A 72,089-nucleotide genomic window follows, 5' to 3' on the forward strand; every position below is an offset into this window, starting at 1 on the left:
TGTATTCCTATCCTAGCTGGCAGACTCAGCCACAAAGATGTGCTTTCAAGTATTAATGTTTGATGCTTTCATGTAACGGATGATGATTAAAATTTGTCGGGCAACCCTTTAGCTCCTTAACAATATTATTGATATCTTTATTGGCTACTAAGTTTTTCATTGAATTAATTCATTTTTTATCATGTAAGTGTGGCAATATTGTGTGTGTTCTGCAAGTATAGTTCAGCTTATTTTAATAGAGTTGTATTGTTCACACTAGAGATAAGTTTTGAAGACTGTTATTTATACAGTGTATTGTAATTCTGATATTTTCCCAAGGAATGCTATTGCATAAATTTTGAATCAATTCTTTTATATCCGAGTCTGTTGCTACATCTTCAGCAGTCTTATCAATTGAATTAATCAAAGGAATTCAATCATAAGCAAGACTTGGTGTAATATCTTTAAGATATTGAGTAAAGGATCTATTTTAGTGGGTTGAGTTGCTTCTCTCAAAGAGGGGCTTTTTTCCCAGGATAAAAGCCTAGTGTGATCTAATTGTTTTGTATTTGTGATTTCATTCATTGCTATTTTTTATTTCATTCGTTGCTATTTTTCTTTTTGGTTCCTAATTTTAACATGGTATCAGAGTGAAGAAATTCGATCCAGAACCAAAAGTATTATTAAATTTGTGCTCTTTGTTTCTCTTGGAGTTGGTCATTCTCAGTGTGTGAAAATGGTGAATGGTGTGAAAGTTGAAGATAGGTTTAGATGGCTCTTCAAATTTTGCTTCATGGAAGCCTAGGGTTCTAATTACTCTTGAAGAGAATGATCTTTTGGGTAGTTGTTGCATTTAGCTTTTCAAATTATTCTTCACATCCTTTTCATTGTCATTTTACTTACTCCTCTAGTCTCCTTTATGCTGAAATTTCTTCCTCAAAATCTCCAAGTAATTGATGAAAGATACAATGGTTTTGATGTTTTGGAATTTCCCTTGATATTCTTCATAAAGTCTGACAAGCTTCTCTATGGAAGTAGTCTCAAGTTCCGATCTTTCTTCTTTTTATAGAAATATGGGCTTGATGGGTTTTGGGATGATTCTAACTACTGGCAGGTTATCTGCAAATGAACTTTCTCCTCTTTGTGATGTCCTAGTATGACCTTGATTCTCTAAGGAATGGTGGTAGGCATGTTATCCTGGATCTACAACAATTGTTTGAATAAATTGTTCATTCTTTCTTGTGCCATTTGAATCCCTCTGTAGGTATCTTGATACAAATCTGCTCTTTCCTTATCTACCAATTTTTTTCGTTATGCCCTACCATTTGTAGGCTATTGCAGAGTTAGCTATGATACTGTTGTAATGACATCACCAAATTTTGATATTAAATATTTAATATTTTAGATCACTAAGCTACTATGAGGATACGGTGAAAGTATACGATAAATAAATGTTATTGTTTAATACTTTTAGATCACAAAGATCCCATGAGGCTAAGTTGAGACCATATGGTTGATTAATAATTATTTACATATAGATTATTTAAAGAAACAAGAATGTTGCAAAGTGCAACAGTCGATTGCATGACCTATACAAATATGTTGGAGCTGAATAGCCATATTCAAATATGTTGGAATATTATCAAATAGATAGTATATTGATATGAACCAGATCTGCTATAACAATATGTTGCTGCTTCAAACACAAAAACTACTAAGTAAACATTGATCACAATTGCAACATCTAAATGAGATAGACCTCAGTTAATGAAGTGTATGGCCTCGGTATTTGTTTGCAATATCTGATCTATTTTATTATATGCTTTTGTATTAATCAAATTAAAATAGTATTCATTCAGTCAAATATAAATGACAATGTGTAATAAAATTTATTTTCTGTTACGATTACTAAGTTATAAACTATTGAAATATAATTTCATGCTACAGAAATACATACAAGAGTATCAATCCTAAATGTAAATTGCATACACGCCACTTTGTTGAAATTACAATGCTCAAAAATCTCCAAACATTCCTTACTCCACTGGTTTTACCTGTATCCCTCATGGCAATGTCGCTACAGTTGAATGTTCCATTAATGGCCAGTGGTTCTACTTGCATTATGGGAATGACATTGTAACTAAAAAGAAACTTTTTGAGGGAATAAGAGTGTCTATTTCATATGAATTGCTTGCTTTCAATTGGTTGTATAGAGATTTCCAGTTTACAGGGAGGAGATTCTCAAGTAGTTCTAAACCATCAACTGTTGTATGTCCACTTGTAATATCCAATCTTATCTAATCGTAATATAATATATAATCTTAAATAAACATTTTACAAATAAATAATCTAGAAATGGACGGTTTCAGCTAACTTTGGGCGCACTTGAACTGGCAAGAAGCTTCAAGAATCTAGCAAAAACCCTGAGGCCTCCAGTTGCATCTTTGATGTAAGCCACAGTAGGGCTTATAAATGCTATTCTTTTTTGGGTCTAGTGTCTTTATGTTTATGCTTTGGTGTAGGGTCTATGTGATATAATCAGTAGCAAAAATACCATCTCAGGGATAGACACTGCAAAGAAGTGCATTTTTTGTTTTTTGTTCAGTTTGAGGATTTTGATAGTAGTACTATTGTGCTATTATATGTGCTAATATAAATGGAAAGATTTGACACTCCTATAAAGTGTAAATTGCATAACTAATCTTTTAGAAGTGCATTTTTGTTTTTTTGGTCAGTTTGAGGACTCCGATGGCGCTTTTGTTCAGTGAAGTATAGTTGGCCTTCTACAATATGCCCACATATATGACATGTTCTTCCCAGCTCACATCTAAGGTGGACTTGTGGCTGTATGAAAATTGAAAAAATGTAATTTCCTGTTATTAGTGTGCAAATAAGAGATTGGCGCAATTTTTTTATGAATGCAGTTTACCTGTTTTCTATATAAGATTCTTAAACACTTTTGTCTTTAACATTTTCATCTTTCTATCCCACTTGACTTACAAACTGAAGGAATTTCCACCACTACTCGTGCTTTCAGTTTGACTTGGTTCACGATTTCTACATTTCCATGACCCACCTTGATGACTCTCTTGTCAATGTCTCTAGGACACTTTGTGGGCAACTTGTTAACAACTTCCTTGGTGATTTTCTTGATACTTTCTACCATTTTCTTCCAATCCTTGATGAATCTTAGATCGTGGGTTAATGACTCACTCACTTCCTAAGGAGAGGACCTAGAGGCCAAAGCAACTACCACAACTAAGCCTAAAATGACCATACCACTAAGCAAGCGAGGGGGTCCCCATTTGCAATGGGGAAATATATGAAAAGGTCACAACACTACTATTATATACACACCCATTTAGAGTGGCCTTTTTTTGTTTCTTCTTTTTTCTGGGCTCTTTCCTTACCTTTCTATTTATCGTTGTATTGGCTTAGCAATTAATCTTCTCAAGTTCACCCCATGCTTCAATTAAGCCCACTTTTTTTTCTGTTCTCTTTGCCCCATGGCTATAGCTATTTTTCTTCATTACCTTGCTATTGTACCTGCTATAAATTCCACTACTTTTAATCTATTTCTAGTGATTTATGCTAGACATTGGTATAATTTCTTTCTTTAGTTGGCATCAGCAATATTTGAGTTTTCTCATTTAACATGATGCAAATCAATGGTTCTGACTTCGTTTTGATTAAAGCAATTTCCTAAACCAACTATCATCTATATTTTTCTCGTGCATCTCAAGCAAGAGGATTTTATCACATGCTTAGTGTGAGGATGTCAATGTAGTAAGAATAAGATAAAGCTCTCTATTTGGTACTTAATGTCGAACATGGTGTTGGGGTGTAAGGAAGTAATAAGGTATGAACATTGGGAGAGATATGCTGGATAATGTAGATTACATCAAGTGTTAAGACTTTACAGCTGTATGCAATTTTCCTTTTTTCTTTAATGACATGTATGGTTGTAGCTTTCACTATATAAGTTTGGAGCTTAATTTTTTTTTAAAATACATAAGAGACAACATGTATAACAATTGCTTGGGAAATAAACTTGTCTTTGGAATGAGTTTTACTGTTGCTTATTTCACACTGATGCACACCCAAATCATTTGCAATTTTGTAGTAACGAGCAATTTTATGTAGTTTGGTGATGGTTAAGCCTGTCAATTGATATGCAGCATCAAGACTGGGGTTCTGGTATTTCTTCTACAGTCGCAATGAAGGATTGTATATTACTTGTAGCTTGTGGAGCAGATGAGATTCTTCCTCATAGTGATGAATTTCTAGCTGATATCTTCACTTCATGTCTCACAACACCTATTAAAATTGCATTGTGATGGTATTATCCTATTCTCATACCTCTAATCAGATCATTCTTTTTACACATGATTGGGAAACTACAGTTTGTGATGCGCTAATAGCTAGCTGCTTTGCTAGGTACAACAACTGGACATATTAGGGAGTGAATTAATAGCATGGTTCCTGGTACATAATCAATTTAATATAGAGTTTGGGTAATGACTGTTTACCTATCTTGTATCTTAAATTATTCTCATTTCCCTCAAATATGTGTCACAATGGATATAGTGTTTATATGTATCAGAATATTGAAACGATTCTCTAAGGTAGGGAAAAGTTGTTTACTATGCACAAATAGCTCACTTCTAATGGAATGGAACTTAAAAACATTGGGATATTAAAATTAGTGATCCTTTTATTCCCGTCGTGTTGGAAAATTTTTGGTTTTTGCAATGTATGTTACTAGTTTTGGATTTATGTTTGCTAAACATGATTACATATTTATCTAACAAGATATAAAGAATTACCAAAATGCCCATATTTGAAGAGCTAAATTTATATTATGTCACTTCCCAACTGTTAAATTTACTATTATGCTCAATATGCCATTCTTGTTATACAACACTTTGAATAGTTTTCATTAGCATTTGAATGCTCTTTTGAGGCTAATTATTGCAAGCATATGAATAATTATTTTGATTGATTTTAGGACCTTCCTAATTGTTGTAAGGTTTTGTGCAATTCAAGTTGCTTCTTGTGTTGCATGATTTGTGATAGAGTATATTTAATGTCATTAAATTACATCAAGTTGAAATCTCATTTGACAATAAAGAAACTACATCCTTAGCAAGGATGAGTTTTTATAAGGGCATCTTCCTGTTTAAGCATGCTTATAGATATACTATTGTAGATCAATCGAAATATCTTGCTTATCAGCTAATTGTATATACGGCTTTCGCATGGCTTAGTCTCAATATATCTTTTCTTCACTATTTAAGATTCTGAAGATTATCTTTGTACAACATTTTTTTCGCAATTAGAAAATTGTTCTTGCATTTCTATGGGTTTCTATGTATGACATACATGTAAAGGTCTTATGTTGCAATATGGTATTTACTATGGTTGTGGAGGAAGACAAATACAATACATGCAAATAACATCATATGTACAAAGTGATAGAATGGTGTGGAAGAAGACACATACAATACAAACAAATGATATCATATATACGTATTTTAGAGGACTGATTTTTATGTTATTCTATCAGGATTCAACTATGTATCTTTCAAGTCAAACTTATTGATCCATATTTTGTCAGTTGTGTTCTTATGGGCATGAATGGTCAACCTACCATCTATTACATCTAGGTGATGCTCACAAGGGTGAAACATCATGATATATCACAAGGTCACCCATCCTTGTACAATGCTAATGATTCTTAGTTGGAGTAGTTCCAAGATAAGTCACCTCTTGGGAAATCTTGATGCTTACCCCTTGAGTTCTGCGAATTTTTTGAAAAAACACAATTCTAGTGTTGCCCATACTAAAACACTAGAAAAACCAAAAAAAAGACTAAAAGACTACGAAGCAACGAGCTAAAAGATATGTGTGAAGGAACAAGCTAAATAGATATGCCTATTCTAGCAGCTTTTTAAAAATAGTGTGCAGCGAAAGTAGATTCAACTCCAAAGACGAGTCTATTTTTTTCTAATTTTGGCATGTAGCTTTAGGAGAACAGCGACTGAGTGGTCAAAAAAAAATCTCTCCCCTTTCTCAGGAAGGGTTTCTCCATCAAACATGAATGTGGCATTCATCTGGCTGGCTCATATTGCCCCAGGCCATGGCCAAGAAGATTTTTTTTTACTGGCATGAAATATAGCTTCTAGTACTATATCCTAGATCAAAATCTAGCCAAACTTTTGATGGATGCCTATAGCTTATCCCAAAGCTCTCATTCAGCAATTATGAGATGATCAATCAAGAGGAAACACTTGAGAGCTTAGAGTGACACAATTTTCAGATGATCATATGAAATGAAATGGGCGTGCAAGTAGAAAGAAACTAGAAAGACATTGTGTACAGATGAAGGCATGAAATGGATGGTTTTGGAGCACTCAGCACAGACACTCAGCATTCAGTACATATCATCATTCGAGATCAAATGGGTGTATGGGATTATATGCATAGTCAATAATAAAGGAGGGAATTGAACCCTCCCTGAGGCTCACAGTTGTTGAGGTCCACTTCAGCAATGGTCCTTTCTATGAAATTTCCATCTAAAACCTTTCTAATGAGATAATGTGTTATGAGCTCTTTATCAGTGGGATGGAATGTGAATCCAAGAGGCTATTGTGCATCACCCATATCATGACTATAACGAAAGTTAAGAGCCTCTATTACTGAATTTGATATGGGTGATGCACAACTACCTCCTGGATTCACGTTCCATCCCACTGATGAAGAGCTCATAACACATTATCTCATTAGAAAGGTTTTAGATGGTAATTTCATAGGAAGGGCCATTGCTGAAGTGGACCTTAATAATTGTGAGCCTCAAAAAAAAATTGACTAAGCATTGGTCGAAATTTTGACCAATGATTGGCAGAGAATTGGTCAAAATTTCAACCAATGCCTAACAGTTTTCTACCAAGCATTGGTCGACATTTCGACCAACGCTCAGGAGTTTTCTACCAAGAATTGGTTGAACTTTCGACCAATGCCCAACAGTTTTCTACCAAGCATTGGTCGACATTTCAACCAATGCTCAGGAGTTTTCTACCAAGAATTGGTTAAAATTTTGACCAATGCCCAACAGTTTTCTACCAAGAATTCGTTAAAATTTTGACCAATGCCCAGCAGTTTTCTACCAAGCATTGGTCAAAATTTTGACCAATGCCTAGGAGTTTTCTACCAAGCATTGGTCCTAATTTCGACCAATGCCTAGGATTTTTCTACCAAGCATTGGTCAAAATTTCGACCAATGCACAGCAGTTTTCTACCAAGCATTGGTCAAAAATTCGACCAATGCCCAACAGTTTTCTACCAAGCATTGGTCGACATTTCGACCAATGCCCAGTAGTTTTCTACAAAGCAATGGTCGACATTTTGACCAATGCCCAACAGTTTTCTACCAAGCAATGGTCAAAATTTTGACCAATGCTTGGCAGAAAATGTGCTAGCAATTTCAATAGTTTTCGACCAACGTATTGGTCAAAATTTCGACCAAAAAATTTTGTCAAAGTTTGGTCGAAAACTAGGTCAAAATTTTGACCAATAAAGGTCAAAAAATGAGCCCAAATGTACTAGTGTTCAATCGGAACATCTGGTTTTTTTTTATTTGGATTGCTGCTAGAATCTTCTTACTCCCATCCTTTTCATGAATGACACACTTGTCATTTTCCATCAGTTCCTTGTAACCATTTTGAATGAGTTGTCCAGCACTCATCAAATTGTGTTTCATACTTGGGGCAAACTAAACATTTTCTATTTCCTTCTTCTCTTGTTGCTTGGTGCGAGCCACGATAGATCCTTTACCCACAATGGGAATGGTTCCATTGTTTCCCATTTTAAATTCAAACTTGAAATTTCTATCAATAAATGAAAATAGGCTTTCATTACTACTCATGTGGTTGTTGCAACCATTGTCCAAATACCATACCTCAAGGTTGCCTTCTTCACCAATATTACATATGATGAAGGCTGTGGGATTGTTTACATTTCCCATGTTGACATCAGCCACATTTACACTTTGCCTTGACTTGTCACCTTGCTTCTTCTAGCATTCACTTGCATAATGCCCAAATTTATGACAGTAACAACAGTCTACATTGCTCTTGTTAGATTTGTAGTTCTTCGTACCTCCTCTAAAGTTATTTTGAGAGCTGATTGTTTGCTCGTCCTTAGATTTCTCCTCCAGCATTCCTCAGACCATTTTTTCCATGACCTATACTTCTTGAGCCTCTATTGGAACCATTTCTTCCTCTCCCCTGCCTCTTGAATTTTCTTGAGCTTTGAAAGGCTGCTCCTAGAAAGATGTAGTTGGCTTGTCAATTTGATGCTCATGGGTTTGAAGAGTTCCCATCAACTCATCCATTGTCAATGTCATGAGGTCTCTTTCTTCCTCAATGTTCATCACAAGATTTTCATACTTTTGAGGTAGACTCCAGCTCAATATCTTCTCCACTATTATTTTTTCTTCATACTCTTTTTCATTTGATTTGAGCTAGTTTATCAAACTAGAGATTCTTGAGTTGAAATCTACAATAGGTTCATTATCCTTCATTTGAAGGTTCTCAAACTCCCTTCTAATCATATGTAGTTTCACTACTCGAAATTTATCAATTTCTTTGAATTTTGTCTCAAGGATATCCCATGCTTCTTTTGAATACTTAACTGCTACTATCTTAGGAAAATTTGTTTATGTCATGATTGACTCAATCAAGCTTAATGACTTTGCATTCCTTCTTCTTTACTGCTTTGCCTAAGTCTTTTGATGATTGGTGATGGCAACATATTGTGTTGGGTTGGTTACATCATTAAACTCATTTACCACAAACTCCTACAAGTCATTTGCAACCATAATGGTTCTCATCTTCTTTGCCCAAATGTCATAATTCTTTCCATTAAAGGATGGTGACTAATGCCATGTCTTTCATGCATCTCCTGCCATGTCAAACATTTAGAAAACTATGCCCAAACTCACAAGGATGTGGGGCCTTATAGCTTTGATACCATGTAAAAAACTTTCAAAAAAAATTTCCAACTCAGGAGATGACTGACCAACAGGGTGCACCAAGCTTGGTAAGAATAAGGAGCCAAGTGACAACAAGGAGTGTCGAGTTAATTGGGCACCTATAGTGACCGAGTATGCTCAGTCAACACTAAGACTTTGTGGACACTAAGTCAACTTAGTTAACAAAGGAACTGAGTGAGCTTAGTCAGGTAAGGACCGAGTGAGCTTGGTCAAAATAGTGACCAAGTGAACTCAATCAACACAACTAGGTGGAATACTCGGTCAGCACACAAACTAGCCAAAGCACTAAGCTAGGATTGGAACTCAATTTTTAAGGGGAACGAACAAGAATGAAGAGCTCGATTTACAAGGGGACCGAGCTAGAAGACAGCTAGAAGACAACTAACTAACAATCTGGTTTATCCACCATTAAAACACAAAGACAAGAACAGAGACTTGCAACTATATTTTACACAAATACTAAATACGATGTAGAATAGATAGAAATGGAAACAAGTGCAAGAATACAATGAGCTAGAGATAGACAAATATGCCTACTCGCTTTCTATTTAGAAATTATTCAACCTATTATAGATCTGGGAGCATATGGCTCCAAACCAGAACCAAAATACATTAAACTTGTACTGGACTATTGATAAAATAAACTTGCAGCTATAAAAGGTTGCATACAATAAAGACCTAGAGCAATTAGTGCTTGATCAGGATGACATTCACTTGTAGAATATAGAAAGAGAGATCCAACCTTGCTACTGCAAACTTTGTTATTCCTTTGTTGTTGTTGCTCTACAACTTTCTCCTTTTGCTTTCCTGTCTTTGCTATGGTCTTACTTCTCTATATCTCTTCTTCTTAAAAAATGGAAGACATTCCTTTTATTTGTCTCCACACAAAAATTTTCCCTCTCATTTCGAATTTGAACTTACCTATCGAGATAAATGCTCTATTGGGTAGGTGAGTGGTTGGCTCAAGGGGCAAAAAATAGTTGAACATTTCAAAAAATTTATGCATACTTGGGAATAATTAAGATAAATAGTTACTTGAGAATTTGGAGATCTTTGATGTTGTGCGACAATTTAAGCAATTGGTAATTCGAAGAAAGTATTGTCAAATATATATACAACCACCCTAACAAAAATGCAGAGAAAATACTAACGGCAAAAAAACTCCAAATTCATCATAGAAAATTGAAGCCCACTTAACCCGCTTTAAGATCTCCTAATTTCTACAAAATTCCTAGGTGACTCGACTACTGCCATTTCAAGGGTCGAAGAAATGTAAGACGAACTGGAATCCTCCACTTGCACTTCCCAAAACAAAATTATTTTCTCCCCAAAAAAATTGTGTTTTTTCCTATGTTGTAATGAGTTTCTTGTAGGCAAAGATTGGCAACATGATTATAGAAATGTACAAATAGATTTGTTAAAAATGGTGGATACACATAGAAGACATACATAAACTTTCCCAAAGTGCCCTAATAAAATATTTCTCACAGAAGTCTACATATATAGAGAGAAATCCTCATCCCCTTTGAACAAATTTAATAAATTGAAATCTTCACGATCAAGGCCGCTAGCCGAGAATCTCTGAATTTGTCATTGAAAACAAAGTCTACAAGTTTTGATTTTCAATTCCAGGGAACTAATGGGATGTTTGATAACCTAATTTTGAGGTAAAATTAGATTTCTCCTATTCTAATTCCATTTTGAAAGTTTGAACACATATCGAATTTGGATGGCTTAAACACCACACACTAAGATTCATTCCCATACTAAAAGTGTTAAATAGTCAAAGTTGACTTATTTTTTCTGAGCTTAATTTTCTCCTTAATATGTAATGAACTTTTCCAAATCCAATTCCAATATAATTCCACAAACCATTAAACCCTTCGAATACTTGAGGTGCAACATCTGCACATTCTCTTTCTTGCATTGATCCAGTGATAGGTGTGAATGACATGTAGAGCGCGCAAAAATATATGTAATGGGATCTCCATTTCAGGTATAACATACAATCATACTAGCCCATATATAAGATTGCATTTTTCTTAGGCAATTTGTTGAACACTTGTACTGCATCCTCCATGTTTATCAGGAAAGTGTTTCTAGTCATCATAATCTTGCACTCATGTGAGTCTTCAAATTCCAATAATTAATTATTGTACTTTGTAGATACCCAACTATCCAATCAGAAATTTTATTGAGCCTTTACATGAGATCAAATGTCTCTATGTTATTTTCATAAACAATTCACGCATTCGGTCTGTGCTCCCACACTTTTGCTGGTGTTTCTTCTATAGTAGTCTAAATACAAACTTGTCTACGTATTATAAACATCCATGCACGGTTCAAAATTCCCCATTTAGTAGGCTCCATTCTTACCTTCACGGAAACTTTTTAAGCTAATGAACGATGCTCTTCATATTTTACATGCCTAAGCATTCTTTAAAAATGATACCTCCCCATCGAATTGACTTGATAGGAATCCATACCTTAAAATCTGAAAGCCAACATAGGCTTCAACATTTATGTTGGTGAAGACTCCTCTCCTGGTTGTCGCCACTTTCGTTATTTCCTAGCATATTAATGACACATTTTGTCAAACAGTTCTCTGGCTTATTACCAAATCATTCATATGTAGATATATTCTAAGAAATTACAAAGATGCAAGGATCTGTTGTTCATTATGAGGTGTTTTGGAGTGAAGTCTTAGTGTGTGATGCTTAAGCAGTTTGCTCGAACATAACATTTTGTTAACAATCTGTCATTGAAGATCAAGGAATCAATGGCATTGAGGCATTATGTCAAACACTTGAGTTGCTTACTTCATGATTGCACATTGGATCATAAGATTTTGTAGAGTATTTCTAGCTGCAATAGCATGATAAAATTTCTCCAACATCAAGATTATAACTCATTCCAAGGCTTGTACAATGAAGGCATTTTGTCATATAGATTGCACAACATCTTTGCTCTTCAAATGCAATTAGAAGGCTGCCATTAAGTGTTTCCATCCTTTAATTTTGATCCAATCCTTTCTCATGTCTTATCTTCTTCAATCAACTACGCTATAAATCTCCGACATAGTCACTTGCTCACAGAGGTTTACATTTGAGGTATTTGGGGTGAATTTGGAGCAAATTTATGCCTCTATTCGCCTTACTTTGGATTCATGCCAAATAACCATTTCTAAAATTGTGATTTAAGATAGATAGATAGATGAGATTTTAACGTCCACAATGCTGAGAAATAGTCTATGGGACACTATTCCCATTATATCGATTTTATTTATATTCGCTTTTTGTGAAGGCTGATGATGAGACCACTAAACTTCTCAATGTTCTTTTTGTTGAATAGGTTGTACCATGAGTTGTCATATAGGATATCCACAAATTTGACCATGTTGTCCCTGTATGCCTCTATTTTGGAGTGTTTATATTTTTCCTCCATTTGGCACGAATTGCTAGAAATAACTAACTTTTATAAAGGTTCATAAACCTCTTTCCTTCTATTTGATGAGGAGCTAAAAGATATGTCTCAAAATAATTTTTTAAGACTTTTTGCCTACTTCTTTATTATTTGGAGGTCAATATTTTTAGTCAAAATAAGTTTTCAAAGAATTTTCTTAATCTTCATTTTGTGTTTCTTTGATCTACTATGATTTTTCATTCAGGTATAGGAGTTCAAAAATCCCAAGTGTTGAAGACGAGCTATCATAAAATCAATGAAAATGCAAAAATTATTGACTCCAAAAAATAAAATTGTGAACTTTGTCTGGCACAACTATAGGAAATATTAGCCACAACCCATGTATTGTTACTCCACAAGCAATATTAGTTAAAATGGGGAAAGTTTAGACTAAATTTAATACCAAAGAATAATTCTATTAAAATTTAAAACATAATTCATTTAAAGAATCAAATATATAAGTCCAAACATTATTGACTCAATATAATAAAATTTGAATGTAATCTACATTTAATGACACATCTAGAATGCTACTTAATACCATGTGACCTAAATATATAAAGCCATTTTTTTTTTACAAACAAAATCCACGATCAAGACCATAATTTTAAGAAAATAATTATAATTTAAAATGTACTTATATTTCCTAGAGCTAAATGCCCCTATCATGTTTTTCAAAGATTAATTTTAACCTTTTTTCAATATAATATTAAAAATTAGTAAGCAAATATTTCAATATAATCTATTAATCATCTATGTTGTTTAAATTGTATATGTGGAAATCTATTAAATATTATTGCTTTTGTATGAAGAACGATGACAAATGCATATGGTTACAACACATTTTTTGTAAAAAATAGCAAAGTTCAAATTTTGTGTTTAGAAGGGATTGTTTAAAAAAAAGTGTATTGATTAGTAATTTAAAAGTTAAATCAAAAATAATATAAACTTACCGAATAATCAAAATGGCGAGGAAAAGTAGAGTGAAAATCTCTATCATTCGTTGGCAAGCGTTCATGGCTCAGGGCAGTTACTCCTATGTCCCTTTAGCTCCTTAGGGTGAATAGTGTGCTCTGTGAGTTCCCAATTTTATTTATGGCTCATCTAGGGATTGTATTCCTACAAGGAACTCATTCGCTTCTTTGGAGAGGGTTTGACATTCTTTAATGGAAGGTACAGGGTTAGAATTCATGGCCAAACACAAAGAACATCCTAATCTGCTTCATCATCCTTTCTAGAGGAGAAGAATTGAGGAAAATGCCATTGGCACCCAGACTTATTTTCCAACTAAAGATAGGACACAAGATTTCGGGATTTCTAGAAATAAAAATGTGTGGGTGGTTATGACTCAAATTGCCTTAGTTGCAACGAAAGCCAATTCGGTTTTGCTAGTGCAAGGGATGGATAGTAAAAAATTTGGCTTCATTCCACAATAAAGGGCTAATCCCTAGAATTTCAATAGGGTTTCCCCCACCCCGCAAGTGGTAAATGCTACCCTTGCTGGAGAAAAGGATTTTCAAACACTAATCTTCAATAATGAAAACATAGAAAATCGATGGAAGCAATGTGAATCCCAAGGTTTATTTTCAAAATGGAACGACTTGAGCCCCCTCCCCACAAAATTATTTGTTCGAATGATCTCAGTGTTGGGAGATCGGGTAAGTATTACTAACCTTTCCAATAATATGTTTTTCATTTATTATAAATTGAAAGAACTCAAAGATAAATTAATTTATGATGCTTCACTTTTTTTGGAAGGCAAACATGTAAAATTTATAGGATGGAGGCTGAATTTTAATACCCTGAATTTCAATAATCAAATAATTATGAAATGGGTTGCTCTCAAAAATCTACCTGTAGAGCTCCCCCAAGAGAATATTTTGCAACAAATTGGGGATTCTCTAGAAGGTTTTAGAGGATACGAAGAAATTTTCTTAAATTATTTGAATGTTAAAATCTTGATTGACATTAATGCTAATGATTCTTCTCTTAACTGCCTCAGAATCATCATAAATAAATCTATATATTATCTTAATACAAAAAATTTCATGGGAGCCTATGAGGGCCATCTATTATGGCTACCAACTAGCCTTGATAAAAATAGTTCTAAAGATACTTTTTCACAATATTAACATGTCTAGAGAAGATTGGTTGAAGATTATCCAATTCTCTCCAAAGGTGAGCTCTCATGTTACCCCCTCTCTTGGAAATAAGGATAATTTTGGGGGAGACCTAAATGTGACTATGTCATCTCCTACACATCTTCCCCTATGAGAATGCCCTAATATGGAATGATATGCTTCACTTAACCCTTTAGGGGGAGGATTCTCTATTATTAGGGGGGAGAATCCTTCTAATGACATAGGATGCTCTTCCCATTCTATGAATGGAGATAATAATATAGGGACCCAAAATCAAGTCCTAGATTCAGACCCTAAGAGTGTTCTTGAACAATCTCTAAATCAACCCACCAACATGGGGGATCAAATTAATAAGGCTCATGCAAATGGGTCTCCTAGCTCCCCTTCTAAAGAAAGATCCTCCCAATCTAATTGCATGGATCCTCTCTCAAAAGGTTAAGTAGAGAAGAAAAATATGCCTTCTATGAAAAATTGGCAGAGGATTTTATTAATACCTTTACAAAAGATGTTGTCAAGGATGGCTTAAATCATCATAAACAAGTGCTTATTGATCAATTTCTCGCCTTAGGAGGAGAAGGCTTTACTATGGAAGATCTTTGTGCTGAGCTGGTAGAAATGGAAGAATTAGACAAAATGAGGGGCATTGAACAAACAAATGCTCCCTCAAGCTCTCCTAACTTAGAAAGAATATCCAAAAAAAGGGGTAGCAAATCCTTGAATGAACTTAGATCTCAAGCAGTAGAAGCTAAAGGGAAACAAAAATTAATTGATCTCTTTGAAGCAAGGAATGGGAAAAGTCTTCCCAAGGGGCCATGTTAGTCCTATCTTGGAATGTTAGGGGCCTTAATGCCCCTAAAAAATAACACCTTCTCAAGTTTTGTCTTAATAAATATAAGCCTAGCGTTGCTATTATACAAGAAACTTAAATAAACTCAGAAGAAGTATCTAAATTTAATAAGAAATTGGGATTTAGATGTGTTTGGGGAGTCCTAGCTGAGGACAGTTCAAGAGGCTCGGCCTTCATTTGGAATCCTCACAACTTTAGCATCTCCCCCATTAATGCAAAAAAGAATTGGATGCTGGCTCAAGTTAAGCATCTCAAAAAAAAATTGGCTTTTTCACTTTTTAAATATATATGGCCCCATCTTCACTTCTGATAAAAGAAAGGTTTGGCAGGAATTAAGCACTCATCTTCATGCCCTTAATCAATTTTTTATTCTCGGAGGCGATTTTAATGCTATCACAACGCCTTCGAAGAAAAGAGGAGGATTGTCAAAATTGTCTCAAACCTCTATAGATTTTAACCATTGGATCAACTCCAATTCTTTTATGGAAATAACTTCAGTAGATAACTCCCTTACCTTGAATAATAGAAGACAAGGTTTCAGTCATATAACAAAAAGATTAGATAGGTTCTTTTCCTGGGCTAACTTTCCAGATCAAATTTCCTATCTCAAATCTAAAACCTTACCTTTCTCAAACTTGAATCATTTCCCTATTCTCCTTAATATGTTCTTGGTAGAAACCTCGACTAGAAATCCTTTCAAATTTGAGCAAATGTGGTTTCTCGACCCCTCTCTTCTATCCCTACTAGAACTCTAGTGGAGGGAAGCAAAAGTCTTAGGATCCAAAATGTATAAAGTAGTTCAAAAATTAAAAATTATAAAGAACCATCTCATTCAGTGGAATAAATCCACATTTGAAAACATCTTTGATCAAAAAAGGGAAGTAGAAGCGGAACTAGAACAGGTTAACTTGGAAGTCATGGTTGTAGGCATGGGAGAAGACCTTTATAATCAAGGAAAAAACCTAAAATTAAAATTAGAAGATATTCTAGCTAAGGAAGAAATGTATTGGAGGTAGAAATCTAGGGAGTCTTGGCTCAGAGAAGGAGATAAGAACACACACACACACACACACACACACAAATTATAATAGCACAAAGTTCCACAGAGCACAGAACAAGGTTACCAAGATCCAAACTAAGACAAGATTGGTCTTGAAAATGCCTCAGAGGTTGCAAAGGAGGCTTCTTTTTTTGAGAATATGATTAATGAAAACTCTTCAACTTTAAATCAGAAAGAAATCCTCAATAACATTCCTAATATTATAACCCCAAAAAAGAATAAAGTACTCTTCGCAAATTTTACTAAGGAAGAAGTGGAAAAGGTTCTAAAAAAAATGAATTTGGATAAATCTCCTAGTCCAAATGGCTTCCCGGCTTGCTTTTCTCAAAAATGTTGTCATTTTTTAGGAGATGAAGTCACAGAGACTCTGGAAGGATTCTATAACTCTAGAGGGCTCTTTAGGGAAGTTAATTACACTTTCTTGGCTTTAATACTTAAACAGGAATCTCCTAAAAGATTTAAAGACTATAGACCAATAGCTCTTTGTAATACATTGTATAAATTGCCAGAAAAGACCTTAGCTAGAAGACTTCAAATTATTTTACCATCTCTCATTAATGAAGAATAAATGAGTTTTGTTCTTAGCAAGTTTATTTATGATGGCGTGGTGATAGCTTAGGAAATTATGCATTCTTTACAAGTATCAAGAAAACTTAGAATGCTCATAAAATTGGATATTAGTAAAGCCTATGACAAAGTGAACTAGTACTTTCTCTGTAAATGTCTCCAAGATTACAACTTTGTTAAACCATGGAAAAACTTAATCTATGAATGTATCTCTACCCCGAGATTCCCAGTTCTTATTAATGGAGCCCCAAAAATATTTTGTGTTCCTTCAAGAGGACTAAGGCAAGGGGATCCTCTATCCCTTTTCTTGTTTATCCTAATGTCAGAAGCCCTAGGGAGAGCATTTGAAACTAATTGCTCTAACTACCTGCTTAAAGGTACCCATCAATCATTTTTAGATGACAAAATGTTGTATGGCAAGGCCAACATCTTAAAAGCCAAAACCATCAAAAGCATTCTTAATAATTATATGGCAGTATCAGGTCAAGAGATCGACTTGGAAAAGTCAAAAGTCTTGTTTTTTAACATTAATCCTTCTTTAGAAGTAAGTATAGGGAAATTCCTCAATATCAAAGCATGCACCTTTCCTTGTAAATACCTTGGGTTCCAGCTAGAGAAAGGGAAGAAACAATCAGCTAGCTAGGATAGTCCAATAGGTAAGGTCAAAACAAAAATTCAATCATGGAAAGGAAAATAGCTATCTCTAGTGGCGAGACATACTATGCTAAAATTAGTGTTAACTAGCATACATATATATATCAACTCTCAGTATCCAATTTTCCTATTCAGAATAAAGATTCTTTAAATAATTTTTTTAGAGACTTCCTTTGGCAAGGTTCTGGCAACAAAAATAAAATTTCAGTATTGGCTTGGGATAAGGTCTGCAAGCCTGAGGCCAATGGAGGTTTTGGGATAAGAAACATCAAAGATCAAGCCTTAGTTCTGGGGGCAAAATTGGTATAGGGAATGTTTAGAAACCCTCATCTACAATGGGCCAGAATTCTTTACAAAAAATATCTTGATCCAATGGATCCCCTTAGTCTCTTCAAAATTAAAAATCCTCCAAAGGGATCAGGCATTTGGAATTTCATGAGCAAATGTAGATCTATCATCTCAGACAAAATCACATGAAAAGTATGAAAAGATGATAAGGTAATATTTTGGACTAATACTTGGGAAGGATACCCTATTATGAATAAGTTAGGCAACTTTCTTATACTTGGAGAAGCTCTAAAAGAAGCTTAGGGTCTTTTCCTAAGCAACTATGTGGTCTTAGATAAATCTTCCCCAAAGGGTTGGCATTGGAAATCCTTTTATAATCTTAGGGCTCCACTATCTGATAAGAATATTCTTTTGTCCATTCTTAAAAATAGAACCTTAGTCTTATCAAATAGAGAAGATAAATTAATTTGGGATGGGTCCAAATCAGGGGAATTTATAGTAAAAGAAGGTTACAACTGCTTGATTGAAAGAAGAAATCTCCCTAAGGAGGAGCTGCCTCAGATCTTGTGTTGGGATGCTCTTTGTCTTACTAAGGTAGGGGCCTTCTCATGGCTTGCTCTTCAAGAAAAAATTCCAACTACCAATAAATTCAAAAGAATGGGCTATGAAGGCCCCCTTCATTGTTCACTTTGCAAAAAGGAAGAGGAGTATCCCAACCTTTTATTAGTTAACTGTGACTATGTTAGCCAGTGTTGGAACTGGTTCTTCAAAAAGATGTCATGCAAATTAGATCTTCCTAACTCCATTCAATCTCTCTTCTTATCCTAACCCATCTTGAATAATGAGTATTTTTAGGGTATTGGGGATATTCTCCTTCCATAATTCTATGGGAATTATGGAAGAAAAGGAACAGGAGTATATTTAAAGATATGAAGATGGATTATTAGTAGCTTATTGTTAAAATGGAAACTCTGATCATTGAAGTCATTAACAGAAAGGTGTGCAATAACTGAGGATCCCATAAAGTCATGACTCAGTGGAATGATTCTATGCGACACAAATGGTTGAGACTTAAACTTCCTCCTTTCATAGGGAAAGGGAAGGATAAAACTAAAAGGGAAAAATGTGTATGGTACCCTCCCCAAAAAGGTTGGGTGAAAAATTATTTTGATGGAGCTTCTTAGGGGAATCTGGGTGTTGTTGGCATTGGGTGTTGTATTAGAGATCCTACGGGAGATATTCTAATCAAATGTTATATATACATTAGATTTGCTTCTAAAAATGAGGCAGAGTTAAAAGCCCTTGTGAGAGGAATCTAGCTATGCTCAATTTTCAAATTCCAAAACATTGAAATTGAAGGTGACTCAACCATAATCATTAATGCCCTACGAAAGGGATCCATGCCTAACTGGAAATTGGAATCTTTGTTGGAAAAATCATTAGAGCTCCTTCAAACATTTAAGCAAACTACAATTAATCGTATCTATAGAGAAGGGAACACTCTGGCTAATCAATTGGAAAATGAAGGAGATGATGGCTCAAATAAGACCAATGTATCTCAAAGCATTTGGTCAAAGGACCTACTGAGCAAAAATGACTTCATGAGGGACCTTCAAATACTCTCATCCTTATAACTAGTGTGTCTTTTTTTGATTCATTATTTTAAGGATGTTATACTAGCAAGATAATTGGAAGCTTATAGATCGTTAGTACTAAAGAAGTGTTGTCTTAATCCTCGTATCTTACCCCTCTCCATTACCATCCTAATCTCTTTTAACTCGTTTCTAATCCTTTTATCATTATTTTATTTCTTATCTCTAATACTTTATTTGTCTAGATTGTTTTTTCCACCCAAAATGGCTTTATTTTAGAGGGATCATGATACCCAACATATTTAACTACAACTAGACATTAATTATGTTTGATACTTAAGGAATTTTTAGTAGCTTTTAATGAAGTTGATTTTTAAAGTCCTTCTTGGGATTCACCATTTAAACCTTTCTTATTTCACTCTTCACTTATTGTCTTTTTTTATACAATTTTAATCTTGGATGTACTTTCAAGTAATGATCATTTATTACTTGTACAAGGTGGCAAGCTTAAATGCACTTATTCACTCGAGAATGGTGGCAAGTTGGGCATCCTTTCTCTTATGTTATTTATTAAGGAATGTTGGTTTCCTTTTTTGCATTTGAGAATTATGGATCTACTTCGATTAAGCTCACCTCTCCTGCTAGGCTCATGGCTTTCGATAAGCCCATTAAGATTGAGAGAATTATGCAGTTTGTATTTGTTAAGAATAAGGTAATTTGGAGAGTTGTTCTACAGTGCTTAGGTACCCAGTATATCAATTGTCCTAATAGGTTTCGTTCTAATGCAAACATCATTGCTATGTTCATAGCAGTAGTTCATCATTTCTACGTTGATAATGAACTTATAGCTAGTCTCTATCGTGAATTATTTGACGACCATCTGTTGGGAGATCTCGAAACCACCCTTATTAACATTAGAGGAGATCTTACCATTCCTCTTGCAATTATCTACAATTTTCTTTATATTAGGGTAGAACTTTTTCCTACTTACCCAATTATCTTTACTGAGGATCCGATGGGCTTCTGGGAAGACGTGGAGGTTTATCTAAGAAACATTAATTAGGTTTCTCCTTTACTTTTTTTTCTATCTTGGACCCCATTGATTTGGACTGGTTGGAGCACTACTTTTGAAGCAGACGAGATTCTATATGAGCGGGCCCTGAGAACTGCCATAGAAAACCTCTACAAAGCTTTTAGGGAGTGAGTGTCTCTATAGTTATTTTTTGTTCCTTAGAATGAACTTTATGGGCAAGGCTCAAAACAGTGACCGAAGCCATGCTTTGTTTAAATATATAACTCTCTAACTCTCACTAATAATTTATTTTTACTACGTTAATGGTTTGGAAACTAGTTTAACTTTTGAATGGAGCCTTCCTTCATGAATAGGATATGTATGCTTTTAGAGGATTGTTACTTATGGTTCTCATCTTATAAGATTTTAACTATTAGTTAATTAACTTATAAAGATTTTTAATGACTCTCTTAAAAATGTCATTTTTGGAATATTTATCAGACCCTAGCAAGATTTATTCCCACTAAACAAGGCAGGGTTTGGTATTCATGCTTTTAAAGCCTAACACTAACATGGTTGACTCTGTGTATGGCAGGGTCTTTTATTTTAGTTTGGTGTTGCTATATATTGTGATTTTTATGCTTCCATATTCCTTTCAGAGAATGATTTTATTTTAGGAATCTTGACTAAGAAGGATTTCTGGCTTATATTTCTTTTATATTCTTAAGCAAGGTTGTTCTAAATTTAAGATTTTAGTTGCTTACTGATCTAGTACGGGTTGAGATTCTATTGGAAGACACTTCTACAAGTCTCTTGTAAGGTTTTTATTTCAACGTGTCTAGGTATGATAATTCCATGGTTGTCTTCCGCAATCTAAATTAAATATGAAATATTTCTAGGATGAAATTAACCTGCTTTCTCTATTGAAGTTATGTATGTGTAGTGGTCTGTTCAATTCCTTACAGGAGGCTATGTGGGTCGTAAACATGTTGTAAGAATGGAGAATGCTTCATCTAGTCTCCAAGGATAACTCCCCATCATTTTCATCTATCTTTCACAAATGTTGTAAATTTTCTCCTAAATTATGTAATCAATCATTAAATTCTATATGATAGGGGGTATGCCCTCTTTAAGTCCCAATTCATGCAAATGTACGTATACAAGACTTCAGTCTTGTTCTTAACCCCGTTCTTTTTCCCCCAATACCTGCATTTGAACAAGGTTTTGTAAGATTTTTCAAAATTAATAAAATGGCCACTTACCTCTTATTTATCAAAAAAAAAAAAAAGATTAAATTATTTATTGTTATTTGTTGAGATTAATTATTATCATACTTTAAGCTGGAATCCAAAACCTCCTCACAATTTACCGTTGTGTTATAGGCCTTGAATTATTTATTTCTTATTAATTATTAAAATTTATTTTAAACAAAAGTTGACCCTATAATGTTGGTGAAGTGGTGATTGTGTTGTAATGTCCATCAACGTTGAAATCTCCCTTTATTAAAAACTATCTAATAAGTTGTTAACTTATAAATCAAAATATTGTATATGTCTTTAATGATTTCATTTTTAACATTATTTTTATTTAATGTTAGAGTGATTAAAACTATAATGTCTTATTCACAAAATTATTCAAAATACTATAACTAATTTTTTTAGAAAAAATACATATATTCGTATTGCTTTATAAAATATAACTAAAATAATAATAATTTAATAAATATATTTAACAATTCAAATTATATATATAATATAAAAGGATACTACTATATATTATAATAAATAAATTGGTTCAAAACGAAAGAACTGAAAAGAAAACACTCATTCGTTACTCATTATATACAAGATGTGCAAAGTGCAATCCATAAACTAAGATTGCTAATAGAACCCAAAAAGGCTTATATCCTCTAGATATTCAAACTCTAACCACATATTGGTACACTAATGAGACTTTATAAAACAACCATTTAAATTTTCCATACAAATATACATAATAAGACTAACTTGAAACTTACATCACAAAATACCTGAAACAAGCACCCAACCATGGGCCTAGCTATAGTAATAATGTTCGAAACACTTAGAATGTTTCTGGATTCAATTGTGTTACTATTTTTGCATCCAAAAACATTCTAAGTATTCTATGGATTGTGGAAATCCGCTCTCTACTAATGTTCGGAACTTCATGCACAACCAAGTGCTTTTTAACTTTTACCTAGGACTTGCATCTATCACATTTCTACTTATCATGTATGCCTACCGTAAGACCCAATATATTCTCAAAACAGTCTGACTCATAATGACACCTCATACACTAAACCTTTGAATGGTTTTATCATCTCCAGGATTGATTGATTTGATAGGTGATGGCTTTGAGTTAATGTTAGAATGGACATAATTTACCTCCTTACCTATTTGTTGTGATTCATTCTTCAATTGATCTAGGTTTGTGGGGGTTTCTACATATTCTACTTTGTAACCATTAAACCTATTAGCTACATTTTTTTTTAGCCTGATTCTCAAGCCTCGACCTTTGTAGGATGGAGGGATCCTTGGGCGAAACCTGTTGTCGCCTCCCATTGTTGGACTTAATTGATGCGCAAGGTCAATTCATTCATGATGCCCTAATGAAATACAGCTAGGACCTGTAGTGAATCTGAAGAAAGACGAAGAAAGAAATTATCTACATTCTATCAGATCTTCTAGGTCTTATGGGACAGGGGATTTGAGATCCATCTCCAAATCCATTATGTTTTTGGGGTGAATGGTTTTTTTCTATAATTTTGGAAACTTGGGGGATTGTGTTTGTGCCAAGATTTCCTCTTCTTTGTTGATTCAAAATTTAGGCGCATAAGAGATGAGGCATGTATGTTTTGCCTCTATTTCATTTTATTTATCACCAGGCCCCAACCATCCTTTACAAAATACTTGAAAGTGCATGTCGAATTAAGGTTTTGAGTAGAATTTAAAAATTGTATTCACATTTTTATCCCTTTTTTTATAACATCAACTCTTATGTATTAATTATTTAATTTACTCACATTAAGATTATATATTTCTTTTAAATTATTATCAAGTACCTATCTGCTAAGCACAAAAGCATGCAACTGTGTAACTGCTAGTTACACATTTTGCTTCCTTGTTTCCTATTCTTATCCAAAAGTGCATTTATAAGCTATTGAAAAAAAAACTAATGAAATTGAATATGTTTTAATCCGTGGATGGAATGATAACAACACACCTTATATACCCATGCATAGTGCATCACATATTTTCATAAATGAAGTTCAATTAAGGCACAAATTTCTACAATCCATTTGAATTTATTGAGTAATAATAATTTTGATTGTGTGCCAATCTTTGATAACTTAAGTTCAACGTTATCAAATTTCCATAATCCATTAGAATTCACTATATTTGATTGCATCGATTTTTTATAATTTCAGTTTTAGTTTAATGTCTAATTTTCACAATCCATTTAAAATCAGAGCAGTTTCTATATTTGATTATATATAATTTTTTGGTATCAACATTTAAAATCACACTCTATGATCCATCATTGAGATAACAAAATACAAAAAGAAATAAAATTGTAAGTTGCTACTACCATGCCAAGATTAAGGTGTTACCACCCTCCTCCAAAACTAAGTGATAAATACAATCATTCATTCTATAGCAAGTAAAAGGAAAACACTTAATGTAAGATAGTTTAATAACATGGAAGGCTCGTCTCAAATATCAAAGATGAGGAAAGAGAGGGAGGTTATAGATGACCAGAAGTAGAGGAATGAAAATAATGTAACAAAAATGTCCACCACAATGATTCAAAATTCAAATTATTTCTATAGTCTAATTGATAACAAGAGATTGCTTCTATGTTTGATTTATTTTGTTGCCAATATTTTAGAATCAACTTCTCTAATCTATTATCAAATCCTTATTTTTTCTAGTGCCGCTATCTTTTAAATCAAATTGTTTTGATTTGTGAAGCCTTACAATTCCTTCAAAACTTATTGTCAATTAGCCTAGTTTAAAAAAACATCTTTTAAATCAAATTCTATGATTCATCATCAAACTCTATATTTTTTCTATGACTTATATTTTCAAATCAAATTCTATGATTCCATTACCAGTTTCAGAAAAGGCCATAAGAAGCCCACTCAAGCTCATTAGTCCGGGCAGCAGCAGAACTCAAAGCCCCTCCATTGGAACCGGCAGTCTCCTCAACAGAGAAGCGCACCTGTTTCATTCCACCCCAACCGGAGCACCCACTCTTCTTCTTCAGAGCACTCGCAACGGGCATTCCAGTCTTCTCCTTCTCCCTTTCATGGCCGCCATCAGAACTAGAAACAGAAGGAGCCCTGCCCTTTTCCTTGTGCTTGCAAGACGAGACAAAGAAGCATTTGCTGGAACAGGGGAAAACCCCCCATAGCAGAGTAGCGCAGCTCTTTGCACCACTGGAAGAAGAAGAACCCAATTCACCGTGATGAGGAGGAGGAGAATTTTGGGTTGTTTCCATGGAAGGAAGGCTGTCAATGTTTGGGGACATTGACATTCTGTCCAGAGTACTCACGGGAGAGTACTCGTATTCTTCGCCATTGCTGTCCGCTTCAATGCTCTCATCGTCCCCGTCGTACTCATTTAGGGATAAATGGCGCCGCCCTGGAGAAACGCTCCATGTTAAGTAGCCCCTCCTGCTAGGGCTTGTGTAGGCGCTGGGAGGCAGCCTCAGCGGAGAATGTGACTCGGATTTCTCAGATTTAGGGTTTCTGGGTACTCCTGGTTCAATCTCCCACCCGAAGGGCACGGATCCTGGAGTTGTGTAGGGCTCCGCCGGATCTGGTGTTTCTACGTCCTTGCTGCTCTCTTTCGATGCCGTCCTCTGGCTCAAGGACTCGCTCGGAGAGCACATTTCCAGCACCACGTTGTCTACATAGATTTCCCGATTCAGATCGATGGATAGCTCTTTCAGCGCCGATTCCAGTAACATTTTTTGGGGGTTTTCTTCTTGGATTCCTACTACTTATGCCCTCAAATGCGGGGGATTTTTAGGGAGAATTACAAATTACCCCATTCAGATCCATGGGGTAGCTCTTCCATAGCTGATTCCAGCAGCATTTCTGGGCTCTTCTTATCAGATTCTTGCCTTGCCCTCAACTTCTTTCCCAGAAAAACAGGGGATTCAAAGATAAATATGAATTCCTACGACTTCGCCCTCAATTTCTTTCGAAATTGGGGGGATTTTTAGGAAGATTTACAAATTACCCCATTCAGATCAACGGGTAGCTCTTTCAAAGACGATCTCGGCAGCACTTTTGGGCTGCTGTTCTCAAATTCTTGCCTTGCCCTCAACTTCTTTCAAAAAAAAGGGGATTCAAAGAGAACTATACATCTCCCCATTCAGGACGATGGATAACTCTTTCGGAGCTGATTCTGGCAACATTTTTCGTCTCTTCTTATCAGATTCCTATCTTGCCCTCAACATCCTTCAAAATTTCCCCATTCAGATAGATGAATAGCTCTATCAGAGACGATTCCAGTAGCATTTTTGGGCTCTTCTTTTCAGATTCATACATTTCTCCTCAACTTCTTTCAAATAGCAGGGGATTCAAAGAGAAATATGAATTCCCCCATTCAGATCAATGGATGGCTCTTTCAGAACCGAATCCAGCGGCATTTTTTGGGCTGTTTTAATCGGATTCCTGAATTGCCCCTCAGTTTCTTTCAAAAATCAGGGGATTTAAAGAGAATTGTCATGATGATGGATTCCCTCACCCTGCGTACAACTTTTTTGTCATGATTTTGAACTCGAAGAAAATGAGTGCTCCGCGATTGGGGCTGCGCGATTAAAGGTGTTTGAATTCGTGTCTCGTCGTGAGTGGAAAATGAGAGGCAGTCGCCTCTTGAATTTGAATTTAGTAGTGAAAAAACGCGTAGTGAAATGATAGCTGCACATGTGCGGGCATAGAATTATGGGGATTGGGATATGGACGTTTTTTTTGTATTTGTACACACCCATCATTGCTCTGTATCGACTTTTTATAGTTTTGTCGCCTCTCCGCCATTCTTGTTCTTCACTAGGGTTTTCAAAAATTGTGACTGTTTCTCAGAGATCTTGTTCTTCACTAGCTTACTGTTAGAATTGAGTTGGATTGAATCCCAAATATCTTTTGGTTGAAATTGGGAAAAGTGAATTCCTTCTTTCAAAGATAATTTTGTCCTGGCTGTCACTTTTTAAAGTTACAACCTTCTCTCACGCTAAATTTTGTCCTGATTGACAAATTCCATTCCACTCACCTCAAGCTCTATTAGTCAAGATTGCAGGTGTATTTTTTATCCACTTTAAATATCATATTTCTAATTTTGATCTTTTAATCCCAGTCAAATTTATTGTCTTAGGCTAGCATAATTTGAAGGTATTATTGCTGCTTGTTTTAGGTCAAATTTAATTGTTGATTTTAGGATTTGTGTAGCATAAGATATCATTGTGCTATAGGCTCTTGCTTGTTTCTTTCAACTTGTTTAATCAAACAATAAAGCTTTGTGTAGTCAATTTAAAATTGTGCATCTAAGATTTGTATTAAAGACATCATTCCTACTTCATTCCAATGAATTTTGAATTACTCAAATTTAAATTGTGGATCTAAGACTTATATCAAAGGCAGTCTCTCTAGTTCATTATTGGTTGGAATTGTTGTTATTTAGGATGTTGACTTCAGGTTTCAAGGATGTGTTGGTTGTTTTAGATAAATGATGGTTTTGGTTGATAGAGCCAATTAGACAGAGCAGTGTGATCAACATATGACACTCCTGAGTATGCAAGCTTGGTTCATATTGAGTGAGTATAAATCTTATGTCAAAGGTTGCATGGTCTAATATATTAATTTGTAAGAGCTACAATTGGTTTGATTAAGGGTGATTGCATACCAAAGATAGGAAAATATGTCAGAGATGGTTACTATATTTTGAGTATATAAGTTAGTTGTGAGCTAGATTATTGGTATGCAAACATCATGCATGGTTGAAGACTTGGGTTAAATTATATTGTGGGATTTATAGCTTGATTGGGTCATACTATAGTTAATGCTAGTGTATGGCAACTGCATAATTATTTTTAGGAGTTGACTTGATGGTATAGCGTATGCTATAGATTGAAAAATGTTGATCAAGGATCATGGCACATGTTTCAATCATTTTAATTAGCATACATTGGTATTAGATATTGTGAGTACCCTAACACCATTTAATGCAATTATTAGTGCATTAGGAAAGTCCTAATAGGATTACCAAATCACTTGTTGTAGATTATATAAAGGAAATCAATTCCTTTGTTGTAATGTATAAAATATATGTGAATATACACGTGAACCTTGATGCTAGATATCAAAGAAGAGTTGAAGGTTGGTCAAATGCTTTGGTAGAGGTATGAGTGGAGAGTATGATTATTCCTTATATACTCCAATGGAACAAGGAAATTAAGTTGTCATCGGCTAGTTCATTCTTGAAGGTGGATTTAACCTTCTACTTTGAGAAGTGAGTCCTTGAAGGTGTCTTTAACCTTCACCCTTCAAGCAATGACCCTTTTTTTCTCATCAACTCCTAAAAGGGTTGAAGGACCTTTTGATATAGGTTTTGTCCTTTAACATGGACTAATGTACTAGATGTATTGTATCGACTCCTAATAGGGTTAGGTCTCTTAACAAAGAGATTCTTATACTAGTGCAAGAACTTTTGGTTATCATCCCCATCAAGGTTTTTCCCTTAACAAGGTTTTTCTCAAGAACAAAAAATGTATGTCTTATGGTGTTGGTTTGTATCTTGTTTTGCATTTCTATATCTTTCATTGGTGGATTGTTACTCCTAGTAGACTTATCACAAAAACATCATTCATGCTTCATTGCAATAAATTCAAAATCACTCACTACTCATTCATATCCATTATCAATTATTATCACCTATATTATAGTTATCTTTTTGCATTAACTACAACAAATTCAACTCTTACATTAACAAAATTTAAACCCTAATTCTTACACTTAGTTTACTATTTAGACATTCATTACATTTTGTCCATTGCATCAAGTCATAAGTAATCATTACATCATCATTCTACATTATTGTCAACTACTTGCACATCAATTGCATATGTTGTTGAATGTGTCCACTTGTTACAACCTTATTAATTCAATCATTGAAGCTTCTTGTGTATTAATACCACCAAGTTTATCATATGCTAGATAACGAAGTAACTTGTGTAATCATTAAATCCTTATTTATTAGATGTTAAAGCTATCAACAAAGTATTAAGCTGCAATTTCAAGATTAGGCCCACACTTAAGAGGCTCAAGGTTGGCGCTTTGATATTTCATGGTTCTAGATTTTAGATAGCACATACATCGCAATCATTTATTTCTAGACCTGGTCTTAAATTATGGGTATTATTTTTCATGAAATTCAAACTAATCTAATTCTCTACAAGATTGAGATACATATTTATTTTAATCATTTATTTTTATTTTTATTTTTATTTTTATTTAGATTTAGACTTGATTATGCATCCCAATTGAACCATTTTATATGTGGAAGCATAAATCCTTATCCCATGTATGTGTCATATTTTGATTTGAGAAAATATGTAAAATAATGTTTTCCCTAATAGTGGGACACAAGGATTCCATGTTACCTTGATTCAACTCTTTGCATGGTTCTAGATTTTAGATTGTGCATTCATCACAATCATTTATTTATAGATACCATCTTAAATTATGAGTATCATTTTGCATCAATCAAATTAATCTAATTTTCTACAACATCAACATACATGTTCATTTTAACCATTCATCTTTATTTTAGTTCTAGATTCAAGTATGCGTCTAAATTCAACCCTTTTATAGGTGGAATCATAAACTCATGTCCTATTACTGAATCATATTTTGATTTGATAAATGACGATGGGCATCCACATAAAGAGGGAACCCCATGTTTTAAATTCAAAATTTGTTTATTCTATGTGTCAGATATATTTAATGCTTGTGTTGGGTAGTATGCCTCTCATCATAATGAATCGTTAGGCATGGACTATCTTCATGACAAAATGCCCCAAAAAGACAGAATTTTGAAAAAACACAAATCTCATATCTACAACAATTACAATGATTTTTTTGCATATTTCTTGTTGTTTTCTCCCATAAACCATTAAATTAATGAAGAATACATCCTAAAATTTTCATAAAAACTGCTATATCCTTGAAATTTCCAAAGAAAAGTCAACGGTACATTATGTCGAGAGGATAGTTACATCTGAATTATTAGTGGTTTGGAAAGTAACATATGAGAACAAATTATTTCCTTTTAAGGTTTTTGTATTGATGTTTCTTTAAGGAGGTCGAACGTTGTTTTGAGGTATTTTCTTTGGAGGTAAGGGTAGCATTTTGGAGAAAGGGCTATTAGAAAAAAAAAATCAAGGGCATAGATTTTTTAAAAGGAAAAAAGAAGTGTCAGATTGTAGAGGAAAAGACCAAGAGTTGGGTATATTTTTGGGTTAAAATTTGAGTAACCTGTTTGTTGCAAGTGAAATTTTGGAGTAATTGTAGAAGGAAAGATTTTGAGTAGCAATTTTCCACTAGTAAAGTATTTTTCTATAGGTCTATATTCAAACCTATATCAAATAAGTATGGTGGAATAAAAAATCAATAAGACTCGATTAATATAATGAAAAGTTGTTTGAATTTCAAGAGAAAATCTCTGGTTTTTCTTTTCTCGAACCATATTTACATTAGTTTTAGAAGTGTGTTTCAAGTGGAAGTTGGAGGTTGTTGCCACTTAATGCATCAGCGATATTAGAGCCAAAAGAATTAAATTGTGCATGCAAATCAACCAAAGCGAGGTAGTTTGCACTAGGATTGAGTTTGAGGGTATTGTGAAAATATATGCAAGAAAAGTCATGTGTGATTGGCATAGAGGTGGATTTAGAATTGATGGAATAAATCCTCCAAATGTTGTTCATGTTGATGATTTTGGAGCCTTGATTTAGCTAAGTTGAAGTTTGACAAGAAGAAATTAGAAGATTTTTTCCTCAAAGAAGAGAATTTGAGAGTGAACAAGACAAATATACAAAATATGACAATGATGCAAGTGGTGAAGAAGATACAACAACAAAAACATTTTTGAACGACACATTCGTGAAAGTACTATCAAGAATAGGAAAGAGACAAATGATTGATGTCCCTATATTCACTAAAGATTTTAATCTTGAAGATTTAATTGATTGGATAAATGACTTGGAAGATTATTTTGAATTCACAAAAGTTAAAGACCCAAACAGAGTAAGATTTCCAAAAACTAGATTACAAGGACATGCCTCTATTTGGTAGAAGGAGGTTCATCTTGAAAGAGGAAGAAGAGGTAAAAGAAAAATTTGCAAGTTGGGGTCAAATGATTGAAAAAATAAAGAGGAGATTTATGCCATTATACTATGAATTAAACTTGTTGGAGAAGATACAAAGTCTCGAACAAGGAGGAAGAATGATGAAAGAATATATATACAAGATTTTTGTATGATTTTCATTCAGACTAATCATGTAGAGGCAAAAATATATAAGGTAGATTTTTATATTAATGGTTTGAATCCAAGTATACAAGAAGCGATGGATTTGGCAAGAGTTTACACAATGGAAGATGTTAACTAGTCTGTCTTCAAGATTGAAGAGAGGATTGATGAAATGATTTTCAAAACAAGAAAATAAGAAGAGGTTGAGATGAAAAGAAAGAGAAAAGATCATTCAAAGATTGGAGTGAAGATTCAAATTGGGAAAATATAAAAAATGAAGACTAAGCAAGGAACAATCACATATATAAGGATTCACATGATATTTGGCATAAAACTTCAAGAGGTAGAGGAAGTCTAGGTTGAAGTTTTGGAAGAGGATATTACAAGATAACTTGTTTGAATGTGGAGGACACGAGGCTAACAAATAAAGACTAGAAATACCAAAAAAATGAAATGAAGACAAAGAGAGATTTGCAAATGTGAATGGGGAGGACGTTAAGTCATGAAAATCAAAAGATGCAGGAACGTCAAGAAATATTCCTAATGTAGGACAAGGATTCGTTCAAAGGGAAAAAATTATTTCAAGCAAGATGTAAATTTGAAGGTTGTTGGTATTAGGAGAAGGTTTTGGAGCTTGGAGTGGTTATTCAGGTAGAAGACATGTTCTATTGATGAGAGGTCTTATCATTGATCTTGAATAGATTATGTATGTTGTAGGTCATTAATCAATTTAGTACAATCGGTGATTGGCATTTCTAAACATGTGAGATTATATTTGCGTTGAAGAAGGATTTTAGACATTATGTCTATGTTCATTATCTTTCGTATGATATTCTCAATAAGTTACAAATTATTTAATGAAGACTAGTGGCAGGCCAGTTAGAAGTAAAACTATTTTGGCTGTAGCTTGATAGCAAACAAAAGTAAATGTTGACTAGCATAAATGATCTTGGAAGACTTATTTTTGTATGTATGTTCGGATTTGTGAGTCATTTGGTTGACTCAATAGCCTCAAAACAAGAACTCTCCCAAGAATGAATGGGAAGATTGGAAAGACAAACCCCACTAGATGCAAACTGAATGGTTTAATAAGAGGGTTGAAGGAGAATGTCCATGGTTTGGCAGAATGAGAGTGAACTCCCCAAGGACAGAACTTTCTTGACACCAATTATCGATCATTCAAGGAAACAAAAGTAGTAAAAAAACCCTTAGCACAAGGGGAAAACTCAATGTTACCAAAAATTAAGGATCTCCAAGAATCCATCACACTATTAGAAATAGGAAATATTGAGAGGGGGGGTGAATCCGTGTTTCACAACTTATTGCCCAAATATGGATATCTTTTATAATTTTAAAAAAAACACATGTGAATAAACTGAAAAGTAAAGATAATAGTATCACAATGCAACTCATAATACCATTATTTATTAACTAGAGAAACCTTGGCCAAAGGAAAACCCCAATGGGGATGGTACCCATGATCCACTAATCAAAAGTATTTTGTGAAAGATATTGACCCTGTTAAGAGTCTACTACATCTTTATAGTGTCTCGGTCCTTGTTAGATGACTAGGCCTTGTTAAAAGCTTCAACCCTATTAGGAGTTATTATTATAATTACAAAATGTATTATGCAAGATGAGCCCATTGCCCAAACATGCAATATACAATAATATTCTATGCACAAAAAGGTATAGATACAAAACCACTTGCCAATGCTAGTAATTCCAGTATTTGATTTGACCTTTGTAGCTCATTGTACAATCTATGCATATACAAACTCTTATTGCTCTTAACATCAAATTCGCATCAAATAATAATAGTAGTCCAATGTCATAGACATCACAAAACTTTGCATCAAAAGATTTGTCCTTTATACCATATTATTCTATTTTGTCGGCCTTCCTGTCATCACATGTGTCCCAAAATGCAAAACTGACTTTTTCTCACTTAGGATTAACATCTAGGATGGTATCCCTAATTAGTTAAGTAATTGTTCTACTAAATTTTAAAACTCTTACTTAAAATATCCAATTCCTTATCTATGTCTTATTGTGCCTATATAAACCTACAATCACTAAATCCTTAATATATCTACTCATGTTGCTCATAAAGACTTGCACACGTAGGTACGATATCCTAACACTTTGTATTAACTTCAAGTAGTTGTGCACATGGCCATTACAAAATTTGTGAAATTCTTCACATGGCCATTACAAAATTTCAAAATGTGGAGCATTTTCTATTTATATACCAGCTTTACATCTGTGTATCTCCTAATCACAATATTACTCTCCCTTATTCTATACTACCTTATATCTCCTTTTACATATACAATTTGTCTTACCCTTACTCCCCCTTTGACATCACTGACAAAGGTGAGTCAAAAACTATATACAAATAAAAATTTGGTTCTACCTTGTCGACTTAATGCTAAGAGTAACTCCATGGGTGACTTTGAAGAACTAGTCTCTTTGATTGTATCTAAACTGGGGTGATTGTGTCTATGTAACATCATGACTGTCATAAACTAGTTGTTGCAAGGGTTGATCATCAGTAGTATCAGTTTGTTGTTCTGAATCCTCTTCTTGGTCATTAATAGAAGTTTCCTTCTCTGTCTCTATGTGCTTTAGTTTTGGTACACATAAAGATGTTTCATGAGGAATTATCTTCCAACTAGCTTGGAACTTCTTTATCAGCATTTCTACTTTTATCTATCAATGTAGCCAAATCCTCCTCGTTCTTTTTTTCTTTTCCTTCCTTCTTTTCTTCTTTCTCATCCTTCTTCTCTTCATAAGAGCTTGTATATCCTACCAAATTGTCAACACTAGGGCCATAATCCTTAAAAGGATCTTCTAACACATCAACAATGATGTTGGTGCTATCTGTACTAATTTTTATATGAGGTGCCTCTGATGATGTCATTTATATTGCTTTGTTGCCTTCTATATCTTTCATCTTTGTGTCTAATTTAGTGGTAATAGGAGTGGGAGCTTCTCCCCTAACTTTATGCTCTCTTCTTTTTTACTAGACTTAGACAAACCAAACATTATTTTGTCTTCTGGTGTCTTATGAAAATTTCAATCAAAGTGTCCTTGAATTTTTTCATAACTTTGATAACTACTTCCTTTGTTTCTTTATTGACTTCCTCATAGTTGCCTCCCATAATTAGGATTGCTCTTGTTTTATTCTACAACAATGGTTCTAAACTTTTCATAATCCTTTGAAACTATTCCTCATTCTCTATTTCACATAGTATTCTAACAACTCTTTCGCTTATTGTTTTATCTTCTTCCTTAACTCTCTTCTTCTTGTTTTTCAATCTCTCATACAAGTCATTGGGAATTTGTCCATGAATATTTTAAAAAATTTTGTTTAAACAAAAACATATATCTAAAAATTGCATTTTCTAACTACAATTTCTCAAAACTATCATATAAGTGGTAAAATTTGTTCAGCTTCATCAAATTTCCATCATAGATGATCATATAGTTTATGTTCTCTATCTTTGGTTTCCATTTCTTTCTACTTTCAATTGATACCTCGGGTTTTTCTTTATCTCCCATTTCTTCTTTTGTTTTGGTTTCTTTTTCCTGCAATTCTTCTTTCTCGGTTTATGCCTCTTTCTTCTTCTGCTTACCCACATGTCACTATACTCTTCTATCATTTACCTGATCCAGTGGCAAGTTCCTTTACTCTCTTATGTTTAGGAGGTTCTATTTGCTCCTATTTTACTTCACCTAACCTCATTGATCTTCATGTGTTGCTAGGTGTAGATGGTTGAACTTTTATTACGCTAACTTCTTCTTCACTCAGTTGAACTAGTGGAGAGGGAACAAATTGTGGTTGAACTTGTGGTATTGTTGCATACGGTGTTATTGGTGACTACAGGGACGGAACTACAACTGCAGTTCTCCCTCAGCAGATCCACTTTCAATTGATAATGGCTTTGTAATTAAAATCTCAAATTGCCCACTTTCTTTTATCTCTCTAGCTATGCCCATAGCCTCCCTGAATTCTTCCTTATTCATACCAATTTCCTTCAACATTTCATTATTTTTCTTGTCAACTTTCTTATTAATGTCTTTGTTATATAGTTTTAGATTAAGGTAAAAGCAAGTTTTGAAGGGGCCCCGAAACCCTTTACATCTAAGAGAAAGATAAACCATTAAGCACGACCAGGTTAAAAAAAACCTGAAACCAGCAAAACAACTAAACCAGGTTAAATGGGGACCTGAGACCAACAGAAGTGACCAGAAAAAACAACCAAAACAGTACTAGAACCTGGAAGGTCAACAGACTGGAATAGCAACCTGAAAAACCTCCCAAACCAGAAACCAACGAACCAGAAAAGCAACCAGTTCACCAACACAAAAAATCGGTCAACATAAGGAAACAAAGGATTTTCCTTTTGATATGAATTTTCCCTTACCCGACCGAAGGACCCTATCTAAAGGGGGGGCAGAAGAAAAAGACTTCTTCTTCCGCTTAACCGCGATCCAACCGTCCTCAATCTTCGCAGCCTCAGCAACCCATGCCTCAGAAGACAAAGACCCGAGGAACCCAGGGGACGCAGAAGCCGTACCAACCTCCGTGAGAGAATCAGAAGACGCCTGACCCCTAGGAGGGACATCCGAACCAGGGGAAGAGACCAAAGCATCCACCTCCACCACCGACTTGGACAGAACGCAATCCTCAGCCACAAAGTCCTTAGAAGCATCCAAGGAAAGATCCACCAGAGCATCCTCCTCAGTCATCGGCATGGATCTAGCCTCAGCCTCAGAATCGTCAGGAGCAACCAAGGAATTTTTCACCGTGTAGTGCTCAGAGGAGGCCTTTGACCACCAAGAAGGTGGTCGCCTAGGTTTGGATTTCCCAGCAGCACAACAAGCAGCAATATGACCCGTCAAGTGGCATATCCTGCAACGAAAAGGGACACCCTCATAATCCAACAATTGTGTCCAAGAACCCCTCGGGGAATCCAAACAAATCGCCTCAGGAAGGTCTTTGTTATATAGTTGACTATCCACTTCTCTTACTTTTTCTTCATAGGTGCCCCATCTAGGACACTCTTCATCCTTCTCAAACTCCAATATTATCTTCGCATAACCTTCTATCAACTTGTCTGTCATTTCATATCCCATTGGGTCAATGAATTTGACTCTTGGTTGTACTACCTCCATACAAGTTGCATCTGTCTCAAACATGAAACATATTTTATCTTTATACTTTTCTACTATGTCAAGTGGAATCCTAAATCTTTGTTTCATTTCAGCTTGGAAACTCATCATCATTTTACATATATTCTTTGTGATTCTTTCCTCGGGTTGTTTTCTATAGCAGTGTGTGATTAACTCCATTGTGAACTTGTTTGAATTCCATTCATAATCAAGCATACCAATAAATCTCCTCATTACTTGAAAGAACAAATGTGTCAACAAAGACTCAAACCTGAATGTTGCATTCTTGGTTTTCTTGATTATATCTATGTTGTCAAGTAATTGTTGCCTAAGAATTTCACACATATTAACCTTCTCTCTTTCTACAGTCATCATAAATGTTGCATGGATGAATCCTATAGGAATAGAATTCATCATAGTATTGTAGTTCATCTTGTAACCACTTATCTTACTATTCAACCTCACATCAACTTCTTTTATCTTGTCTACCTTTATGTTTCTTCCATCAGATGTTGATCCAGTATTAGTTTCAACCAATTTCATAACATTCTTTTCATTTTTTGGGTTGTTTCCTTCAATACTCAATTCGGTTAGATTTTGAATCATATTATTGTCAATCATTAGTGGAATGTCTCCTACCTAGAACATGTCTTCATGAATTTTGCTCAGAAGTATCCTTGTCCAATCATGTTGATCGAACTCCTCAAAGAACATATGTTGGTGATATTTAAGTTTTTTGGATGCTCAAACTCTTGTTTTAAAGGAAGTTCATTGTTGTATACTAGGTTCATTTCTTGGTGAATGTCGTTGTCTCCAATTGTTTCAAACTTGCAATGTATGTATGTGTGGATATCCTCTACGTGTAACACTCTACAGGGTACTTGTGAAAATGCTCCCAATGGGTCATCTTTGAATGAAATGTATGGGTGCTTCTTAAATTTATACCTAGGTCTTTCACTTACATCACATACATTAGGTTTCTCCATTTTTCAAATTAAAAATTCCAAACTACAATTGCACAGACAATAAATACCTTTCAATTCATAAAACTAGGGGTTGCAAAATTCGCTTTCCAATTTGCTTCAACACACTTCAATTTTTTCTCAAATTTGCTTCTTTATATTCCTTAACTTCTTGTACAATCAAAGGTACACAAAAATCCAATTTTGACCTTCAAATCCTTTCAAATTAACTTCTGGAATAAATGTGCAAGTATGCACAAGTGAAAAAGTTGCTTTTGTTAACCAATAAACTTGTTTCTCTTCGTGCATTCACATATGAACTCAGAATCTCATGCGCTCTTAGGTATAGCTTCCTTGCATCCATATCTACCTCATATTAATTGCGCAACCATAATTATTTCTTTAAGTCTTCAAACAATTTTATAACGTCATTTCCCTTATAATTCTCTAATGAAATGATTGCTTAGAGTGATAAAGGTTGGTTTGCAACTATTGTTGACTTCAACTTATTTCTAGGTGTTTAACTTGACTTCTTTTCTACCCAAGTTTTTGAGTTTGATGGAATCTTAGCTTTGACAAATGTTTCACTAAAATTTTCTACATGCTCTTTCACATTTCCTTTCTGACTGTCATTGCTATTCTCATCCCTTAGACATTGCTCATATTCCTTTTGAAGTTTGGTGTTCTCATGTTGTTCCTCATGTTATTTGGCATTCTCATGTTGTTCATCCTACAAAATCTTGTTGTATATATATCCCATGTTGTTACAAATCTAACCCGCTATCATTTATTGAAAATAATTGTGTATTGTGTATTGTCTTTGATGTTACACAAAATGTCATATCATTGCCAGTCAATGTATGTTGCGCTCACTCGGGCGATGAAAATAGTTTCCTGTGTCTGTCGAGCATTCCATAGTTTTCCAAATTCAATTAACAGTGTCTATCGAGTTCACTCGGTTGTCAAAGGAAAGTTTGCAGAAGTTGAATGTTAACCGAGCTCACTCGGTGAATGAAAGAAATGTTGGATGGAACCAGTGTTAACAGAGCTCACTTGGTTACCAAAGGAACTTTGTGAATATGCAATGTTAACAGAGTTCACTTGGTTAATACAGGAAAATCGTTTATGAGTTAGTGTCTACCAAGTAGGGTCAGCTATCAAAGGATTTTCTTGTTTTGGCATATTGAGTTCAATTGAATTATTTGTTGGTTCTAGCCGACTGAGGAGATGAATATTAATTATTCTAAGTTGTATTCAAGCCGACTTGACAATGTCTAAGATATAAATATAAGGTCAAGTTGAGAATTGAATGTGTTGAACATGATAGAAGATTTGATAATGCTTAGAGGAAGCGAATTGGAAGGATAAGCAGAATATCCTTGTTGAGCTGCAAAGATTCATTCGATCAGGAAGGATCAAGTATACAAGCCAGAATTGAGATATGTAATCAGCAATTCAGTTGCATCAGAAATTAGGTCATCTCATTGTTACTATCTCATTGTAACAGTGATCTAAATCTCTTAACCAAGTTGGCTTAACAACTATTTGTAAGTCCTCTAACAAGGTGGCATTTCTAGATTGAATTGTCTAAAGACCTCTAACAAGGCCACTCCTAACAGGGTGATTAAATTCTCTAATAGGTCAAACCTAACAGTGTGTTTGTAACCTTTAATGGGGTTGGCTCCTAACAGGGCTCACTTCAAAAGAGTGAAAATTAGTAACTAGTTGCAATTGGTGGTTTTTCCCAAATTGGGTTTCCACATTAACTCTTGGCGTCAATTGTGTTCATGCTATTTCATTTACATGTATGCAACTAAGTTAAGTAAGATTAATCATAGATTATATCTTAAAGATTTTCATGTTAAGCAATTGCCAAGTTATTTCAGTATTTACTGAGTTACAACATTTGCTAGTATAAGCCAAGTGCATGTGTGTTTGTCAAGTTACAACAGAATATAGTGTAATCAGAGTTTTGATTTGTATTGACATCTAAGGGATCTAGGATTTATTTTAGTGGTAACTGATTCACCCCTCCCCTCTCAGTTACTCCTCTTATATTTCCAATAGTTTCCATATCTAGGTCCTAGTTGATTGATTTGTAATCTACAATTTCTAGCAATATGTCAAAAGTTGTTGCACTTATAACACATAATTTCATTCCTTACAATATTCATTCCTCCAACAAATCTTCTAGCTGCAAAATTAGTACCTTGATACATATTATTATTGAATCTAGGTCTTCTACATTCATTAGCTCTATGTCCATAATCATAACAATTATAACAATAACCAGAAATAGGGTTAGTATACTTACATGTATAGTCCTTCATATGACCAACTTCATTACATGCATAACACTTTCCAATAAATTATCTCTTTACTCCTTTAGGTGGTTCAAATTGTTTAGGTACATCTTCAAATTTATTAGACTCAACCTTGTTCATATCTTATTGTTGTGGTTCAGGTTGTTGGATCACAAGATCTAGTTCCTTGATAACCTCAATTTTTTTGATGATTCTCCTTCATAATATCCAAGACTAGTCTTATCATAAGAAGGTATTTGTGTCATGATTTGTTCATCAATCTTCTCACTACTTGAATACAACTTCTCAAGATGTTTCTTTGTCTATGTAAGCTCTCCTTTCACAATAGCATTGTACTTCTCAAGTTCTACATATTGGAACTCTAAAGGTTCAAGCTCAGATATCACCTCGGTAAGTTCGGATTTCAAATTTGCATTCTCAGATCTCAATTTTGGTTCAATCTTCTTGTCATCGTCCTTCAAACTCAATTTTAGATTTGTAATCTCTAGTTCATGCTTCAAGATCTCATTTTCCTTCTTAAGCCTTGAAACTTCATCACTTTCCTTGATCTGATCTTTAGACTCTTTCTTAGATCTGATAGATTTTATCTTGTCTTTCAACTTCTCAATGTAGTCTTTTGCATTTTCATACTTGTCCTTCAAAGTATAGTTTTCCTCTGTGATTACATCAAGTTGCTCAAGAGCTTGTTCTAGGCTCTTCTGTAACTGATTCGTATCCATAAAGATCTTACCCAAGTTATTGGGCATTTTCTAAGTAACTCTTCTCTATTAATATTTCACAACTTTCTACCCAACTATGGATATCTTTTATAATCTTATAACATGCACATAAACTAAAAAGTAAACATAACAGTAACACAATACAACTCATAACACCATTATTTGTTAACTAAGGAAACCATAACCAAAGGAAAACTCTGGTGGGGGTGGTACCCACAAAATTATCCACTAATCAAAAAGTATCTTGTGAAAGATATTGACCCTGTTAGGAGTCCATTACATCCCTATAGTGTCACAGTCCTTGTTAGATGACTAGGCCTTGTTAGAAACCTCAACAATTACAAAATGTATGCAAGATGAGCCCACTACTCAAACATGCAATATACAATAATATTCTGTACACAAAAAGGTATAGATACAAAAACCTCTTGCCAATGTTGGTATCTTCAATAACTTTTTTGACCTTTGTAGCTCACTGTGCAATCTTCGCATGTAATACCTCTTACTGCTCTTAACATCAAATATGCATCACATAATAATAACATTCCAATGTCATAGACATCACAAAACTTCGCATCAAAAGATATGTCCTTTATACCCTATTATTTTAATCTGTCAGCCTTCATGTCTTCACACATGTCCCAAAATACAAAACTAACTTTCACTCACTTAGGGTTAACATCTAGGATGTCATCTCTAATTGGTTAAGCAATTGTTTTGCTATTCCTTAACTTAAAATATCCAATTCCTTACCATTGTCATGTTCAGCCTGTACAAACCCGCAATCACTAAATCCTTAATATCTTTGTTTGTACTACTCATAAAGACTTGTGCACATAGGTACAATATCCTGACACTCTATACTATCTTTATGTAACCGCACACATGTCAATTATGCATGTGTGAATTGCGCCAAACCAAAATTGTGTATGTGCTGACAGTAAAACGTTGTGATACTTAGGTAATTTCCTATATAACTTCTTCAAAACATAACTTTATGATTTTCTTACTAAATATGTAATGTTCCTGTTATAAAATAAATCATAAATCAAACTATTGTAACAGACCGATTGATTTAATGTATCTCAGACGCATTTTTGTTTTTGTTTCCATAGTGGTGTTGACGTCGGCTATCTTTGTACACCTTCGAAAAGTTGTTCCCAACAGGTATTTAAGCACGGTATGTAGGTTGTCTTTAAGTATGCAATTTTGGATTATTTCTTTCTAATGTGAATTCCATTTGGAATTCCCTATTGTTTGCCATTTCGAAAGTGAAAGATCTTCCCTATTTGGCCATTTCGGTTTCGATGGCATTCAACCCACCCTATTTCGACGCCTGTAATACTTTGCTCTGAATTGGCAAATCAAAACATCATCTTTTGGCATCTATATTAATTTTAAGGATTAGTTGTGTTCAAATCTCTTGATCTAGCTTGTTTGATAAATTTGGGATTAATGGTTTATGGTGCATAATTATCTTTTATCTTTCATCCACAACTGGGAACCTTCATTTCAACCCGTACAACCTCCTAGTTTTATCGTACCCCTTCCTTCTTCCCCGTACTACCTCCATAAACATTGTACTGTCTCCATAGTCATTCATACGACCTCCATAGTCACCCGTGCGACATTCACAAGCATTCGTACGACATTTACAAGCCTACCATACAGCCTGCACAAACTTTCCATACAACCCTTCCTGAGCCACCATATGGCATATCTACTACCCTCGAGTATACCATACGAACTATTTTGTACGGTCCTCCAATTGTCTGTACGTTGGTCATTGCCAATCGCATGTCATCCCAACACCCTCAGTACTAGTACCAAATCGTCGTATGAACTCCATTTGGTCGCCAAAGTTGTATGGAGAACGATTTTTTTGATTTGTATACGGGAATGGGACCTTATAGTGGTATCAAAGCTCTTCGATCTTGAGAACCTGTAGACAGTGAATGAGACTTTATAGTTGGAAGAGGACACATTATGTTGATCGAATGGTTGCCGAACCAGAACCGACAACTGTCAAACTCGTGGAACTACTGAGGGAACTTGCTAGGAACCAGGCACAAATCACTAATACGCAACGACTCATGGAAGAGACTCTCAAGAAATTGGCAGACAATAAAATATCCGAAGAACAAAATGGTCACAGCACGGACTCGGTGTCAAGTAAATCAAACCCTCATCCAGCACACTCTCGACCTTCCATGCCGACTTTTCCTTCACGGACGAAGGCACAACATGGAGGGAAACAACCAACCTTTGAAGAGATGCAAGAACAACTGAGAGAAGACTAGAAGAATGCAAATCTTGAGGAAGATATATCCTACAAAGATTACACGGATCTAAGAATGAGATATTTGGGAGGCGGAAACAGAGGATATTTTAATGATAATCTCAGAAGAAAGTTTAGTAAAGTAAATCGGTCTCCATTTGACAAATCCAAATCCATATCCACACAAGCATGGGTAATAAAGGTCGATACTTACTTCCAGTTGAATCCTATGACAGAAGAAGAAGCAATCAAATTTGCAGCACTGCACTTGGAGGGAGTTGCGCATGAATGGTGGCATCACAACACTATCACATTGGGGCATGATCAGATAAATACTTATGCAGAATTTACTGAGAGATTAATAGATCAATTTGATGGTAAAGATCTGAAACTCAATTTCAAAGATTTGGCATAGCTAAGGCAAATTGGATCGGTCGATCAGTACATTTCAAAAACTCTTTGTTTTGGTCACGGATATTTCTGAAAGAAGACGGGTAGTACTCTTCATGGATGGACTGACAGAACCTCTGAAAGGTTGGGTAAAGGGGTTCAACCCTGCCACCCTATCGGAGCTTATCATTAAGGCACGAAGTATGGCATCATCATCTGCGTCATCCTCTCGAAGTTACTCAAATGCCAAACCGTCGACATTTCTGAGGGAAAATAAACCTTCGCCCAAGAAGTCGTCGTTAGACGAAGCTACTAGACATGAACTCCGAAGGAAAAACCTATGTTTCAATTGCAAGGGACGTTGGGAGCTTGGCCACAGATGCCTCGAAAAAGGGAAGATCTATTACATTGAGGTTGTGTCTGATGATGAGGATGAACAAGAAGAAATGTCTGCCGAAGACAACCAACCTCACGATGACACCAGCATGGGCAATTTAAACTGTACGGAAAGAATTACAGCTTTGGTACGGCGCAGAGGAACCATTGCCCTAACCGGTAGCCCGAGGTGCACAGTTTTTCATTTATGAGGAACCCTCCAAGGACAATGGGTTATGATGATGCTGGATAGTGGAGCTACTCTAAGTTTCATAAACTCATCTCTGGTGAAGTGAAGGGGTCTACCTAAGGAGACACGCGCAGGATTTCAAGTCAAGGTTGTCAGAGGGACTCTTTTGCCCTACACACAACTTGTTCCTCAGCTAAGTATCATAATGGCGAATCACACAGTGACCGAAGATTTCTTCATAGTGGACCTTGATGACATGGAGGTTATTTTAGGCATACAGTGGATGGAGACACTTGATGAATACACTCAGAGCTTCAAATAGATGGATTTCACTTTTGTTGTCGATGGAAAGAAGGTTGTTCTCCACGGAATGGCAAATGAGGGTCCAAAGGAAGTTTCAACATATTAGATGGAGACAATTTTTCGGTGTGATGACATTGCGTGGGCTGCACATTGTTTAATCTCGACGGAACCTATAAAAGGACAACGAACACTTCCACAGGATGATGAACTCCAAGGTATTTTGAGTAAACATGATAAAGTTTTCATTGAAATTCCTCCTGGCATGTCGCCTCATCAAGGGTTTGAGCATACTATCAAGATGGAAGCAGGAGCCAAGCTGGTCATAACCACACCGTACCGCCATCCGAAGAAATTCAAAAATGAGGACGAAAAAATGATTCAAGAACTGCTAGAGAAAGGATGGATCCATCCCAGTTCTAGCCCTTTCGCGTCATCTGTGGTTTTGGCCAAAAAGAAGGATGCGACGATGCGCATGTGTGTGGGTTACCGTGCATTGAACAAAAAAACAATAAAGAATAGATATCTCATTCCAAGGATAGATGAGTTGTTGGATGAGTTGCATGGCATAGTATATTTTTAGAAAATAGATCTTCGTTCCGGATACCATCAGATCTGCACGAGGGAGGAAGACATAGAAAAGACGGCCTTTCGTTGCCACTACGGACATTATGAGTTCCTCATAATGCAATTCGGATTGACAAATGCACCTACTACATTCCAATCATGCATGAATCATATTTTCAACAAACAATCGTGTAAGTACTTATTTGTATTTTTTGATGATCTTCTTATTTATAGCAGGACATGGGAGGAGCACCTGAAGCATCTGAATGAAGTCCTAAAGATCATGAAGGAGCAATCTTTGTTCACCAAGCAATCCAAATGTGAATTCGGCATGACAGAAATATTGTACCTGGGGCATGTTGTCAGTAAATACGGAGTTCAAGTGCATCAAGAGAAGATTCAAGCTATCCTTGATTGGCCTCCCCCAAAATCACTTATAGATTTGCGAGGATTTTTTGGGCTAAGCAATTATTACCAAAGGTTTGTCAAAGGATTCTCTTAGCTCAGTGCACCTTTGACGGATCTGACAAAGAAGGGGTCTTTCCAGTGGAATGAAAAGGCACAACTCACTTTCGATAAACTGAAAGAGGCAATGAGCACTTGTCCCTTACTTGCATTACCTAACTTCACTCAACCATTCATTTTGGAGTGTGACGCGTCCAAAGAAGGTATTGGCGCAATACTAATGCAGGATAGACATCCCATAGCTTATGAGAGCATGAAGCTTATGCAAACAGAACGCCTCTATTCCATCTATGACAAAGAGATGTTGGCCATCATACATGTACTAACCAAGTTCCGGCAGTATCTAGTAGGTGCCAAGTTTGTCGTGTGCACTGATCACAATAGTTCGAGATATTTGCTGGAGCAATGGGATTTGAACGAGAGGCAACAGAAATGGGTAGCCAAGGTTTAGGCCTTTGATTTTGACATTGAATATGTAAAAGGAAAGAGCAATGTGGTTGCAGATGCTTTGTCCAGAAAGCCAACCGTCTGCTTACTAACCCAGATTTCAGCTGATTGGAAAGCACAATTGTTGGTAGAATATTCCAAAAACACATTTGCCTATAAACTAATGGATGGCATCGCCAAGGATGATAGGTACAAAGTAGTAGATGACATCATTTACTATAAGATTCAAATATTCCTAGTGCCTGAATCTAAATTGAAGCAAAAAATCCTGAAGGAGGTACACGACTCACCTTTGGCAAGACACCCAGGCTTTCTCAAAACATACAGAAGTCTATAGGAGAGGTTTTCATGGAACGGATTAAAAGAGGACGTGTTGTGGTATGTAAGAGAGTGTGCGGTTTGCTAGCAGAACAAATCCGAACATACTCTGCCTGTTGGGTTACTACAGCCGCTGCCAATTCCAAAACATAAGTGGGAAAGTATCTCGATGGATTTCATAATGGGGCTTCCCAAGGTGAACGGAAAGGATTGTATTTTCGTGGTGGTTGACAAGTTGACAAAGTGCGCACATTTCTTTGCCATCCCCTCAGAATTTCAGGCTGCACAAGTTGCTAAGTTGTTTTTTAGAGAAGTCTTTCGTCTACACGGATTACCCCGAAACATTGTCAGTGATCGGGATGGGCAATTCATCAATATCTTCTGGATAGAACTATTTCGGATGGCAAGGACAGAATTGTCACCAAGTACTAGTTACCACCCGTAGACAGACGGACAAATGGAGATTGTGAACAAATGGCTCGAAGGTTACCTTTGGAACTACGTTTCGGCACAACAATGAGCGTGGGTCAAATGGATCCATCTGGGGGAATATTGCCACAATACCACATACCACATGTCCATCGAAATGGCACCATTCAAAGCTCTGTATGGGTACAAACCCCTTTCCTTCATCGACACAGTCCTGGGAGACAACCGCGCACCAAGGGTGAGGGACTAGCTTCAAGAGGGACAGGACATTCTGAGATGCTTGAAGGACAATCTACAGAGAGCACAAAATCAACAAAAGATGTACGCCAACTGACACAGAATGGACAGGAGTTTCGAAGTAGGGGATTTGGTCTATCTCCAGCTCCAACCCTATCAACAAGCCTCATTGAAGGAGAAAGGAAAAGAAAAACTGAAACCTCGATTCTATGGCCCCTATCGTGTAACTCACCACATTGGGGAAGTTGCCTATGAGCTGAAACTTTCGGAAGGTAGCCGTATTCATAATGTCTTCCATGTTTCTTATCTGAAGAAAGTCGTAGGGCAAAACATCACAGTTGCTACCAACCTTCCGCCACTCAATGAAAAAGGAAAGCTCATTTTGAAACTGACCAAGATCATTGAAATACATGAAAAGACCCTACGGAACCGCACAATGAAGGAATATCTAGTGCGTTGGAAACACTTGCCATTGGACGATGCGACGTGGGAAGGCAAGCACATTCTCCAACACCCAGCATTACATTTACTTGAGGACAAGCAAAATTTGGGACGGGAGGACTGTAATGTTCCCGTTATAAAATAAATCATAAATCAAACTATTGTAATGGGTCGACTGATTTAGTGTATCTCGAACCCATTTTTATTTTTGTTTTCGTAGTGGTGTTGTTGTTGGCTATCTTTGTACACCCTTGGAAAGTTGTTGTCAACAGGTATTTAAACACGAAATGTAGGTCGTCTTTAGGTATGCAATTTTGGATTATTTCTTTGTACTGCGAATTCCAGTTGGGATTCCCTGTTATTCGCCATTTTGGAAGTGAAAGATCTTTCCCTATTTGGCCATTCCGATTTTGGTGGGATTCAACCTTCACCCTATTCTGAATCCTATCATACTTCACTTTGAATTGGCAAATCGGAGCATCATCTTTCGGCATCTATATTAATTGAAAGATTATTTGTGTTCAAATCTCTTGATCTAGCTTGTCTAATAAATTCGAGATTAATGGTTTATGATGCATAATTATCTTCCATCTTTTATCCACGACTAGGAACCTTCATTTCAACCTATACAACCACCTAGTTTTCTCATACCCCTTCCTTATTCCTCGTACTACCTCCATAGACGTCGTACTACCTCCATTGTCGTCTGTACAACCTCCATAGTCACACGTACGACCTCCATTTTCAACTATACAGCATTCACAAGCCTACCATACCACCTGCACAAACTTTCTATATTGCCCTTCCTGAGCCACCGTACAACATATCTACTACCCTCAAGCATACCGTACAAACTATTATGTACGGTCCTCCAATTATTCATACATTGGTCATGACTAATCGTACACCATCCCAACACCCTCAGTACTAGTACCAAATCGTCGTACAAACTCCATCTGGTCGCCAAAGTTGTTTGGAGAGTGATTTTTCTTATTCGTATATGGGAACATGACCTTACAAAATATAGAATATATGTTGCCATAAATGACAACTCCAAACTCTCTACCTAGCCACATTGCCAACACACACCAACGAAGATTTGATAGAGAAGGCCAAAGACCGACAATCCTACACATCAACTCACAACATTGGTACAAGTCCACATTATCTACCACAGCATGGGCGCTCACTATAATAGGGGAGGTCTTAGTACAGATAAGAGATCAAGATTTCCCTTTGGGAAGAAGAATATAAGCATATTTGACCAAACAAGCAAAGCTTTGTCCATCAACAACAAAAGAAGCTTGGGTGGGGTGGGGCAACACGTCCATGACATTATTAAACTTGAGAACAAGTGTCCTCAAACCAACCACACCAAGACCAAAGACATCATCAAAAACCACCAAGTCATTGTTGAATGACCCGCCACCACAACATGAGTTTAAGAGGACACACCCACAAGAGTTTCTAATCCCACAACAAGCTAGAGAACATGAGTTGCAATGGGAAAATTTAAAATCATTGGGAAAGAGCAAGATATAATTATTGTTGAGAGCAAACAATATTGTGAAATATAACACTTTTAGGTTTACTATTCCTTACAATTTAGGTTAGGTTTTGCTACTTTAGGGTTACGTAATGAAAAATAACCTACTTATCAAATCTACGACAAACCCTTAATATAATTTAGGGTTCATAATGTATATACTTTTCATGACATATTTCGAGATAACTTAATATTGAAGCACTTCATGTTTTGTATTTTTCCCATTTAGATATTTTTTAGTTTGTTAAATTGATTGCCCTAAATTTAGCAGAAGTCTATAATTTCTAAAGTTGTTTACCATGTTTTTACATGATAATAAAGTCTAGCATCATATAATTATACGAGTGATGGAAACAAGACAAATCAATAGAACTAACACCCTTCATGTCAACATGAAATACACATTATTTTCCCGTCACTTTATCATTTAGTGATTTCCCATAGATTGATGGACTTGTGCAAAGAGTTAGGATGTACCTTTTTGGATCAAAATGAAACTCTCTAACAATATAATGCATGTTTAAATTGGATTCACTATTAACTAAGGAACATTTATTGTTCAATGTACCATAACATACAGCCCTTCATTGACAAACAACTTATGGGAGCTCTATTTCATCAAATAAAATTACACGATGGTCCTTACAATCAATAGTTTCTACCAAAATAGTAACTAGATATAATGTATTACCAAAATTTATTTTTCATAAATCTTATTGCATGACATCCTTATTCAAATGTCATGTGCACATTGGTTACCAAAGAAATACTTGTATGTTTCTTAGTTGGTTTAAATGTAAAGTTAGACGGAGCAAATGTATTATTGTACATTACATTCCCCCACAATTTCCAACTAAACAAACCTTCATTTACCTTAAGAAAAGATATTTTCTATAATTAAGTTGTGATCTTACCAAAACGTCTTTACCTTAGTAGATTTGTAATGTTCCATGGTTTTTAGACCAATTTTCTCATATGCGAGTTCTTAGGGTGTGATCCCACGAGGGGGACTACATGATCTATTTTTATGGAGCGGGTGGTCCCATGAAGCCAAAAAAAGATTTGCTATAGGATTAATTGGAATCTTCTCCTAAATAGCAGCCCCTACTTTTTATAGTACAAATTTGAGAGGGTGGAAAAGGTAGGGGACTAGAAATAGCTCCACAAGCTTAGGCAATCCTTCTACCACTTGTAAATCATATAGCAATTTGTATTTTTTAATCAATAAATTTTTTAAACATTTTTATTTATTTAGTAAGTGAATGAAATATGTTAAATAAAAATAATTCATGAGACCACTTTCTTCCATAAATTATGGGGCTTAAACTTTTTTAAAATAACTTCACTGCAAAATTCATGGAACCTTATGCTTTAAAATAATCTTAAAAAATCTCCAGAACACCTGCTGAATTTTTTTTAGAAAGCCCCCCTCCATGAGACCGCACCCTTAGCTTGGACAACTATGCAATGCACTAACGTCTTGACAAATGCATGACTCAATATGCCATTAGAGCATTATGCTTCCTACAATTTGCTATGGTAACACCCTTGTTAGTCTAGTCAGGTCTCGAAGGCAAACTCAAAGCTTTCATTTTCAAGTTACAACCCTATATTTTGAAAAACCAAAGGAATTCACTCATTGGTACAAGAAAAAATATACAAATGCAAACTCTCTTCCTCTATGAGTCAAGCACCATCTTCTTGCTATTCCAAAACTCTTATAGAAGCTTCTCATAGTGTGTGTCTGAAGCTATAGAATCCTTTGACTTTAAAGAGACCATTTATAAAAGATTGTGCTATTTTCTATCAGTTCCTTCATGCTATTTAGGTTGTCTCTCCTTTACTGTGGAGAAGGTTTATTATTTTCATTATCCATAACACTTAAGTGTCTTTTTATTAAAGTATCTATTTTTATACTTCCAATGTCTATTATTCATCTTCATTGTCCATAGAAGTGGGAACACCAAAGCAGAGGTTTAACTAAGACAAACCTCTTAAGACCACCACCTAGCCCTTTTATGTCTTATGTATTCAAGTTTACTTTTTAGTCTCCCATGATTCCAAGCAGAAAAGTGATTTGTAGTACTAATTTCTAATCCTTTATCTTTGTTTTCTTTGCATGATTTCAATACTTGTTATTGTGTTGTGTTGTAGTCTATACACAACATTGTCATCCAAAACAAAGACCACATATGTAGTCTACAAAAACATCTATAGGCATCCTTATTTTCTATTTATGTTGTTATTAGACTTCATTCTTGTAGACACATAAGATGCATAATTTCCTTTTAGTAGTTGGATGCTTGAATTACATTACATAAAAAAATTTATTTTCAATTATAGTATTTTGTATAAAAGATAAATCAAGTAGCTGAAACACTAATATATCTTATAGTGTGAGGAGGCACAAAATTTCGCAAATGATACATTTCCATTTGTAGGATTAATTTCCTCCTGTACAACACGAGATCAACTCTATCAGGTGGTGAAACTTGTCCAAGTGCAACATCATGGCCTCAAGCTCTAATGTATAAGTCCAACTGTATGATCTCTATGAAATATCTTTAAACAACAAAAGGAGGTATACATCAAACAAGAAATGGCATCGCGTTGAGGGTGAGACAAATAAAGCCATATGAATAGTAGAGGACACAAACAAGCATCAAAAGAGAAATCATGAGAATGCTCAACTAAGTCCATTCTACCCTCAAGCATACTACTGCTAGAAATATGAACAATAAAAGCATGGCCTAAATCTCCAAATCAATGGTAGAAACAACAAAACGAATGGACCACTATAGTGTTCTTCCACTCAGATGAATTCAGATTCAACAAACCAATAAGGCATCATCATCTAAGTACTCATAATTAGCATGCAAGAAAATCTCAACTAGTAAAGACCACCAATAAAACCATCAAAATTTCCATATAATAATTCCTCGCTAAGACCGACAATATCATATGTAATCAACAAGAAACATAAATAGCATAATCATGAGAAGCAAACTGAACGAACATTAGTTGAGCACCCTAACTTCATGCTTCTCGGAATCCTATGTGGAAATTTCAAATCACTTCCATTTTTTTACAGCAGCTTACTTGGCAAGTCCCCTGCTTATAACTAAGGTTTCAGAGTCGCATCATCAAATATGATGCCACATCAGCATGCTTTTTGCTAAGGTGTCCAAAATAACCTAAATAAAAAAGTGAGACCAATCATAGTGCATTAGAGACCCCCATACTTGTGCAACTAATGTGGCATCACACTATTGGTTCTTTTTTGGGAAAAGGGACACATTTCATTCAATTATGGGTAGTCTCATTAACAAGAACAAATTTAAAGTCACAACTATTGGTACAATCTTGTCAAAATATTGGATATTAAATTAGTAAGTGTGGGTATTTAGTTAACAACTCCTATAACAACCATTGGAACATACTCAGGTATTGGGTCCTCTCCCCTATCATGAACAATTATACAACCAACATAAGACGTAAAAGAATGATCATCACAAAGTATATAATCATGCATAAATCAAGGCATCTCACATAAAGCATTGTCCCAAAATTCATCACATGGTGCATCATCAAAAGAAGGAATGGACAGAAAGATAGCATGACGTGCAAGAAGGATACAATCATAAGCCATAATAACATCATGAATAGGTTAAAAATGTGTATGAATAGCATAAATTAAAGCCTCATTGCCTCATCAAGTGCAAACTCGTGAATCTCATGAGCCAAAGGAGAGATAGGACCAGTCTGAAGCTTATTAAGAAGTGAAATGATAATCTCTGAATGTGAAATGATAATATCTGAATAGAAAGGATAAACACAAACCAACTCTATGCTGGGGAAACCAAGTAGATGTTACAATCAGAGGACATGTCTCAAAATCAGAAATGCATGCCTGAACAAAATGGCCTATGAGATCTATGATCTACAAATACAATTAGAAGAATACAAGAGAAAAAAAGGGTGGATCCACACCCTTATCGAATGTGATATAAAAATGATGCAGTCAAACAAACGAAACAAAAAATTCCTAATAAGAAAAAAGAGGATAAACCTTGGGTCGGCCATCAAGGAATTTTGGGTTCACCAAAAATGAATTTATAAAAACAACAATATACTAATTATCTAAGCTAATCAAATGATCAGAACAATTTAACCAACTGATTAATCTAAATTAATGGGATAATAGTCAATTGGAATAAATGCTATAATCATGCAAAAATAAATTATATTAACTGCATGGATACTTAGCTCTAAATTTGATAAATATATTGTGCAGGGGTCAAAAATGCATTCATCCTTGTGCCATAATTTTAGAACGCTTCAAATGACTAACTTGCAAGCCTAACTAGCATTGTGATGGTTCATTTTACTTTCGCAGGCCTAAACCTATAAATCATTATTCTATTGTGTATAAATAGCTGAAGCGCATATTTGACCAAACCCTGTTGTCCAAAACTTTTCCCCGTCTCTATTCCCTTGATTCATGGAACTGCCAGAGTTTGCAACGCTTTTCGTAGATCTATTGAATTGTGAGGATCAAGCTTTCAAATCAAACTTCTAGATGGATCAATTCAACCAAATGAACGAAGGTTGAGAACAAGCAAACATGTAATATGCTTCTAGAATGATGTTGCAATATTGATGTAAATCATTTTTTCTATTCATAAATAGAAGTCTAGACATTTATAGCAAATGATCCTTTTATTTTAATCAACGAATATAGTTTACATAATATATATGTCATACAATATAATGGGCACCTACTAGTTATAACTTGTGAAACACTTTGTAAGCAAGCTCTGATACCACTGTAATGGACACCCAGGAATGCCCAAAAGCTTAACCAAGGCTGAAATTATATTAATGTTGCGAATGCTGCAATCAATTACAAAGAGATGTATTCCAAAGGCCAAACCCTAAGGGAATGACGTCTAGAATGTTACGACAGAGAATGAACGTCCTCTATTGCCCAAAAAGGAGTGTGATTCACACATCCAAGCTCTTATCAAATGCAAGTTATAATCATCTGATACTATAATCCGATGATCAGCAATGAAACTTTCAGCCCTATTTATCATTTTCTTCATCCTTCTAGAAGGAACTAAAACATTAATTAGTTGCAAGAGCTAGAAGCTTCCTCCTTCCAATAATTAATGCATTCTCTAGAAATTCCTCCCTGGCAATAATTAATTAAATCACCATCCTTCCAATAATTAATACATACCCTAAAAGCTACTCCCTTGTAATTAATAATTAAATTAATTAAATACAAAGTCACCTTTTAATTTTTAATTGAATGACTTTATAAGAAATTAATTTAGTTTCTTCTTATCCTCCACTTAGACTTTGGAGAACGTGAAAACTAAAAGAAGGGATCATTACAAATCCACCCTCCTTGAAATTGTTTGTCCTCAAGCAATTAAGTAACATAATGGACTCCAACCTCCACCTGGATCCCAATTGAAGTAATATGTAATATCCATATGGACATTAAACAAACTGCAAATGAACATCATTAAGACCAACCACATGTCCTACAAGTTAGCTCCCAAAACTTGTGCTGATGAAGTATAAATCTGGATGTCACCAAAAGGCGGCTCCAGAGAAGATCTATAAAACCTCTTCCTCCCAACTGCTGCAACACAAAACTGAATCTTTGTAGATGGTAAAAACTGAGCCCAACTCCACTCAGGTGAATTGATCAACATCAGCCTCAAACATCAAATTGTCATAAGACAATGTTGTATCCATGTTGAACATAGTACTATCCCAAGAGTGAACATTAACACTTTGTTGATCGATAGTATAATATGACTCTGTCACTATATTGCTCACCTCATTAGCAATAACAAGTGTACTATCATCAGAGCACACATCTACAACCGCATGCATACTGCCAAACTCCTCGTTGGATGGTTCAACTAACATAGAAGTGGTTGCTGATATGATAGTATCCTTGCATTCTTCTAATCCCACATTGATGGACTCCATATCACCAGCATCATAGCTAGGTGGCTCTATATGTGTCTCAATCCCACCTAAGAAAACAACTTCTTTCTGCACTGGAGCAACATACAAATTGTCAATATTAATGCTCATTTGTCTAGCCATAAGTTGTAACATCATAACCATTCGCCTATTATGCTCCTGTTGCATCTGTTGCCCCTTCTGTAATGTATTTAGTATCCTAAACATTACACTTTCTTGCTCTGGACTGGTATACATTTTGTCAAACTCTTTTCCCTTTATCTCGTTGTTCCAAATTCCCTATAAGAACTCCACAGGATGGCAGGACTAATAGCTCTGATACCACTATAATGGTTACCCTAGAAATAGCTCTAATACCACTATAATGGGCACCAAAGAATGCCCAAAAGCTGAACCAAGGCTGAAATTATATTAATGCTGCGAATGTTGCAATCAATTACAAAGAGATGTATTCCAAAGGCCAAACCCTAAGGGAATGACGTCTAGAATGTTACGACAAAGAATGAACGTCCTCTATTGCCCAAAAAAGAGTGTAATTCACACATCCAAGCTCTTATCAAATGCAAGTTATAATCATCCGATACTATAATCCGATGATCAGCAATGAAACTTTTAGCCCTATTTATCATTTTCTTCATCCTTCTGGAAGGAACTAAAACTTTAATTAATTGCAAGAGCTAGAAGCTTCCTCCTTAAAATAATTAATGCATTCTCTAGAAATTCCTCCTTGGCAATAATTAATTAAATCACCGTCCTTCCAATAATTAATACATACCCTAGAAGCTACTCCCTTGTAATTAATAATTAAATTAATTAAATACAAAGTCACCTTTTAATTTTTAATTGAATGACTTTATAAGAAATTAATTTAATTTCTTCTTATCCTCCACTTAGACTTTGGAGAACGTGAGAGCTAAAAGAAGGGATCATTACAAATCCACCCTCCTTGAAATTGCTTGTCCTCAATCAATTAAGTAACATAATGGACTCCAACCTCCACCTGGATCCCAATTGAAGTAATATGTAATATCCATATGGACATTAAACAAACTGCAAATGAACATCATTAAGACCAACCACATGTCCTGCAAGTTAGCTCCCAAAACTTGTGCTGATGAAGTATAAGTCTGGATGTCACCAGAAGGCGGCTCTAGAGAAGATCTATAAAACCTCTTCCTCCCAACTGCTGCAACACAAAACTGAATCTTTGTAGATGGTGAAAATTGAGCCCAACTCCACTCAAGTGAATGATCAACATCAGCCTCAAACATTAGATTGTCATAAGACAATGTTGTATCCATGTTGAACATAGTACTATCCCAAGAGTGAACATTAACACTTTGTTGATCGATAGTATAATATGACTCTGTCACTATATTGCTCACCTCATTAGCAATAACAAGTGTACTATCATCAAAGCACACATCTACAACCGCATGCATACTACCAAGCTCCTCGTTGGATGGTTCAACTGACATAGAAGTGTCTGTTGATATGATAGTATCCTTGCATTCTTCTAATCCCACATTGATGGACTCCATATCACCAGCATCATAGCTAAGTGGCTCTATATGTGTCTCAATCCCACCTGAGGAAACAACTTCTTTCTGCACTGGAGCAACATACAAATTGTCAATATTGATGCCCATTTGTCTAGCCATAAGTTGCAACATCATATCCATTCACCTATTATGCTCCTGTTGCATCTGCTGCCCCTCCTATAATGTATTTAGTATCCTGAACATTACACTTTCTTGATCTGGACTGGTATACATTTTGTCAAACTCTTTTCTCTTTATCTCATTGTTCCAAATTCCCTATAAGAACTCCACAGGATGGCAGGACTAATAGCTCTGATACCACTATAATGGTTACCCTAGAAATAGCTCTGATACCTCTCTAATGGGCACCAAAGAATGCCCAAAAGCTGAACCAAGGCTGAAATTATATTAATGTTGCGAATGCTGCAATCAATTACAAAGAGATGTATTCCAAAGGCCAAACCCTAAGGGAATGACGTCTAGAATGTTACAACAGAGAATGAACGTCCTCTATTGCCCAAAAAGGAGTGTGATTCACACATCCAAGCTCTTATCAAATGCAAGTTATAATCATCCGATACTATAATCCGATGATCAGCAATGAAACTTTCAGCCCTATTTATCATTTTCTTCATCCTTCTGGAAGAAACTAAAACATTAATTAATTGCAAGAGCTAGAAGCTTCCTCCTTCCAATAATTAATGCATTCTCTAGAAATTCCTCCCTGGCAATAATTAATCAAATCACCGTCCTTCCAATAATTAATACATACCCTAGAAGCTACTCCCTTGTAATTAATAATTAAATTAATTAAATACAAAGTCACCTTTTAATTTTTAATTGAATGACTTTATAAGAAATTAATTTAATTTCTTGTTATCCTCCACTTAGACTTTGGAGAACGTGAGAGCTAAAAAGAAGGGATCATTACATACAAGCAACAAGAAATGAAGTATAAAAAATATTAAGTTTGATAAATCAAGATAGGACAATTAAGAAACCATATACGTAAGACCCTATACCCAAAAAAAAAGATCAAAACAAGTAATCTGCACATTCACAATACTGTCCATTAGAGGAGAAATCAAGTCCAGCAACCGAAATAACATATTATGGTCAGCAGCATGGCCTCCCTACCCATAACAGGCCAAAAAGGTCAACCTCCAAGCAATGAGAAACGTCAAACTTACTGAGCTGCCACCCAAACTAGTAACAGCAATTATGGTAAGCATGAACCAGCCATGGGATAGAAAACAAGTGCACAAAGAAACATAACATTATTGGCCACTTTCAACTTTAAGTTAGTCCAAATAGTCAATGAACTACTCAACATTCTTCCTGAAGAACTGCACACCGAAGTCAGCATATTCCTAATTCCAGGATTCTGGATTAATACGGATGGAAATGAGAACAGACGGATAGGGCGAAAGGAATTTCATCATCCTCACTACAAAAGTAACTCGCACCAGTAATCTGCTCAACACCCAGCCCAAGACCATAAACAATATGCTTCCCCTCATCAACATCAAAAACAGGAACAGCAAGAAAGCTCACAACACATCAACACCAATAGGAACAAAAATAGAGCCCACGTCATCAATACCATTAGGAACCACAGGATCGTCATCATTATGAGGAACAATAAAATAATTCTGAAAACGAATACCAACACTTCCAAGCACCTCAATGTTCCCTTGCTTTTTGCCAACCATCCTTGTCATATAGAACATTACTCAGGGCTACAACTCACTGCACATTCTGAGACTCGGGAACAAGTGACCCATCATATGAAGCTTATATCATTCATTTGAATTAGGTTTTGTCTTTAAATATACCACCTGGAGGTATTTGCACCTTAGAGAAACAGCTAAGAGAAGAGGAGGCAAATAGTTAGAATTTAAAATCTTGACTTTTAAAATTAGGATACATATCTATCAGTCAGCACAAAGGTGATCTACATTACTTCTGTTCTTGTAAAAATGAACCCGGGCAGCAAATGGCGGATTTAGGGAAGGGAAATGAATTCCAGGGATGAGTCATGTTAGAATCAAGATTGAATAATGTTGTTTTTCAGCTTCACATAAAACATGCTTGTTACCCACTAGTTGATGCATTTGTTACAAGATTCAAGAAGAGTTCGCAGATTAACGGATTTCCGGATGATTGATTGATTAACAGGGGAACAAATGTGTTCCTTATAAAGAATTACAAGGACGTTGTTTCTAAAAGAAACAACGTAGACTGAAGACGGAATTAGAAACAAAACTAGAGACAGGATAGGAAACATTCCTATCTGGACTGAAGAAAAAAGAGACAAGATAGGAAACATTCCTATCTAGACTGAAAGACGGACTACAGACAAGTAGTTGACTATTATAGAAAGTATAAGATATTATCTTAATACCCTCCCTTAATGGTCAACGTACGGATGTCGGAACATTCTGTGATAATTGAGACCCTTCTTGGATCTACAGAATGTTGAAACCAAGAAGCTTTGCCAGAAGAGTGCTATGACTCAAAATAGGTTGCATTTACAAAACTTCGTTTTTGTGGAAAAAACGGTAAAACCCAGAATCTCACACAACCTTGCGTATTACAGACAACTTGAAATGATTTTTGAGGAGAAAATCAACAAACCCAGAATCTCACGCAACCTTGCGTATTACAGACAACTTGAAATGATTTTTGAGGAGAAAATCAACAAACCCATGAAAAACAGAAACATATTCAAAAGGCGAAAAATGCAGCTTCGCCTTAATCAGGAAGCTCGACAACTTGTGCTGTTGGCTGGGAAGCATTTTGCCTTGCTTGGGCAGCCAAACGTTTCCGGCGCTCGAACTTCATATGGCCGAACTTGTGACAGTAATTACACTGCACATTTTGCTTCGTAGAGCCATCCAGGGATTGAGCAGAAGGTTGATGCTGGAAAGGCTGAGAAGACTGATGGTTGCCGATGTTCTGTTGAAAGGATTTTGCAGCAAATGCCTGCTCTGAGGAGGCTGTAGAAGCACTGCTGCCAAACTGTTGTTTCCAACGATCCTGCTGCAGAAGTTTGGTGCATAATTCTGGAAACTTCAGATCAACATTAGTTGACGTAATGTTGAGTGTTTCTATGAAGTGTTCATAGGATGATGGTAGACTTTTCAGAGTGATGACTACCATATCCTCTTCCTCCATTTTCCGACCAATAGCTTCAAGCTGATCACGAATGTCCTTAATCTTTGTCAGATGCTCTTGTAAGGACATATGTTCATCCATCATAATGGAGAACAACTGATTCTTTAGAAAGAATGCCCGACTTTTGTCAGATGTTTCATGCAGCTCCTTCAGATATTTCCAAATTTCTGCAGCTGACTTGCCTGAAGGAATCTGTGGTAGCTGATCATCGATAACAAAGAGCTTAAGAAGCATAACAGCCTCTCGATTGCGATCATCAAACTTGTCCTGTTCTGCTTGGTCAGAGGTCGGACGAGTCTTTGTGCCTAGAACAAGCTCATCCAAACGACGATATTCGAAGATGGTTAACATGCGCTGCTTCCAATGATTATAATTGTGGCCATTGAATCGTAGACTGCCCTCCAACATCAGATTAGTCAAAGATGCCATTTGCACGAAGTTCGAGGCAATGTTGAGGCTGACCCAGAAAAAAAAATGACAAGTTCCCAGAAGAGTAGACAGAAAACCCAAAAGGAATCTGCAGTCGCAATGTAAATCCGCCAGCTCGAAAATCGAGGCACGAAAAATGAGGTACCCAAAAAATTCTGACGAAGACCCAGATGAGGTCTCGAAAAACCCACCAAGAATCTGCAAACAAAAAAATCTTCCGACCCCAAAAATTAGGGTTTCAAAAAAAAACGTTAGAAAAAACGACCTCCTGATCTGATCACGAGTTTATCCAAGTCTAGGCAGCATGGGAGTTCAAGTTTGCAAAAAAACAAAACTCACGGAGCTGGAAAACACGCAGAGCTGTTTAAAAACGGCAGCCAAAAACGCAAACCAAAATAAATCAGCGATTTTCAACAATTAGACCCGCGATTTGCCAAAAAAAAAACTCGGACAATTAATGCCATGCGGAGTTGCAGAAAATGGGTGTTGAAAAAAAATGGAGTTGCAGACGAGCCGAGGTAGGGTTTTGCAAAAAACGCCAAGAAAAATCTGCCCGCGATTTGTAGACCCTGCACTTGAAAACTCCAAAATCGTGATTTGCTGACCGAACAAAAATCCTAGCCGAGATTCGAAAAATTTGAGCGAATAATTTCAAATGAAATTATGAATCAAGTATTGGCTCTGATACCATGTTACAAGATTCAAGAAGAGTTCGCAGATTAACGGATTTCCGGATGATTGATTGATTAACAGAGGAACAAATGTGTTCCTTATAAAGAATTACAAGGACGTTGTTTCTAAAAAAAACAACGTAGATTGAAGACGGAATTAGAAACAAAACTAGAGACAGGATAGGAAACATTCCTATCTGGACTGAAGAAAAAAGAGACAGGATAGGAAACATTCCTATCTAGACTGAAAGACGGACTACAGACAAGTAGTTGACTATTATAGAAAGTATAAGATATTATCTTAATAGCATTTCGGGACGGGACAATTTTAGTCACCATGCATCCATTTTCCTGTTCGAACGCTATTTCAGGTTCAATTGGATTGGACATAACCCACGAGAAAAAAATCTTTATTAATAATAATAATAGACAGCTATGGCTTGAAAAACAAGTTGAGAACATAAGAATAAACAGCTCAGGCTCGTGTTTGCACAAAAAAGTTCATTTTTATAGTGTCAATATTCGCAATTCTTGCTTTTATAAAACAAAGAGCTTGTGATCTGCAAAGCTCTATAGACTCAAACAGTGATAATGAATGCTATGATCCCAACTCCCTGCTTCAACGTTTAAATTCAATGCAATTAAAGTGTGACAGGGAGCTGTCATGCCCCATAAATTTATTGTATGGTAAGCATCAGAACACTGCCATAAGCAGATTGAAATTAGGAAAACAGTATACCTATGACTTTGCAGATTTAGAGAGTAAAATTGCAGCACGAGTACAGAAAGAGTTTCAAGTTGATTAAAAAAGAAAACCTATGAATGAGTTCTGCAAGTACAACTTACATAATATTTGATCTAACTTCCCGAGTATATGTATATTTATACATTGGCATAAGCCTTCAACTGAAGAGCCATGAGAAGCTTAATAGTCAGTGTGACTGTTGGACTTCATATCCCAACAATCTCCCCGTGAAGACCAACTGGCACTGCCATGCATTGCAGCATTCCCTAATCCCTATTTCGAATCTCAGAGAACAACGAGGCCTTGAGAAGATCTCAAATTTGCCAGAACTTGTTCCAACACAGTCCGGATGAGTCTTCTCCAAGTCTGATCAGAATCAAAAACATTTTCTCTTATGAAAAACTCACACACAAACTTGCCTGTCAATCCATAATCAAGAACACTACCTTTTGTGGATTCAAAACATAATTTTTCTATATGCACAACATGATCTCCAATGAAAGATGGGAGTATTTATGAGATCAGTATTATCTGACTCCAATACCCAACCACAAAGAGGCCAGTTCCAATATTGTTCCCTGAAATCATTGAATTCTCCTTTCCAATTAATGCTAATTACCGAACTGTCCACATAATTGACCAACCTTTCCACGTCAGTATGAATGTTGTGATATGTTGGCAGTTTTGAATTAACAAATGCCTGGTGTCATTTCTCTACAACATGACTTTTGTCCTTGACAGAAACTGTGGAGTCTGAATCCTTACCAACATTCTGATCAGCAATATATGAGAATAGCGGCGTTTCTTTAGCTGGAACAGTGAGAATTTTATTGATTACAGGTTGTGTATCACAATGAGGACCAATAATATGGTCTTCCAAACTACCTACCGGGCTTGCATCGAGCAGAGTATATGTGCATTTATCCACTAAGACCAGATCATTCAATGGCCTTTCCAGGACTTTTGGTTTGTTGGGTAGACACCCATGATGCCCAAGTTGAAGATTTGACCACCTTACGTTGTGACTCCAATCATTCCGGATAACCTTAACCTTGCCATTTCCGTAGACGACATTTTTCGATTGAACTTCCGCCTCTGTCAAGGTTGCAACAACATCAATTTTCTCCTCTCTGCAAGAAACGTTCTCTCCAAGCTGTGCTGACATGGCACAGAATTCTTGAGTTATTGGCTCGCTTCGGCTGGGCCCTTGGACAGTCTCTCTGACCCGAGAACCTGGGCTTGAGGTTTCTTGTCCGCCAGATTTTATTTCAAACCTGTCTTGCATATTTATGTCCATAGCCACATTTGGTAATGTTCCCAACCAGCGGATGTGTCCATCTCCTTGAGAAACCATAGAGGGTGTCTTTCTCTGCCCCTCAACCGTAGGCTTCCCTCCTTTCATGAACGCTACAATGAGAGAATGATCTCTACTACTCTAACATGAGAGTGTCTTGCAGATTATGCACATTCAGAGATGCTGAATCATGACCATGTTGCATTATTTGATCATGACCCACTGCAGATTGCAGTTTGGTGGCAAGGAATTTGTAGAGAGATCCTCCATTATCAAATGTGTTTGGTATAGACACTCGTCACTCACTGTCTCCCACATAATGTCGAACATCCTGCATACTATTCATATGTGCCTTAAGGGCCCGTTTGGTTGCTGGAATATGGATGGAATTAGCATACGGAATTCCTGGAAATTTTTAATTCGCTGTTTGGGTCGGCTAAATTGGAATGGGAATTGAAAAAAACAAAAATCCAGTATGCCCATTAATCCCCCAAAATCTGGATTTGGTATTCCACCTAAATAGGTGGAATTGGTCTAATGCTCGTTTTAATTCCAATTTGTATAAAAATGAGCATTGGATATTATTGGAAATGAATTGTTTTTGAGGTCCGCTTGACCTAGGATTTTCCCGCTTGTTCTATCCTATTTTTACTTGCGTGCTGTTCTCCTCAATTATTTTGCCGCCTCTGTTTTTTCTGTCTCTCACACAGGTATCCATTTTGGATTTTTGTTTGTTTCATTCTGGCTACGGCTTCTATCCATCGAATCTTATTTCTGCTCCAATGAAATGTTGATTCGGGGGCTCTTGTCTTTTGCAGATACTATTGTTTTTCCTCAGCGACATCAACGGTGAAGGGTTTTGCGTTTCACAATCTGGGCAGTTTGTAAAGGGTTTTGCGTTTTGGGTTTGGCATTTGAACATTTGGGAGTTTTGATTCAAATATTTCCACCAAACATCTACACAGACGAATTCCCAAGTTTTTCAAGAAGCAAAAATTGTACACATTAAAGATTCCAAATGAAGTGCAATATAAGATCCCCATCCAACTTCACCAAACTTTTTAGTTTCACCTTCACTCAATAAGTAGTTTGATATATGTTATTTTATGCATGTAGCAGTAAGAGTTTTCTGATTTGAAAGTTTAATAATGTTGGGCTTTCAATGTTCTGATATAACAATCATCATTATGCTTGGGTATATGATTTGACTAACAAATAAGACCATATTCTCAATCCATAATCTGCTGTCATAACAGAGATATATTCATTTATTTCAAAGCATTGATACAAATAACAGAAAGGCAAAACGATTTTACAGTCCACTATTTCTGTGCATGGGGATTAGCAAGTCAACCTCAGTAAATCAATGGTTTATATTCAAAGGTTTGTATCATCCCTTTTCTGGCTGAACCAATTTTATAGGTAAGCATAGTATGTAGCAGCTAAGTACAATGCTTTTGTTAAAATATTAAAAATACATTTCATTCATGTTAAAAAACTGAATAAAAAAGACAATGCTTATTTTGGCTAGTATTCCAATTCTACAATGTGCAACCAAACAGAGGATATCTATATTCTCACAATGAATTCTTGGTCAACTAAACAGTCCCAAAGTGAATTCCATAATCATAATCTGGATTCCAAATTCCAGAATCCCAAAGCCAGCATTCCGAATGCCAATGCTTAATTTATATTCCAGCAACCAAACAGGCCCTAAGGGAATTCTCTTCACCTTCCTCTGTACTTTCACCTTCTTCCAGAGGGAACTCCTTGGTTTCACCTTCATCTTTTCCTACAACAAACCTCTCGTATGTTCCTTTATCTTCTTTCATAGCAGACTTCTCGTCTGCCCTTCCATCTTCTTTCAGCAGAAACTTGGCATGCTCTTCAAAGCATTCAAGTTGCAGCATCCTATGAACTCTGGATGCAAAATTATTTGTGTCATCAAGGTTGGAACCAGAAATAAGAGAATTCATTTTATAATATGCCAACACTAAGCATTTTACAGACTCGCCAGTCTTATCTTCTCTTGTCCGCTTCCGCAATTCTTCCATGACTACTTTCTTATTTGCGCCTGTGCGCTCAAGAATTGCAATAAGCTCAGATTTAAGAGATTTTAAATTTTCTGGTTCATCTTCAGGCTTGTTTTCCCAGCCATCCCACCAGTGCACATGGTGGATTCTTCTGCTCTTAGCAAACATGACCTCATTTTCTACCGAGCCCAAATTTCCAAGAAATTCGTTGATGATAAAATCAACTTCACCGTCTTCCATCTCTGCTCTAGCCTCACTCGGCTCTGATACCAATTGTAAATATAAATCGAACAAAGAAATAGAACAAAGAAGATGAATACATGAACACAAGATTTATCGTGGTCCAGCAAAACTTGCCTACGTCCACACTCGAGCAGGGAATACTTTATTATGAGTAACCAATACAATTACATGACAGTATATGTATATTTATAAATTGGCATAAGCCTTCAACTAAAGAGCCATGAGAAGCTTTATAGTCAGTGTGACTGTTGGACTTCATATCCCAACAATAATAACCATCACAACAATAGTGCATAAACACATTAAAAATATGAAAATGAAAAACCATCAGCAAATCACTAGATTTTGCAAAACAGTCTCAGGACTCAAATAACAAAACGTACTTAAGAAGAAGACAAAAGCCATGTAGGTCCATCGAGGAAATTTTAGGCAGTCAAAGTCAAATTCATTGTATATGTTATCTCTCTCCAAGCCTTTTTTTAATTATAGGCTTCATCTAGCCTCTCACATTGATATTTTTCGTATTGTAGCTTTCAGATTTAAGTCCATTTCAAGGTTTTGATTTGAGAGGTGTTCCATCTTACATTTAATAACTATTAACCCAAAAGAAAGAAAGAAAAACACCCTTCTATAGGAAATGTCTTATAAAAAATTTTACACAAATTTTTCAGATAAAACGATAATTTTCTTAAAAACAGGAAGTGTTTACAGAAAAGTGATCACAGAAATATTTGTTATGAATGAATGAGAGATTGTAATGTCCCCTGTTTAACCAGTTTGGATATATGTTGTCGTTAGCCTACTTCTATGTGGTCCCGGGGGGCTAACAAGGACATGGACGGGATCTTGTGGTGTTTTGGCCTAGTCGATTTTGTTCTGGGGCCAACTAAGTTCGTTTGGAGGCATTTACAATGTGACTTACTATTTTTAGTAAGCCAGCCAGGCTAGCCGGATGATAATTTTGATGATGGGGTTGGATGTGTTTTTCTTAGCTCTTTCTAACGAGCTATCATTTGTGGTGTTTCGAGATCATTTGCTATGGAATTTTAATGCCGGAAGTTATTTAATAAAGTAACTTCAATTAAATTAATATTATAAGGTTACTTTATTATATTTTGTATTTTAAAGTGATAAATGGAAACAATATATTAAAATGCAAATATGAGATTTAATCCCACATTGCTTGTGGAGTGGGGGTCGACCCTCTAAGAGGACTTTATATACAACCATGAATGGGGTGTGGAGATATGAAGAGATTGATGAATTCAAGCTTAGTTTGGTTGGTTTGGTTGCTGGCTTTTGGAGACGAAATCCTCCATTGGTGACAATCCTTTCGCTCTTGGAAGACAGAGTCAAGGGATTTAAGATCTATTAGCTTCATACTGTGTGCATTCAGCTTCAATTTTTCAGCTACAGGTAAGATTGAAATTGTTCCATTTCCAAAGGCATATCATTGCAGACATTGAACAGCATGGACAGCAGATTTGGAGGTGAGATTTGGAGCAGGTTTGTGGGTAAACAGTGCTGCTACAGTGCGCGTGAACAGTGCATGTGAATAGTGCGCATGAACAATCCTCATTCTGTGTACTTGGAGGTCATATTTCATACCCTAACCGAGCAGCTATTAGATGGGTTGCTAAACTGGACATCCATCCTCAAATTTCGAACAGCAGCGATCATATTATTTCCAGGTTCTTCTACACCCGATTATAATAGTTCAATGAATGTATAGGTGTCATAATTATAAAGAGTTTTGCATATTCAGTCACTGTGTAACAGTCTTTGCACTACAAACTCAGTCACTTTTGTACACAGCTATATGAAGTTTGTATATCTTGAATAGAGGAATAAGTGTACGGAACATTTAGGATCAGTCCATAAGAACTCTTTACATTGCATATTTGTAGTAGTGTTCAAGTGCCAAGATATTTGTCCTTGCTATTCTTCAGATCATATGGTCATTGTTTGGCAGAGAAGTATTATAACATCTGAACAAGAACTCAGAAATTATAAATCAGACTTTGCACACCAACTGTTTGACAAAATGCTGTTGAATCAAAACTAAAAAATTCAAGGTAGAATTAGTAGGGTATGTTACAGTGGTATCAGAGCTATAAGTCCTGCCATCCTGTGGAGGTCTTATAGGAAATTTGGAACTGGCGGATAGAGGGGAAAGTGTTTTTGTCAAAACACTAAAATCAGAGCATTTATGTTTGAGCATGCGACAGGGGCCTTATAATTTCCGCAATACCAGAGCAAGACAAAGTAGGAGTTCAGACCTGCAAAGCAAACAGTCTAGTTCATCCGTACAGGGGGGTATAGAATCCAGTCATACAGACACAGCGGAGGTATTTTTTGATCAAGACAGCAATATGGGTGACCGAGATGACAGGAATACAAGATTAGGTGGAGGCGGGAATGCCGGTCCAGAGCCTGGAGAGGAAAGATTTTTACAATTATTAGAGACCTTGGCACAGGGACAGCGATTAGCAGAACAAAGGGCACAGGAACAGAATCAGAGATTGGAGCTTATGATGCAGATGATGGCTCGTCAAATGGGGTTGAATGCTAACATGGGTGGAGGTAATAATCAGAATGGTAACAATCAGAATGGGAATAATCAGGATGGGACACATAATGAAGGTGAACAAGTTGGGAACAATTTCGGTCATGCACCCCAGCAAGCTAGGACCGTGAGTTCGAGGCCCATGATTCCCACATTTCCTCCTAGAGCTCCAGAGCAGCCCGTACCAGAACCCCAGATCATTGATATACAGGACCAGTTGAGGAGAGATTGGGAAGCCGGAGGTCCAGATTTTACTGCTGCAATTACCTTTAGGGAGTATATGGATGTGCGGATGAAACATATGCCACGTGGACATGACAGGAACCAGAACTATGAGCTACGGAAGAAAGTAGGGAAACTTCAGTTACCATATTATGATGGCTCGGGGAAGTCTTCAGCAAGAGCTTGGGTTCAAAAGCTTGACACATACTTTCAATTGAACCCTATGCCTGAGGAAGAAGCTATTAAGTACGCAGCAATTCATCTGGAGGGGTTAGCACACGAGTGGTGGCATCATGGTATGGTCACTATGGGTCATGCACACATTACCTCATATGTGGAGTTCACGGAAAGACTGATTGAACGTTTTGATAGGAAGGATCCAGAACTCCATTTCAAGGAGTTAGCTCAGCTTAAACAATGGGGATCATTGGAGACATACATTTCAGAGTTTCAGAAACTTGCAGTGTTAGTAACAGATGTATCTGAACGGAGGATACTGGTTCTATTTATGGATGGGTTAGCTGATCCGTTGAGAGGGTGGATTAAAGCTCTCAACCCTCCCACTTTGCAGGAAGCCATTAAGAAAGCTCGTGACATGGATTCCTCTTCAGCTTCTAAAAATAAATTCCTCGCAAAGAGTTTCCCTTCAAGGAAAGATAAGGACAGGAAAACTTTTCATAGAGAGCCTCCGCCACCTAAGGAGGAAAGTAAGAGGTTGGACAATGAAACACTTAATGATCTCAGGAAGAAGAAGCTTTGTTTTCATTGCAGGGAGCCTTGGGATTTGTCACATAAGTGTCCATTGAAAGCAAAAGCTAAGCAGATGGAGTACTTTTCAGCTGAAGAGTCAGTGGATGGAGATTCAGAGCAGTCATCAGAATCAGATGGAGATGATGATAATTCTTCACATGAGGAAGCACGTAGTGATGGCACGATAGCTCAGTTGTCTAGTATACAGGAGGCCGTCACTTTCAGAGTTAGGGGAACTTTGGATGGACAGAGATTTGTGGCACTCATTGATACAGGGGCAACACATAACTTCATTGATGAGAAGTTTGTGACACGCAGAGGGCTACATACAGAGGAGCATAGGGGATTTAAGGTGATGGTTGCCGATGGCTTCAAAATTGACTGTACCAAGAAAATCTCCAACTTGCAGCTTCGTTTGGGAGATTATGACATGACAGGAGATTTCTTTGTGGTCAACATTGGTGATCAGGATATGGTGCTTGGAATGAACTGGATGAAGTCTTTGGAAGAGTTTACATTTAACCTCCAGAAAATGGAAATGAGGTTTGAGGCAAATGGTAAGAAGATAGTGCTCAGAGGTTTGTCAGATGGGAGACTTCGAGTGGTCTCACTCAAACGAATGCAGAGTTTCTTTAGACATGATCAGGTGCAGTGGGCAACAGAGTTCAAAGTAATGCCTGAGGTGACAGAGCAGCATAAACAGGAGTATCCACCTGATGTACAAAAAATAATAACCAAACATACTAAGGTGTTTGATGAGATACCTCCAGGAAGACCCCCAGATAGGGGAATCGAGCATGTTATTGAGTTAGAGGAAGGGGCTAAGCCAGTTATCATCACACCTTACCGCCACCCCAAGAGATATAAGGATGAAATAGAAAAGGCAATCAAGGAGTTGATTGACATGGGGCACATACGGCCAAGCAAGAGTCCTTTTGCTTCTTCAGTAGTATTGGTGAAGAAGAAGGATGGTACAATGAGGATGTGCATTGATTATAGGGAGCTAAACAAGAAGACAATCAAGAACCGATACCCTATCCCGCGCATCGATGAGCTTATTGATGAATTGCACGGTGCATGCTACTTCTCTAAGATTGATTTGAGATCTGGCTACCACCAGATACGGGTTAGAGAGGGGGATGTGGAGAAGACAGCTTTTAGATGCCACTACGGACATTTTGAGTTCTTAGTCATGCCTTTCGGGTTGACTAATGCTCCCGCCACTTTTCAGTCCTGTATGAATAGAGTGTTCAGAGATCAGCTGAGGAATTTTGTGTTGATATTCTTTGATGATATACTGATATACAGCCATACTTGGGAGGAACATTTGAAGCATATTGATACAGTGCTCAGTATTTTAGAGAGGGAGTCATTATATGCCAAGATGAGTAAATGCGAGTTCGGGATGACAGAGTTGCTCTATCTAGGGCATATTATTAGTGCAGGAAGTGTTCGGGTTGACCCAGACAAGATCAGGGCCATTCTGGATTGGCCACCGCCGAGGAACACTTCACAACTCAAGGGATTTCTCGGGCTTTGTGGGTTCTACCGCAGATTTGTGAAGGGATTTTCACAGATAGCAGCACCACTTACAGATTTGACACGGAGAGACAGTTTCAAGTGGTCAGAGAAGGCTCAGGATTGTTTTGACAGGTTCAAGGAGCTGATGAGTACGTGTCCTGTTTTAGCCATTCCAGATTTCACCAGGCCTTTTGAGCTGCAGTGTGATGCCTCGGGAGAGGGCGTAGGAGCTGTCCTCATGCAGGACAAACATCCCATCGCATATGAGAGCAGGAAATTACGAGGTGTTGAGAGAACTTACAGCATCTATGACAAAGAAATGCTAGCAATCATGCACGCGCTAGCTAAGTTCAGGCAATATTTAGCAGGGAGCCGATTCACAGTAAAAACAGATCATAACAGCTTGAAACACTTCCTTGGGCAGAAGGATCTTAATGACAGGCAACAGAAATGGGTGAGTAAGTTACAAGCTTATGATTTCGACATAGTCTACGTCAAAGGGAAGAAAAATATTGTCGCAGATGCTTTATCCAGAAGGCCTCATTTGCTTGCTGTTGGGATAGTCATGGATGATTGGAGAGAGTTGATCTTGGCAGAGTATGCCAAGGATAGTTGGGCATCTAGTATTATTGAAGGAACTATTCAGGATAGCCGATACACTGTTGTAAATGATCTGATCATCTACAAGGAAAGGATTTATTTAGTACCCGGGTCTGCTATGAAGCAGAAGATTTTGAGGGCGTTTCATGATTCACCATTGGCAAGACATCCTGGATTCTTTAAGACATATCGGCAGGTGAGAGAGCGCTTCACTTGGAAAGGACTCAAAACAGAGGTGCTTCAATTTGTTAGAGAGTGCCAAGTATGTCAGCAGAACAAACAAGAACATTCCTTTCCAGGTGGTTTACTACAGCCCCTACCCATACCAGAGAAGAAGTGGGATAGCATTTCCATGGATTTCATCACAGGCCTCCCCAAGGCACAGGGTCGGGATTGTATCTTTGTTGTGGTAGACAGATTGACGAAATTTGCACATTTCTTTGCAATTTCGTCTACGTATTCAGCAACACAAACAGCAGAACTATTTTTTCGAGAGGTATTCAGACTACATGGGATACCAAGAAGCATAGTCAGTGACAGAGACAGCAGATTTATGAGCCACTTTTGGCAGGAGTTGTTCAAGTTATGTGGAACAGAGCTCACTCCGAGTACCAGTTACCACCCCCAAACTGATGGGCAAACAGAGATAGTGAACAAGTGGGTTGAGGGATATCTCCGAAACTATATTGCAGGGCAGCAGAGGGCTTGGGTGAAGTGGCTACATCTAGGGGAGTACTGCTATAATACCTCTTACCATATGTCTATTCAAATGTCCCCTTTTATGGCACTATACGGGTATGATGCTCCTAATTTCTTGGATTTGTTATTTGGGGACAGTAGGGTGCCTAAGGCCAAGGATCTTTTGCAAGAATGTCAGGACATTATGCGATCCTTGAAGGAAAACTTGCAAAAGGCACAAAATCAGCAGAAGCAATATGCTGATCAGCACAGGGTTGAGAGGTCTTTTGAGGTGGGAGACATGGTGTACCTCATGTTACAGCCGTATAGGCAGTCCTCTCTCAAGAGGAGTGGAACAGAGAAATTGAAACCGCGCTACTATGGACCATTCAGAGTAATCAGGAGAGTGGGCGAGGTAGCTTATGAGTTGGAACTGCCTGCAGACAGTAAAGTGCATAATGTGTTCCATGTGTCACGCCTTAAAAAGGCATTGGGGCACAATGTGGTGCCTTCAGTAGTATTGCCACCTCTCGATGATGAGGGAAAGCTTATCTTGGTTCCTGAAGCTATACTTGACACCCGGGAGAGGGTGCTTCGCAGGAGGACTATCAGGGAGTACCTAGTGAAGTGGAGGAACCTACCTATTGAGGATGCAACATGGGAGGCAGAGCAGGTTCTTCAACATCCAGAGTTGAGATTGCTTGGGGACAAGCAATTTCAAGAGGGGCGGACTGTAATGTCCCCTGTTTAACCAGTTTGGATATATGTTGTCGTTAGCCTACTTCTATGTGGTCCCGGGGGGCTAACAAGGACATGGACGGGATCTTGTGGTGTTTTGGCCTAGTCGATTTTGTTCTGGGGCCAACTAAGTTCGTTTGGAGGCATTTACAATGTGACTTACTATTTTTAGTAAGCCAGCCAGGCTAGCCGGATGATAATTTTGATGATGGGGTTGGATGTGTTTTTCTTAGCTCTTTCTAACGAGCTATCATTTGTGGTGTTTCGAGATCATTTGCTATGGAATTTTAATGCCGGAAGTTATTTAATAAAGTAACTTCAATTAAATTAATATTATAAGGTTACTTTATTATATTTTGTATTTTAAAGTGATAAATGGAAACAATATATTAAAATGCAAATATGAGATTTAATCCCACATTGCTTGTGGAGTGGGGGTCGACCCTCTAAGAGGACTTTATATACAACCATGAATGGGGTGTGGAGATATGAAGAGATTGATGA

General features: G+C 36.3%; 1 protein-coding gene across 1 annotated transcript; it reads left to right on the forward strand.

Annotated features, from left to right (window-relative positions):
- The first annotated feature begins 46,487 nt into the window (after positions 1-46,487).
- LOC149576562 (uncharacterized) lies at positions 46,488-57,390 on the forward strand. The gene is made up of 2 exons (XM_089794734.1): positions 46,488-46,878; positions 57,299-57,390. Exons 1-2 carry the CDS (start codon positions 46,488-46,490, stop codon positions 57,388-57,390), a joined length of 483 nt encoding a protein of 160 aa, XP_089650860.1.
- Positions 57,391-72,089: the final 14,699 nt, after the last annotated feature.

Source organism: Cupressus sempervirens, chromosome 1, assembly GCF_028749045.1.
Source record: "Cupressus sempervirens isolate cs-2001-9-10 chromosome 1, ASM2874904v1, whole genome shotgun sequence".
Classification (NCBI taxonomy): Eukaryota; Viridiplantae; Streptophyta; class Pinopsida; order Cupressales; family Cupressaceae; genus Cupressus; species Cupressus sempervirens.

What these genes read in the sequence shown, in the direction of transcription:
- LOC149576562 (XM_089794734.1), top strand. Translation starts at nt 46,488, where the DNA reads ATGGACAGGAGTTTCGAAGTAGGGGATTTGGTCTATCTCCAGCTCCAA. An exon ending in GGACGATGCGACGTGGGAAG is followed by an intron (nt 46,879 to 57,298) that starts GCAAGCACATTC and finishes TCCTAATTCCAG; the next exon opens with GATTCTGGATTAATACGGAT.